The 61,853-nt window shown below is 47.1% G+C and overlaps 2 protein-coding genes and 1 pseudogene across 2 annotated transcripts in view; 2 read left to right on the top strand and 1 right to left on the bottom strand.

The window, feature by feature from the left end:
* Nucleotides 1–10,867: 10,867 nt before the first annotated feature.
* On the top strand, nucleotides 10,868–11,217 carry LOC129681088 (60S ribosomal protein L30-like; annotated as a pseudogene).
* Nucleotides 11,218–19,362: 8,145 nt separating this feature from the next.
* On the top strand, nucleotides 19,363–35,615 carry Nom1 (nucleolar protein with MIF4G domain 1). Its single transcript, XM_055612851.1, is given in 12 exon segments — nucleotides 19,363–19,440; nucleotides 19,442–20,356; nucleotides 20,737–20,864; nucleotides 22,393–22,588; nucleotides 24,539–24,862; nucleotides 25,986–26,096; nucleotides 26,862–27,029; nucleotides 27,729–27,850; nucleotides 29,159–29,291; nucleotides 29,677–29,808; nucleotides 32,096–32,205; nucleotides 33,227–35,615. Coding segments are annotated over 12 exon segments (2,592 nt in total). The 3' UTR covers nucleotides 33,402–35,615.
* Nucleotides 35,616–57,315: 21,700 nt separating this feature from the next.
* Nucleotides 57,316–61,853, bottom strand: part of Mnx1 (motor neuron and pancreas homeobox 1) — a 5,593-nt gene continuing 1,055 nt past the window's right edge. The window contains exons 2-4 of the mRNA XM_055612886.1: nucleotides 61,553–61,852; nucleotides 58,759–58,919; nucleotides 57,316–58,196 (exon numbers count right to left, since the gene is read on the bottom strand). Of these exons, the coding sequence (XP_055468861.1) occupies nucleotides 57,831–58,196; nucleotides 58,759–58,919; nucleotides 61,553–61,852 (827 nt within the window). The 3' untranslated portion in view covers nucleotides 57,316–57,830. The remainder of the gene's footprint in view (nucleotides 58,197–58,758; nucleotides 58,920–61,552; nucleotide 61,853) is intronic.

Below are 61,853 nucleotides of genomic sequence, written 5' to 3'. Positions count from 1 at the left end.
TGTGTGTGTGTGTGTGTGTGTGTGTGTGTGTGTGTGTGTGTGTGTGTTGGCTCTACCAGGCTCTGAACAGGCAGCCCTCGGGTGGGAGCATTGAACTCCAGGAGATCTCAACCACAGAGGTAGACTGGGAGGAAGCCGGAATAAAGGGAGACTCCTCACTTGCCCCCACAGGTAATTCCAGGTACAGGACACCACTTCTGGTTAGCTCAGGGCCTTGCCCTTCAAGGACCACACCCAGCCCCACCCCCACCTGCTCCTCTAGCTTGAAAACTTGTTGTCACATAATAGATGGCTCTGTTTGTATTTGCACATGAAATTAATACCACAGGGGATCTCTAAACAGAAGTGGTTTGGGAAAAATCTAGAACATTCCAAACCACTTAGGCTGTCCTGGAAGGGTGGAAAAGGCAGTGTTGCTGCCAATATCGGAGTTAGATCGTATTTCAGAATGTCATCTGCGTGTGATTGTGAGATGCATGTTAACTGGAGAATTATTATAATTTACCATAATTTACTACTTTACCAAAATAAACTAGTAAGATAAATAAATACTGCTGCCTATGCCCAGTTGACTAATATGACCTGAACAGAAATAAAATATTGGAAGAGGAGATGTCAAGATTAAGCTAGATTAGTGACAGAATCTCAGGGTCCTGTTTCAATATAATTAAATATATGATTTAATGTGTTTTTAGCTCAGAATCATCATAAAAGGTTTTGTAAAATAATAACATAGAAATGAAGACACCCTCACCCAGGCTGCAGAGGAATAAAAGGTTGTCATATTTCTGCTCTCTCCTGGCAGGACAATCCATTCCCATCAATCTCACATGCTGCCGAGGGACACAGGGATGTTTTCCTTCCAGTCACTCATAGTCATTATTTAATGGTGGGTGGAAGCCACCGTCTTCATTAATATATTAACCTATGGCTCAAAGAGGCCCTTGCAGTAAACTAACTGACAGCTCCTCCTGACGGGTTTACGTCACAGGGCTCAGAGACGTTAACCATCTGAAACGATGGCCTCCAGGGAGAAGTCCAGTGCTCGGACTCCAAGGAAGAGGGCTAGCCAGCAGAGAGAGATATCCCTGCATCCCAGCTCACAATAACAAGTTCAAGTCTATTCCAGAAGAATGAGTTAAAAAGGTTAGGTTCCTGATGTGGGGCTGGAGGGACAGGTCATCAGCTTAGAGTACTGCTACTCCTACTGAAGACCCTGGTTTGATTCCCGGCACCCACACAATGACTGACAATGTCTCTCACTCCAGTTCTAGGGGTTTCAACTCCTTCTTCTGGCCTCTAGGAGCCTAAGCATGCATATGGTGGTACATGCCTACAATCCCAGCACTTGGGAAGTGGTGACAAAAGGATCAGGAGTTCAAGACCAGTTTGGGTTACATATCAAGTTCAAGACCATCCTAGGCTATGTGAAGCCTTGTCTCAGAAAAACATAGAACCATGTAGTAGGATCTTTGCATCTTTAGACATTATAGGTCTGTAAAGCCAAAGACCAGGGGCTAGTAGGTATTGTTACATGGAAAAGGAAAATGTATATAATAAGCTCATTTGTCAAGCACTCAGTAATGAAGGTCTCCCCAGGCTGACTCCTGGCCTGATCATCCCAAAGTAGCACACACCAAAGCTTCCTCAGAACTTCTTTAAAAGAAAATCCTAAAACATGGTGTGTGCACACACACTTTGACGTGTGTGTCTGCCACAGTTCATGTGTGCTGGTCAGAGGACAATATATGTGAGCTGCTTCTCTGCTTCCTCCACTGGGGACCTGGGGCTTACACTCGGGTTGTCAGGTTGCTGTAGATTCCGCTAACCACTGAGCCATCTCACCAGTCCTAAGGTAGCTTCTCAATGTCCCCAGCTGTATCATATTAAAGTCATACAAACAGAAGGGCTTCCAGTGTGCAGAGCATGTCTGTGGACTCTGCTTCCTTTCCCTTTTTTCTTTTTATTCTGGGGAGACAGTGCTGGGATTACGGGTATTCACCACCATGGCCAGTGTATGCTAGAGGTGAATGCTGGGCTCCAGGCAAGCTGGGAAAGCACCCTAGCAACACAGCTATGTCACCCCGCCCAGATTCTGCTTCTCTCTTTCCAAATAACTCACAGTACCAGGCCCTTCACATCACTAGCCTTAGAAGGAAAGCAACCATGGAAGGCCACTGGGTTCGATCCTCTACAACAAAGCAGATGCTGCAACCCTGTACACAGAGCAGTGCCCAGAAAGGGCCCCAAGTCGGCACTGTAGTGGCCAAGAAGCCTGGCTACCCAGCTGATGTACATAAGACCCTATACTCTTTTTTTTTTTTTCTAGACAGTATTTTCGTGTAGCCCTGGCTGTTCTGGAACTCTTTCTGTAGACCAGGCTGACCTCAAACTCAGGGATTCACCTGCCTCTGCCTCCTGAGTGCTGAAATTAAAGGCATGCGCCACCACCAGCTGGTAACCCTACACTCTTGAAAGAACGCTCTTCCTCAGATGTTTCAGTAGGCTTCACTCGTGGCAGTGCTCGCAGATTCAGCCCAGGTCAGTCACTCAGGTTGACCTTGGCAATGTGTGCGGACAGAAATGCCTGAGCTTTGGCTTCACACAGTGTTGTGCTGAAGCCACATGCATCACAGTCAGGCTTTGCTCTTGTTTTTGAGGATGGCTGTGAGGCAGGAAAACATGAAGAATAGCTTAGCGAGTGGGATTCCGCTTGGATTGAGCTGTGCACATCCTTCTTCTGATAATACATCTGGAAGCCTAGCTTTTTTACCTAAATGTGCTGTGTACTTATACCTCTCTCTCACCGATGTACCTGTTAAGCTCTTCAGACTCCCACCTGCATTAGCTATGTATACATCCCTCTCTGAACAATGAGATAAGTTTCTCCTACCCTGACAACCATCAATCCTGGACACTTTCTATTTAAATGTACACTGTCTTAGTTAGGGTTTAGTTAGGGTTTTATTGCTGTGAAGAGACACCATGACCATGACAATTCTATGAAGAAAAACAGTTAATTGAGGCTAGCTTACCCTTTCAGAGGTTTGTTCCTCTATTATCATGGCAGGGCACATGGCAGCATGCAGGCAGACATGGTGCTGGAGGAGCCCAGAATTCTACATGTTGATCTGCAGACAAGGAGAAGGAGACTGTGTACCACACTGGGCATAGCTTGAGCATAGGAGACCTCAAAACTGGCCCCCACAGTGACACACTTCCCCTAACAAGGTCACACCTACTCCAACAATTCTATACCTTCTAAAAGGGCCACTCCCAAAGGAGCCAAGCATTCAAACACATGAATTTATGGGGGCCGTACCTATCCAAACCACCACACGTACTCAATATATACAGGCCAATCTAGTCTGAACTGCTTTTAGGTACATGTGTACTCAAGTTAAGTTTTAAGGAGCATTCCCTATTTATGATCTTATTCTTACGAGTATGATTAAAATCAGATACATTATGGGAAGGGCTACAAGCAGTAGAAATAAGATTAAGTGATCTAGTCTATCAATTAAAACAGAACCATTCTCATTACACCCTTAGTAGCCAAAAGCTTGAACCCCATAAAAGAAAGCCTCAAACAGTAAACAAGATCCTTGAGTAACTTCATTATCGTGGCCCATTACTCTCTTGCAATATAATCTTTTTACCACTTTGCTTTGGAAAGGTTTCTTTGCTACTTTTGCAAACCTGTGTAAGCCTTTATTTCAATTTGTCTCCCATTGGATGAGAGAAAAAGGGCCTGAAAACACCTGACCCAGACCCCAGTCATCAATAACAGCCTAACTGGGTACTCCAACCCGGTAATCACCAGAATAATTGAGCACCCAATCTGGGCACAGGAATGAGAGGACTGGAGCCTGGCCTGGCCCTGATCCTGTGCTGATAGCTCCACTCCTGTGTGGGGACAGTGCAGGGTAGCGCATCTGTCTAGAAGCACACCAATGCCTCCTCACATGGGTGTTGTCAAGAGCACACGAGAACTCTCCGTTGCTGGCTACATGGAAAAGTTTCAATAAATAGCTGTCACATTTGTCCTCGTATGTGTCACTGTCTCAGAGGGAAATGAGGATGGCTGCCCAGGACAGGCTCCCCATCCTTCATCTGCGGCTCCCAGAACCTCGGGGCACTGGCAGTCTGGCCATTTGCCTGTGCATGCTATGCTCTCTCTGGGGAGTCCCTCTTGCTCAGAGTTCAACCTGCTGAAGATTTTGCTTCCAGCCAGACTACTTCCTAAGACACAGGTCTCACCTCCACCCATGTGCCATCTCCAGCCAGTTAATTCATACTGCACCATGGAAGATACATTTGGCTGAACCCCGGGAGTGCATTCTGTTCCGAAACCCTAAGCAAGCTGCAAGGGGCTGTAAGAGGTCTGCCCTCCAATACTCCTAGCTCTCCCTGCTAAGAGCCCTAATTTCTTTGCCTTCAGACAGGAGCTAGATCCCTAGAGCTCCTGGCTCAACTTGTGGAAGTCACTTCCTTCCCAGCAATCTGTGTGACTCTTAGAGGAGGCTTTGAGTTCTCGGATTCTTTTTTTTTTTTTTTTTTTGAGATTTATATTTAGTTTGCATATGAGTGCTCTGTTTTCATGCACACCAGAAGAGGAAATCATATTCCATGTTTATGAGCCACCATGTGGTTGCTGGGAATTGAACTTAGGACCTCTGGAAGAGCAGCCAGTGCTCTTAACCGCTGAGCCATCTCTCCAGCCCTGAGCTTCCTGATTCTGAAGAAGGAATGTTTCCATACAGAACACAACTGCCTGCATAAACAGGATTGTTGTGTTTTCTATTTTTACATTGTCCTAGTTTGTTTTCTGTTGCTGTGGTAAACATTACAACCAAAAGCAACTTGGGAAGGAAAAGGTTTATTTCATTTTACATCTTACAGTCCTTCATGAAGGAAAATCAGGACAGGATCAAGGCAAGAACTGGGAGGTGAGAACTGAAATAAAAATCATAGAGGGGTGCTTATTCCTTATGGCTTGCTCTGCCCACTTTATTATGCAACCTAGGACCCACAGTGTGCTGGGCCCTTTCACACCAATCATTAATCAAGAAGGTGCCCCATAGACTTGCCCACAGGCTAATCTGATAGAGGTATTCCTAAGGACTTCTCTTAGTTAGAATTACGTTTGCAGTGACAAGCTCCATGACCAAAAACGACTTGGGGAGGAAAGGGTTTATTAGGCTTATGTTTTCACATGACTGCTCACCATCAAAGAAATTTGGGACAGGACCTCAAACAGGGCAGGAAACTGGAGGGGGAGCTGATGCAGAGGCCATAGAGACGTGCTGCTTACTGGCTTGCTCATCATGGCCTGCTCAGCCTTCTTATAGAACCCGAACCAGGGATGGAGCCACCCACAATGGGCTGGGCCCTCCCACATCAATCACTAAATAAGAAATGCCCAGGGCTGAGGAAAAAATAAGAGGTTAAGAGCACCAGCTGCTCTTCCAAAGGTCCTGAGTTCAATTCCCAGAAACCACATGATGGCTCATAACTAACTATAATGAGTTCTCTTCTGGCATGCAGGCAGAATACTGTATACATAATAAATAAATAAATCTTTTTGAAAAAAGAGAAAAGAAAATACCCTACAGGCCTGCCAACAGCCTGGTTGGATGGAGGCATTTTCTCAACTGAGCTTCTCTTCTTTCAGATGACCATGGCTTGTGTCGACATAAAATGAACCAGCACACTACCACACTTTGGGAGGAGGTTTAAAACTTTTTGAGTTTTCTTAGTCTAATGAGTCAACTCCTCTCTCCAGGAGGAAATGCTTCACTGTGTAATAGCTATACAACAGGGTACATAATTAGGATTGCTGGGTTTTCTGTTTCATAATATTACCATATAATGTTCCTCTCTGTCTCTGATAATTTTCTTCTCTCTTAAGTCTACTTTATTGAATATTAACCATAAATGCTTTCTTTTAACGTTACATCAGACATCTTTGCAAACTTTTTCTTTCACACTAGCCATTTTTGATAGCTGAAGTGAGTTCCTTCAACTGCATGTGGCTGGCTCCTATTATTTGACTCTCCTCTGTTATTCTCTGTCCTTGACAGTGTATTTCAGCTGTTCACATTTTGTGGAACTATCAGTACAATGTTTTCACACCTGCCATTTAATTTTTTTATTTTGTTTGTGCTCTCTGTATCTGGGCTTTTTCATTGCCTTCCTGGGATGGCCCCAGTCAACCAACCAACCAATCAATCAATCAGTCAATGCAGTAAGTTAAAAATAGAAAATCCCCTCATGAGCTTTCCATGGTATTTTGTGTCAATTTCTTCATGTAGCTTTGTTCATCGTTGCTGTAGCCTCTTCTCTTCTCTTTGGGGGCACTCCGGATGCAATAGTCAGGTCTCATGAATCCCCAGCACTGCAAAAATAAATACACAAACCCACATTTATCCTTAAAATTTCTTTCATTCTGAAGAATTTATACCTAGGCATGTTTTTGTTTTTGTTTTGTTTTGTTTTGTTTTGTTTTGTTTTGTTTTTAGACAGGATCTTACTATGTAGCCCTGATTGGCTTGGAACTCTCTAGATTGACCAAACTAGCCTCAGACTCAAGAGAGCTGCCTCCAGAGTGCTGAGATTAAAGGCATATGCCAGTATAGGCAAAAAATTTTAATTATTGATCATATCTGCTTTTTTTTAAAGTTTTTATCATTTTGGCAACTCTATCTGTACCTTTGAAAAAATTAAGTGTCATTTAATCAAAATGACATTTTTAAAAGATTTATGTATTTTTATTTTGTGTATGAGTGACTGTGGAAGTTAGAAGAGGACACCAGATCCACTGGAACTGGATTTTCAAGCCACCATATGGGTACTGGGACTCCAACCAGGATCCTCTGCAAAAGTGGCAAGCGCTCTTCACCACTGAGCCATCTCTCCAGCCTCAACATTTTTAAAAAACAGTTGTATGAAATATTAAGGTTTTTGAGATAAAGTCTCACTATGTAACCCAGGCCAGACTTGAACTCATGGTAATGCTCCTGCATCTGTCTCCCAAGTTCTAGGATTGCAGATACTTGTCATCAGGATAACAGCTCGTTAGTTTAACACGTGTGTATGTGTGAGACCACCAAAGCTCTCCTGACAGTACAATCCAACACTGATCTCCACTGCGCACTAAGGGATGCTCAGCAGCCTAGCAGCACTCTAAAGCACATGAGAGATAATGTGCAGGTAGATGCGCATTCTACATCACAGTAGCCAAGGGACTTGGGCATTGTACATGCTGGAATTCCTGGGGGTCCTCACAGCTACTCACTCACTACAGAGACAGGGGGATAGCTGTGTCTCGGCCCAGATGCCACAGTCAGCCTGACAAGAGCAACTTTCTTCTGTTAGCCAAGCTGACACTTTGCTGAGGCTTCTGATGCTAGTTGGCCAAAGGCTTCAAGGCTTCCTAGGTTTCTGGGATAGTTCTGTCCCCAGCTGAGGGAGCCTCCTGTTTGTTTCATTTTGAAGGTCATACAACCAGATTGGCTAAAAACTATTGTGAAACTTTCAGGTGCCTGGGATGTGGAAAAGGAGTCTTGTGGAAGCATTTAAGCATATAATTTGATGTCAGAAGGCTATTCCCACGCACTCTGCCTTTCTTGCTGACATTATGATAAAAGCAAAAAAAAAAAAAAATGTGTTAAGCTTTGAATCTGTATAGGAATAGTAAATCTCCACCCATAGATAGTTTCTGTGTGAGGCTTCACATGGCAGACATAGGCCAATAAATGGGCCGCAAAGTTCTGGGGTGGAATACCAACTGCTCTATGACGTTCCGGTGAGCCCTTGTCAATCACAGGTGTATTTTTATCTGTACTTCTGCTGTGAAAGGCATGGTCTGCTGGAAGGACCATTGGGGGAGACCATTCATTGAGAAGTGGCATAGTGACTCACCTTGTTTTCCAGGATGGAATTCTGAAGGTCACCAGTGGGCAGTCCTCCGGGACTGAAGACGCTGAAGACTTCTGCCCCAGGCCTGTAAGGGTTAATATCTGACCCCAGAGTTTGTGCCCTGGTCAGCTTTTTTATTGCTGTGATAAACACTAGCCAAAAGTAATTTGGGAGTGAAAGCGTTTACTTCACTTTATAGTTCACGGTCCACCATGAAGGGACTTCAGGACAAGAAGTCCAGCAGAAGCCATGGAGGAACCCTGCTTACTGGTTTGCTCCTCACGGCTTGCTCAGCTTGTTTCATACAGAACTCACAACTGTCTGGCCTAGACATGGCACTGCTCACAGTGGGCTGGACTTCTCACACCAATCAAAAAAGTGTCCCCACAGACCTGTGTGATGGAGGCAAATCCTCAGTTGAGAGTTTTTCTTCTCAGATGACTTGGCTTGAGTCAAATTTTCACATACATACACACACACACACACACACACACACACACATTGGGATTACGGTTGGCTCATGGTAAACACACAATAAGCATTTACTATTCTTGTGTGTCTGTGTTAACATGTGTGTAAAGTGTGTGTGTGTGTGTGTGTGTGTGTGTGCGTGCGTGCGTGCGCGCGCGCCTGTGTAGGAGCATTTCTCAATTGCTCTCTATTTTTTTTAATATATTTTCCTTTATTTGTATTTGATGTGTGTGTTTTGGCTCCATTATGTTTGTGCAGTGCCTGTGGAGGCCAAAAAGGGCACTGAACCCCTGGGACTGGAGTTACAGTCAGTTGTGAGCCACATGTGGTACTGGAATTGAACAGGGTCCTCTGGAAGAGTAGCCTGTGCTCTTAACTGCTGAGGCCGGCTCTCTAGCCCCCACCTAATTATTTGTTACAACTTTCTTCTCATTTGTTTACTGGGGGAGGTGAGGCATGCATGTGCCCAGGTGTTCATGTGGAGGTCAGAGGACAACTTGAAGAACTGTCTAGCTGTGAGTCTTGGACACAGAAAACTCAGGTGGTCAGACATAGCAACAAGGGCTTTACCTGCTGAACAGTTTCTTATTTTTGTTGTTGTTTTAATGCTTTGTTTTTTTAAATATTTGTATTTATTCTTTGAGAATTTAACGCATTCATACAATGTATTTTGCTTTATCCAGCCCTACTCCTCTCCTCTAGTTCCTCCCAGATCCCCGTCACTACGTCCCCCTCACAAGCTCATTATTGCCTCTTCTTCTTCTTCTTCTTCTTCTTCTTCTTCTTCTTCTTCTTCTTCTCCCCATTGAGTTTTGTCTGACTTAAATTTTGAACAAATTATTACTGAACCTGAAACTCATCTTGAGCCCAGGGGATCCTCCTGCCTCCACCTCCCCAGTGCTGTGATTACAGCGTACACTGCTGTAGCCAACTTTTCTGTGTGGGCGCTGAGGATCACATTCACGTACCCATGCCAGTGTGGCAAGCACTTTACCGAGTAAACCATCTCCCCAGCCCCAGTATTGGATATTTTTAGGACTGACACAGAGAAGTTGAACTCTATCCAAGTTCTTTATATGCTAAATATTGGTAATATATGCTAAATGTTGGTACAAGATGGTATACAAGCACAAGACATGAAAGTAGAAGAGGAGCCATAGGAAAGAAGAGGCCAGTGGGAACTGAGAGGTACAAGGGAGGGTAATTGAGGGTAAATGTGATCAAAATACTTTGTATACATTCTGATTTTTACCTATACAAAATGGTAAAAGTATGTCAAGTTATATTTCAGAAATTGTTGGAAATTCTGTCCTAATCCCAAGCTAAAATTTATTGCATGATCTTTTAAATTTAGATTTGTTTTGTATGAGCAACTTATATGCATGTCTGTATGTATGTGTACCATGTACATGCCTGATGCCCTCAAAGGTTAGAAGAGGGCTTTAGATCCCCTGGGACTAGAGTTACAGACATTTGTGAGCCACTATGTGGGTGCTGGGAACCTAGGTCTCTTAACAACTGCTTTTAACCACTGAGTCATCTTTCAGCCTTGTCATTTGATCTTATAAAACTCAAATTATCAAGTCTGATGGTCTATATTGTCAACATAACAGAATCTAGAATCACCTTGGGCACAAATCTCTGAGCAGGTCTGTAAGAGACTAAGTAGACTTAAATGAAGTGGGAAGACCCACCTTAAACGTGGGTAGCAGCATTCTCCAGGGCTATGGTCCTGGATTGAAAAAAAAAAAAAAAGAGGACACAGTAAACTGAGCACCAACGTTTCTCTCTGCTTTCTATGGATGCAATGTGACCCGCCTCCAACTCCTGCAGCCATGCCTTCCAAGCCACAACAGACGTCTCCTTGACCTGTTAAATCAAAACAAACCCTTTCAAGACCAATAGAGCCATAGAAACTGAGCCCTGGGGGCCCTGAAGAGAATGATACCCCAACCAAGGACAATGTATGGAGAGGACCTAAAACCCCCTGCTCAGATGTAGCCCATGGCACCTCAGTTTCCTAGTAAGGGGAGCAAGGACTATCTCTGACATGAACTCAGTGGCTGGCTCTCTGATCCCCCTGAGGGATGCCGCCTTACCAGTTCACAGAGGAAGACAATGCAACCAGTCCTGATGAGACCTGATAGGCTAGGATCAAATAGAAGGGGAGAAGGACCTCCCCTATCAGTGGACTAGGGGAGGGCTATAGGGGGAGAAGAGGGAGGGAGGGTGGGATTGGGAGGAGATGAGGGAGGGGTCCACAGTGGGATACAAATTGAATAAATTGTAATAAATGATAATAATTAAAAAAGAAAAAGAAAACAAAGAAACCCTTTCTTTCCAGTTGCTTTTGTCAGGGTATTTTACCTCAGCAATAAGACAGGTAATTACTGCAGCAACTCAAAAGGCAATTAAAACTTTTTTCTGGGCGAGTGATCTTGGTTGTGGATTGTCCTGCACCTAAGGCAGGAAGATGATGGCCATAAATAAACAAACAAAAAAAAAACCTCTGGAGTCGATCAACTCTAGGCTTCAACTTGTATGAAAAGTGGAAAGTATGTTCTGGGATACAAACAGACTCTTAAGATGATCAGACAAGGCAAAGCGAAATTGGTTATTCTGGCCAACAGCTGCCCAGCTCTGAGGAAATCTGAAATAGAATACAATGCCATGTTGGCTAAAACTGGTGTCCATCGCTACAGTGGCAATAATATTGACTTGGGCACAGCGTGTGGAAAATACTGCAGAGTGTGCACACTGGCTGTCATTGGCCCAGGTGATTCTGATATTATTAGAAGCGTGCCGGAACAGACTGGTGAAAAGTAAACCAGGAAAGTTTAATAAAACTTTACCAGAGCACCTTTAAAACAAAACAAAACAACAAAAACACCTTTTTCTGACTTTACAGCTGCATAGAGTAATGTCTTTCTTTTTATATTTTAATTTTATCTTTATCTACATGTATGTGTGTGTGCTGTGTGTGCTGTGCGTGCTGTGCATGCTGGCGTCAACAGAGGGAAGAAGCTGTTATCAGCTCCCCTGGAGCTGGAGTTACAGATGCTTGTGAGCCACACAGCATGGGTGCTGGAAGATGAACTCCAATCTTTGAAAACTTGAGTTCTCTACAAAAGCAGAAAGTGCTCTTAAAAACTGAGCCATTTTCTTCAGCCTCATCAGACAGCAATTCTTAAAACTAAGCATTTTAACATAACATAATTCAAAGATATACACATTTGCTTCTTGGATGTTGAAGAATAGTGTGTCCTGTAATTAAACTGTTGATTCTGTAAGAGCAGAAAACTTTGCATGTACTGTACAGTAAAATCCCTGTAATTCATAACATGTGTTTCAGTGTCTGTTGGTATTGTGTGGCATGATGGCATGTGTAATACAAAGTGTCTCTGTTATGAGTTCAGAATCAGAGCTACAAGCAGTGTGGTAGCTTATCCCTATAATCAATCCTGACACGCAAGAGGAAGAGGCAGGAAGATACCTGTGAGTTAAAGTCTACCTTGGTCTATGTAGCACCTTCCAGACCAGCCGGAATTACAGAGTGAGACCCTGTCTCACAAAACAAAGCAGAACTGGGCAGCAGCCCAGGACTGTGGTGAAATCACATGACACTGCACAGGTAAGCATGGCCAGAAATACCTGCCCTTGTGGAGTATTTCACTTTAAATTAGCTTTTGATTGCTGCACATTCAGAAACCTTTTACAATTGCCAAATATTTCATACCACCCACATTCAGTTATATAATCCAGTTTAGACTTGTGCCCCACAGTTTAGGACCCTGCGTGCTTGATAATAGAAAAACACAGAGAGAATAGGGGGAAAGTAAAGGAAAAATTCAAGCACTAACGGAAAGGGATGATGCATCTGAAATCCTGTCAGAATCAGATACAGCCTTCTGTTTCGCAGATAGGCAAGGACTAGTCCACGGGGACCAGTGCGAACAAAGGCTTCTCAAGGACCTTGGTAATTGGGTGAGATTGATAACTACAGTGAAAGCCATGACATTAATAATAGAGGGACCAATGACACAGACAAATATATTTACAAGTCACTGACTCAAGTTGAGGTCTGCGACCTCAACTTTACTGCTTTCAAATTTATTTATGGATCCATGTCCTAATGTGATAAACAGTTGGCTTGTAAACTAAAGATACTGAAAACTAATACATATAACTTCAGCTGTTTTTCCTGTTACACTATGTGAAGATGTCAGCAAGGCCACTGGTCCAGGATAACTCCTTACTCATCTGATGAATGGATGAGTGTGTCAAAGGATGAGTAGCCTACAGCTAACTCTTAATAAACAACAGGTCATTCCCCTGTAGACCAACTTGGTGAGAACACCAAAGTGCTACCACAGGGCCAGCGGTGTCCCTCTTTAAGGCCAGTGTGACCACACTTTATCTGCAAGTGCTGCCCAAGGCTCACGGAGGGAAACTGGATCCCTAGACTTTCAGTTGAGCCATTACAGAATTAATTCCAAGAGGAGAAAATGAGTCAGGAGCCTCTGAGACCTCATCTCCACCCCCACTGCCTTAAAGCACCAAAGAGTATAGAAAGATCTTTCTTTCATCTTTCCTTCCTCCTTCCTTCCTTCCCTCCCTCCCTTCCTATCTTAGTTGTGGTTACTATTGCTATGATGAAACACCATGACCACGGTAACTCTTATTAAAAAAAAAAAAACATTTAATTGGGGCTGGCTTACAGCTCAGAGATTTATCCTTTATCATCATGGCGAGAAGCATTATGACAAGCAGGCAGACACGGTGCTGGGGAAGCATCTGAGAGTTCTACATCCTGATCATCAGCAGCGGAAGAAAGAAAGACACTGTGCCTGATTTGTGCTTCTGAAACCTTAAAGCCCACTCCCCCCCATCCCCCACACTTCTTCCAATAGGGCCACACCTACTCCAATCAGACCACACCTTCAATAATGCCACTTCCTATGAGTTTATGGCGGACATTTTCATTCAAAGCACAACCAGGGGGAAAGAGTTCATTTCTCTCACAGTTTCATATTATCAAAAGCTGTGAGAGAAGGAACGCACACAGGGCAGAACTTGATGGAAGTTGCTGATGCAGAGGCCATGAGATATGCTGCTAACTGGCTTGCTCCTCAATGCCTCATCAGCCTGCGTTCTTGTAGAACACAGGACCACCAGCTCAGGAGTCCTGAGCTAGGCCTTTCTGCATCAATCACTAAGAAACTGACTTTCAAAAAAAAAAGAAAGAAACTGACTTTCAGCCACATCTCATGGAGGCATTTTCTCAATTAAAGTTCTCTCCTCTCTGATGATTCTAGCTTGTGTCAGGTTGACATAAAACTAGTCAGTACACTTCCTTTTCCTTCCTTCCTTCTTTCTTTCTCCTTCCATTATTCATTTGCTCAGTAAACATTGGAACGGCCCTTATGTTCCAGGAGTCGGAGGGCTGCACTGCAGAAGTAGAGCAAGACCGAATCTGAGCTTTCCTCTTTGAAGACTGGCATGGAGACAGCCAACACAAAGAATAGCAGCAGGACTGCTGGTAGAGCCTCTTTCACACATGTGGAGGCATGGAGTGAGACACCCTCCTGGAGCGCCTGGAAGACTAAGGATGGGCAAAGCAGAGGTTGGTCATACCTGCCCAACACAGGCTGGGGCTCCAAGACTCAGAGGGATTCGTCTTTCGTGCCAATCCTACTTTATACATGATACTGTAGATTAGAGACTGAGTGCTGAAGCAGAGGGGTGGCCAAGGGAGACAGGTGCTCTGGCCCCAGTCGTGTATTCCTCCTGCCCAGTGCCTGCCTCTCTCCACTGCAGCCAAGTGATTCTCACTGTTCCCTGACACAAAGCTAACCCAACACATTGTCCATGAAAACCCTCTCAACACCTTACAGTGTCGGGAAAACCTCTTTCAAAACTGGCCTATATCTGTCCTTTGCAAAAGAATGTTCCAGCCTTCTCCGTTATTCTCTACACCCTTCTCCAGAACCTTCCATCCTCCTCCTCCAAGAAGCCAGGTGGCACCACAGAGCTAGCTCGACCCCATAAGAAAGAGCAATGTTTAAAGTGATACCTCATGATGCAAAGACACTGGAACCAGAATGCCCATCGCTGTGTGGGGATCAGGAACTGGGGAGAGGGGGTGAGTGGCAACAGATCCATGCAGAATCCCAGGAATCAGACTCCAGAGAACGGACTCAAGGTGCAGATCTAACTTTATTGTCCAATGTAAAAGCCTTTAAATGACTGAAAGATCAATCAAACCATCCATGCTAGCTTGAAGCACCAATAATAATCAATCAGGTTGGTACAACTATAGGGAAATGTGGGGGATGGGAGCAAGGTCATCTTAGAAGACACCTGTAAAGAGGGGGAAGCAGTCACAATGCTAGCCTTAGATTTTGAGACTTCACTAGTGTGCTAGGACTCAACACTGTGTGCAATGTGTCAGGATCTTTCGAGGAGCCTTTGGAGTCACTGACACTTCACTCTCCATTCTCTATGGGCCTCCAAAAGACGCATCTCGACACTCCCCACAACTGTGGTCCTCATCACAGGAAAGTCCTCCTCTAACTTCTCCAAGCAGAGCCACTATCCTTTATACAGAACTTCCATCTAACTCCTCTGAACATGCCCTCATGTAATTTCTTCAGATGGGGGCCCCATGCCCCTTGTCTTAGTTAGGGTTACTATTGCTATGATAAAATACCATGACCAAAAGCAAGTTGGGAAGAAAAAGTATTATTTGGAATCTGTTGGGCTCGTACACCATGCCTACAGAAGAATTGGCATGGGACTAGCAAGATTGGAGCATGTTCAAACACCGGAGGTCTCACATTTGAGACTTAAAATCTCATCCTGAGAACAAATGGTGTGGGACAAAGCTCTCTCACTGTTTTCTGTGCCTGCCTCAGGATCATATGATATGGCCCCCAAGGTTACAGGTGGCCACTCAGCGTTACAGGTCTTCTCACATGAGCTTGTCTCGTGTTATCTTTCCCCACACAAATAGAGCATTGCAGCATCCTAGTCCCAGTCACATGCACTCATCCTCAAAACCCCTCCCACTGCCCAAGGCTTATAAGCCCCTGTTTCATACGACATAAACCGGCTAGTGCCATCTACTTGTCATTTATTCTGGGGAAAAGAAGGGCTCCCCTCCTCAACAAAGAATGTCTTGGTCACTGCTAGAGCTGTGAGCAGGCCACTATTTTTCTCGAGATGCTCTACCTACTACAGTGCCCATGTGCTGGAGCAAGTGGCCAGCTGTTCCCAAAGCAGCCACAGACTCACCAGAGTCAGGCTGGGCCCTCATTGCTGCCTGCTTGGACTTCTGAGTCCTGAACTCCCCTCTGCCACCTGGCCTGGTGCCGGCAGCCCAGTAAAAAGAGCAGTAACACTTACTGCAGAAAAATCTTTTCTCATGCATTTCAGGCTGAACCAGAGATCTTCTGGCATGGATCTCAGGTCTGTGTCCCATCCTTCTCAGCCCAGAGTCTAGGATTCCTGGGAGAGGTGGAACCTTTGACCCTGCACTTTACCCTTTTCCCGATTGGAAGTCAATGGCCCTCGAACTTCCCTGAGGGAGAAGTAAGCACTTCCAACCTGGCAGCATGCAGGCCTCCTGGGAGACTCAGAACCACAGGAGTCCACTTTCCACATCCTAATAGTCCACCACTGAAGAAAGTCAGGACAGAATTCAAGCAGGGCTGGAACTTGGAGGCAGGAGCTGATGCAGAGGCCATAGGGAAAGGCTGCTTCCTGGCGCACTCTTCTTGGCTTGCTTAACCTGCTTTCTTACAGAACCACCCCAGGAATACCACCACCCACAATGGACTGGACCCATTAACCACTAATTAAGAAAATACCCAGCTGGACACATCGGCACATACTTGTAAACCCAGAATCCGTGAGGTATAGGCAGATGGATGACTGTGAGTTCGAGACCAGCCTGGTCTACAAAGTGAGTTCAGGACAGCCAAGGCTACACAGAGAAATCCTGTGTCCAAGGAAGGAAGGAAGGAAGGAAGGAAGGAAGGAAGGAAGGAAGGAAGGAAGGAAGGAAGGAAGAAGCAAAGACCCCACAGCTGGGTCTTATGGAGGCAGTTTTTTAGTTGAGGTTCCCTCCTTTCAGATGACTTGGCTTGCATCAAGTTGACAGAAAACTAGCCAGGACATCTCTTTTAGACAGACCCTCCATCTGTCTCTCAACAGGCTTTATTCATGGCTGTTGTGTCTCTATGGCAGAATGCCTGACAGAAGGAAGTTATAGAGAACACACTTATTTTGGATCATCCAGAGGGTCTCTGTCCGTCATGGCAGGAAAGCCCTGAAAGATTGGTTCAGATGATGTCAACATGAACATGCGTTGTAGAGTGTTTACATGGCAACTGCCCAGGTAGCAGAGAGGACAACTCCAGGGTTCCCTGGTTTTCTCCTTTTCCTTTTCATTACATCTGGACCCTGCCCATGAGATAATGTAAACCACATCTGGGATGGGTATTTTCTTCTCTGTTAAACCTCTGGATATTCCCCAAATGACAAACAGAAAAGGAGCCTCAGTGTCTCAGGTGATTGTAACCCTAGTGAGGTTGACACTGAAGAGTAACCATCATAGTTTGCTTTCTGTAACTGTGATGAACACCATGACCAAAAAGCAGTTGGGGAGGAAAGGGCTTATTTGGCTTACACTTCCACATCAAGTCCATCTTTGAAGAAAATCAGGGCAAGAACTCAAATCAGGAACCTGAAGGTAGGAACTGAAGCAGAAACAGTAGAGGAACAATGTTTGCTAGATCTCCCCCAGGCTTTGTTCAATTACCATTTCTATATGATGGCTAAAGAAACTCCATTTTATTCCAGGCATCCATCTTGTCACACACTAGCCATTTGTCTCTAACTCCAGTCCCTGGAAGATAAGTTCCCAGTAACTGACTCAGTAACCCCCTCACATACACCCACCCAAAAAATGTATAGCTATGACCATCTATTTGTTATGATATGACTGGTTTTGTTGTTTTGTTTGTTTGTTTTTGCTTTTTGGTTTTTTTTCTTCTGTAACTTGCTTACACAGATACATAAAGACAATTTTGAGTTGCCTTAACCACTTAACTTGACAGAACAGAACAGGGTTTGTTTTTTTTTTTTTTTTTTTTTTTTTTTTGCTTACTTATATAGACACTGAGGGTCTTCTTGTGGCTTTCAACTTTAAAAATCTCTCCCCACACTCCTTCTTCACAGCAACCTCAAATTTGGCTCAGAGATTGGTCATCCTGCTAGCAGCTAATCAAGAAATCTTTTAATTATATATATTTGATTGAATCCAGGAGTCACAAACTCCACAACACCTGTACTTTCTATACCTGCCCCTGGTTACTTGGGCTGGAGTGGCACCACTCACAGTGGGCTGAACCCTCCTACACCAATAATTAACCAAGAAAATGCCTCAAAGCTTTGTCTACAGGCTAGTCTAATGAAGACGTTCTCAACTGAAGTTCCCTCTACCCAGATGACCCTGGCTTGTGTCAAGTTTACAAAAAGTCAACCAGTGTAGCAACCGTCACACAGGCACTGCGTCCTTTTCCAGAGGGGTGCTATCCTCCTGCTCTAGTCAGCACCCTTTCCCCATCTCCCTTCAAGGCATTCTCTTGGGATCCCATGGAATTCTACAGGACTTACTTTCCTTCCTTGACAACACTGGTGAAGACACTGAGGCTGCATTGTCTCTATATTCACAAATTGTGCAGCTCAAACCGGAGCTGCACCACTGCTAACAGTAATGACCTAGTCTGCTCACGACTCTATAGACATGTATGCAGCATGGGTCAGCATTGTTCTAAGCTCTCTGCACCTATTATCTCATCTAATCTTCATTCACCCTTTTAAGGTTAGCAGTGCCATCACAATCATTTTACAAAAGTGTTGTAGTGTAAAAATAGCCACACAAACCACTCAGACTCCAGTCTCAGTTAGAGATGGATGGTTTATTGGAATGTTTTTTCCAAGTTGATCAATCATGGCCACAGCAAGGAATTGGGAGCATAACTGTGGCATCTACAAGTTCTCATAGCAGAGTTTTTATAGAAAGAACCAAATGCAAAGGACATGGGGAGGGCAGTAACACATTTTGGCTAACTGTACTAAGCAATATTAAGTTTTTTGGCTAAGTAGACAAAGTATTATAAGCTAACCTTTAAGCTGATTGGTCCTAAGTGAGGTAAGGGAGGCAGGGCTTAGGGTCTTCTAGAGTACATCCAAAATATAGCCACGTGTGTAGATAAGAAGGGTGAAACCAGAGTATAGCCAAGTGAATAGATAACAAAGTATGAGTTATGACACTATTGGATTCTAAGTCCAGCTCTGAACAACTGCTTCCAGGAAGCAACGTTGAAAAGTTTAAAATTTTGAACTTAATTTCACTTTAGAAATAAAATGGAAGCTGAATACAAAGATGGCTGCAACTTTGTCTCAAACAGCAGGCTACAACAAAAAGACATATTTACCTGAGAAATCACTCTTCTTAGAATATGGCCCTCAGGTTCTGCTCCTCAAAATATAAAATACTATATATTCAAAGATATTTATTACAGTATCACTTCTAATAGAAAAATGTTGGAAATAACTAGTCAGGTGCAATGCTGTGGGCCTGGAGTCCTAGCTACTCGAGAGACTCAGCTTGGGAGTACAGCCTGAGAAACTGTCTCAAAGGGGGAAAGAAAAAAGATACACTGAGAAATAGCATTTACTCCCCTCCTTTGGTACACATGAATGCACGGAAATGCAAGGATGTGTGCAAAGGGCCGTTATGTTACCTAGGTGACTTCCGCAGCGCACCCCAACACAAAGTACAGGGCTTCAGCTTTCAAAGGACTCAGCTTTCAAAGCGTCTGTGACTTCGGCCCTCCGACCAGCAGAGGGCATCTCCCTCCTATCCCAAACACTCGTCCGGAAGTCCCGCCCCTGACGGAAGTGATGCAGCAGAACATCCCGGAAGTTAGCGGCATCTGTACGCATGGGAGCTGCCGGCCGTGGTGGATCGCTCCGGCGCATGGCTCACACGAAGCGTGCCAGCAGCCACCGCGGTCCGGGCGGCGGGCAGGGGCCGCTGAAACGGTTGCGGCTTGCGGTGGAGGACTTCGTGCGGACTACCTCCGAGAGCGATGCCTGTGAAGGCCGCGGCGCTGTGGCGCGCTCCCGGCCGGGTGGGCGAAAGAGCCGCAAAGAGCTTCGTAAGGAGAAGCGACACTTGAGGAAAGCGCGGCGCCTCCAGAGGACCGTGGGCTCTGAGTCAGGGGGCCAAGAGGGAAGTGCCGTTAACGGTAGCCGTCCGCTGCCCACTGAGAAGCGACCGGCCTCCGCCAAGGCCACCGCGACCCCCGCCAAAGCCAAGGCTTCCTCCTCTAACATCAAAGCCTCGGCGACCCAGGCTGAGGCCAAGTCTTCCTCTTCCAAGGCCACGGAGACTTCAACTCAAGCCAAAGCAAAAGGTGCTCCCGGAAAGCCCGGTCCTGCCACCGCCGCCTCCCGGAAGCGGGCCCTCCTAGCGGCCAACGAGGAGGAGGACCGAGAGATCCGAAAGCTGGAGCGATGTCTCGGCCTGAACAAGCGCAAGAAGAAGGGCGATGGTAGCTCTGTGCCGCTCAGCTTCGCTCGCGACGGGCTGGACTACATCCTGGGGGCTCTGGAATGTGGGAAAAGCGGCGGCCTGTACGAAAGCAGCGAGGAAGAGGAGGAAGAAAAGGTAGAAACTGGACAGACACTCTTGGAGAGTGACCTAGAGAGCAGTTCCGAGGAAAATGAAGAGGACTCGGACTCGCAAGAGCAGCGGGAGGATCAGGAGGATGTAAACTCGGAAAGGGAAGAAGCAGAAGGTGGGACAAGAAAGAGTAAAGGGAAGAAGAGAGTACGCTTTGCAGAAGTCGTGGAGAAGAGCGAAAGTTCTTCGGAAGATGACGCAGAACATCAGGTATGAAATCATTTGTAGGGTCCCTGGGTTGTCATTCCGAATGGGTTGAGGGGGCAGGGCACAGAACAGTATTAGCACTGACACACTGGCAGCCACAGCCTGCTGAGGGACAGGCCAGCCGAGGCCATTCTAGGCATTCATAGAGCTTCACGTCGTTAAATAGCAATATCCTGTAATGATAGCCACCCCAAGCCGGGCACAGTGGCGCACAACTGTAATCCCAGCACTCTGTGAGGGCTGCCCCGGGAAAAAAAAAAAAAAAAAAAAAAGATAGCTGTCCCAAGTGCGCATGAGGTTTGTATTTGGAGTAAATAACGAAGAAAAATACTGTTTTTTTGCCACTGTAGTTTTTGTTTTGCAATTTTTTTCCTGTCTTCAAGGAGAGTCACTGCGTTGAAAGTGGTGAAAAGTACATCCCACCTCGGTTGAGGGGCGAGGAGACAGTGGATGTCCACAAGAAGGAAGAGCTAGAACGACTGAAGAAACATGTTAAAGGCCTAATTAACAGGTAACCTTGCAGAATTATGACACACTATCACTTAACTATAGAAACTATCTGAAGAGCAAATGATGAGTGCTAGGACTAGACCAGGTTTTTGATCCTTGTTCTTAATGTGAGATAACTGGACCTAACCTTGAAGAGGTAGGATGTTCAGCTGTTTGATACTGCCTTTACCATGTTTGAAAACACTGCTCTTAACTGCTGACCTATCTCCAGCCCAGGCACTTTAGTCTTAACAAATAAATTGGAATCCCTTATCTAAAGCCCTTCTCCCACTTCTTTCATGTCCCTCATTCAGATCCCTCTTCCAAGCCCTATTAAGATGCCACTGTCCTGCACCTCATCTGATTTTGTCATATTTCAAATATGTGTTGTTCTTTTGTTGCTTAACTTGTTATTATAGATCATTTATTGTTACAAAGACAGTGTGGGGAGGTCCTTAAAGGGATCATTCCCAGGCTAGACTACAAAACAAAACAGAGAGAGAGCTGCAGATGTGGCTAAGTTGGTAGAGTACTAATCTAACATACACAAAGCCTGAAGTCCTTCCTAGCTTACCAAACTACATAAACCAGGAATGGTGATACTTGCCTATAATCCCTGTAATCAAAGTTCCCAGAAGGTAGATGTAGGAGGATCAGAAGTTCAAGATCATCCTTTCCTACATAGAGAGTTTGAGACCAGTTTTGGATACATTATACTGTTTCTCAAAGGTAACTGACACATAGTGCCCACAATTTTTTCAGGTCTCATCAGTTTTACAAGAGAGATTGAGACTGATTCTATGCAGTTTTGTTGCATGAAGATTTGGGTGACTGCTACCACTATCAAAGGAGCATGGCTGTTCTGTCATACAAGCTCTCAGGCCAGCCCTGTCACACCCCCTCTTTCCTCCTCTGATTTTTAATTCTTTTTTATTAAAGCCCATAATATCCTGTAATATGACTTTTACCTGTTGTTTTACAGCAGATTCAGTATTAAGCACAGGTACATAGGAACTGAATGTGTTTGTGTCATCTAAGAGATGAATAATTTCATGTTTTTTTCTTTTGTTTGCATATTTGTTTTGTTGGGTTTGTTTGTTTGTTTGTTTGTTTGAAGATGAGTTTTTTTTGTGTAGCCTTGGCTGTCCTGGATACGATTTGTAGACCAGGCTGACCTTGATCACACAGAGATCTGCCTGCCTCTGCCTCCCCAAAGTACTGGGCCTACAGGCGTGGGCCACCGGGCCTAGCTTCATTTTTTTTTTTTTTTTTTTTTTTTTTTTCCCTTTAACTTACCCACCTGGGAATGATCGCTGTCTGGGGGCGGGGGGGGGTATTCGATCAGGCTACCTATGGGCAAATGCACGCACTTAGAGAGGATCCCAGGGTATGTTTCAGTGGCTGGGCTCTGCTAAAAGACAGTTATATTACTTCAGGATTCTAGAGTGTGTTATGAGCAGGTTTTTGTGGCAAAGTCAAGATGGTTTCTGGGTCAGAAATCTACATGAAATAGAATTTATCAGTAACACTCTGCTCATCCTCTATTGCAGGTTGAGTGAGCCAAACATGGCTTCTATAAGTGGACAGCTAGAGGAGCTATACATGGCCCACAGCAGGAAGCACATGAATGACACCCTGACAGCTACCCTCATGGATGCCTGTGTCACTTCCTCAGCCATGCCCAGCAGACTGATGATGGAGCATGTTCTCTTAGTCAGCATCCTTCACCACACAGTTGGAATAGAGGTACATCTGTGCCTTTTTCCATACCCGAACTTTGGAATGATACTCCATCATGGAGTCAGTGAGGTTAAAAAGTGAAAGGCCTTGGGAGCTAAGGACAGAGGAGAGAGTGACCTAACTACCTCAGAAGCCCTGCTGTGCAAGATCTGCCCTTGCTTTCTTAGGACTTGTGTTTCTGTGGTGTTCCCCATCCACACAAGAACCATGCTTATTTTCACATGTGAATGTCTTGAGTCCATTTTCTTGCCATTACAAAGCGTAATGGGTGCCCTGGACAGCTTTCCTGGTGCCCCATAATCACAGTAATTGACACTGTTCTGTGGCTGCTGTGGCACCTCCCCCATCCTAGAGCACACTGAGACAGTTCAGCAGACTTAATCAAAGTGATTTTAGTGCAAACAGCATTTCAGTGAGTTATTTTAAAAGTCATAGATGTGACCACCACAGCATATCAGGAATTTACTTGATTTAAAAATCTGAAATTATTGGTCCTACTTCCCATTTAAACCTTTGCTAATAGCATAAAGGACAGTGAAATGACTTGTTCAAGGGGAAGTCATTATAGTACTTTAGCTAATGGCATCCACTAAAGCTTGTGCCAGAAACACTACACTCTCAGGATGCTGGTTTCCATTAAACTCTGCTGAGAAACCCTCCCAGGAACTCACGGAAGGAAAAAAATGTTAAAGGTGTTCTAAGCTACTGTGTGCCTTTGCAAATTTGTACTGAAATCCACATATCAGAATCAGTGTTAACAACATGATTTTTATTTAAGTTATGCTAGTATGTTTAATTTTAAAGATGTAATAGAATTTAAATTTTGGCCTGTTTCATCTTTGGACCTGTGTGCTGAAAACATACCTGAGTTGGCATCTCAGTGTTTCTTGCTCTGAAGCATCCTGACTGTGTTAACATTGTACATGAGCATAAGATGATGTCCTCCGAGGAGAGGGTGATATTAGGTATCTCTAAAGTGAGAAAACTGAAACTGGGAATCAAGCCTCAGGCCTTTAGTTTTGGCTTCCAGAAATTAGTATTGCCAGTCTGTTGTGTCTTTCTGGATTCTTCAGCTTCATTTTGCAATGTAGCAATCATGTGTACTTGCTCATTATACTCTGAGCTGTCTTTGGATTTCATCAGTCATCCTGTGTCTGTATGTCAAACCTAATATGAATTTTAGCTTAAATCCACTGACATTGAACCAGATTTTGACTGGCTGCCGCACCTACTTACCCTTGCCTAGTTCCTGGAGACCTAGACCATATACTGGGAGTCACACCTAGTGACCCCTGCCCTCTCATTCCATCTATCACAGTTACCTTACTCATCTCCCAGCTGGATGTCCTGCAAGAGAAATAGTCACAGGATAGTGGTACCAGCAGGAGGCTCAGTCACTATTATTTCTGCCATCAGGTTTCATTGCCGTTGTTCAGAACCACCATAGGTTCAGGTCCTGCCCTTCCTCCTCCCCAACACACACTTAGGGATTGTAAATAGAATGTTTCAAAACAGCAAGAGGACATTGTCATAGTCATCTTGCCCAGCTTCATCAGGCTTCTGCTCGTTCTTGGCCTGGTACTATCATCTTTATGTGGATTCTGGCATCAAACTCAGATCACCAGGTGGGAAGCAGGTACTGGCACATTTTTTAAAAGAAAATTTTCCGGGGAGCCCTGACATCTGGCTGAAAAACACTTTGTTGTTGATTCCAAAGTAATGAGAGTAGCTTTAGAGAGAAGATTTGTATGCCAAGGCCAGCACTCAGTACTGTTTGTTATTTAGACTTCTCATCCGTATGGAAGCCCGCTCTTCTGAAGCCTACATTCTTAGTCCCCACCTCCCCTGTTGGAGTTCTTACCCCACCTGTGTTCATGTTGTGCTTTGCAGGTATTCATGCGGGTTGACAGGCAGGATCCCAGAGTGACATGATGACATTTTTTCCATCTCCTTCAGGTTGGTGCTTGCTTCCTTGAGGCTGTGGTAAAGAAGTTTGATGATGTCTATAAAGATGGAGGTGAGGGGAAAGAACTGGACAACCTCTTTACCATGATTGCCCATTTGTACAACTTCCACGTGGTACAGTCTCTCCTCATCTTTGACATTTTGAAGAAGCTTGTTGGAACTTTTACGGAAAAAGACATTGAGCTGATCCTGTTGATGCTGAAAAATGTGGGCTTTTCATTGAGAAAAGATGACGCTTTGTCGCTTAAGGAGCTGATCACAGAAGCCCAGGCCAAGGCCAGTGGGGCAGGCAGCAAGTTTCAGGACCAGAACAGGGTAGGAGTGCCACTTGACCTGCTGAAGCACAGAGTGACAGAACACAAATGAGTATCTGGCTGAACAGTGTAGTCTCCAAGCCCCAGTGCTCTTTGTACTCTTCTGCCTTATATGTACAGCGGCTTTGTCTTTAGTCTGCAAACTGACATTGGTTTTGAGGGGTTTGTTTTTGTTTCCTTGGATTTTTGAGATGGAATCCCACTATATAGCCCAGACTGACCTGATCCTCTTCGAGTGCTGGAGTTATGGATATTTACCACCATCTCCTGCTTGAATTTGTTTCATATTTTATGATTGTAATGAATTTGTTTGCCCTTTCAGAACCTGTTTCCCAAGAGGCTGTCTACAGGCTTGGGTGTCAGCCTGGGTCAGATGTGTGGCACTGCTTCTGAGCAGCAGAGGCTTGGTCTAACCAGCTGATTTCCCATCTGTAAAATGGACTCGCAGGTCCCACCTCACCTGAGGTTAGGAGAGCTCACTTAGGGAGAAAGCAAAGTGTGAGCTATTGAAGAGCTGTAGTGTGGGAGCCTGGGGCCTTGGCCAGAAAGAAGCTAGGACAGGTCTGAAGCCTCACATGGTTTTGGTTTTGGTTTTTTGGGGGGTGGGGATAGAGGAAGATCATAGTAGATAGTTCATTGGCAGATGTTCTTCTTATTTGGCCACTTGACCCCAGTGTAGAATGATGGAAGGTGGCCAGAGCAGGGGAAAAGCTTCAGGAATCTTGAAAAAAAAAAAGTAGCGTTTGTGAATGTGGTGGCAGTGGTGTAGCCTTGGCAGTCAGAAGTGAGCAACTTTTGGATGGGAGTTTAGGATCACCCTGCGAGACATGCAGGAGATCTGAGGCTGGAGGGGGGGGTGCCTGCTTCTGAAGAGTCAATTTGGCATCGAGATAACTACCCTCATACCAGGGCTGGGGTTGTGGGGTGGAGGAGGGAAGGCCTCTGGATGGTTTTTATAATACTGCATCACAAAATGAAGTATTGAAGGTGGGGCAGACTGCCTCCAGGCTGTCAGTGTTTTCTTCAGTAGTGGCCCTCTGCTTCAGCTGTGAGGTATTTCTTGCCAAGTTGAATCATCAGTGACTACTGATGATGAGTTTGGGTGGTTTTTCTTTTCCCTTAAGGTACGGTTTATGTTGGAGACGATGCTGGCTCTAAAGAACAATGACATGCGTAAAATCCCTGGCTACGATCCTGAGCCTGTGGAGAAACTAAGGAAGTTACAGAGAGCTCTGGTGAGTGATACCGTATTCTAGTTTGTCCTGAACCTCCCTGCCATTAGGGACTCATTGTGACAATGAGGCTACATTCAGCATAAATCTTAGAAACTGTACATTTGGCCAAGCAGTGGTGGTGAAGCATACCTCTAAGCCAGCACTCAGAAGGCAGAGGCAGGCAGATCTCTGAGTTCGAGGCCAGCCTGGTCTACAGAGTGAGTTCCAGGACAGCCAGTGCTACACAGAGAAACCTGTCTTGAAGAGAGAGAAATTGAGAGGGAAAAAAAAAACCCTGTATATTTGTAGTGAGATTGTGGAACCTTCATGCACAGGAATCATCAAGTTGGTTGACTGTTCAGTATGAGTCTCCCAAGGTACTAAACTCAGGCTATGTGATAGCTTTCTCTGTGGGTACTCAGAAAACCAGGAGGTCCCACCTGGAAACAGGTGGCTCTCCTCAAATGTTCAACCTGTTGTCTTGCCAGTCAGCATGAGATGTTCACCATAATCATTCTGAATCTGTAGTCACATAGTCATTGATGCAGAGCCCAAGTCACACACATTTGGATGGTGGGCCCACAGACTTAACACACAGAACACTGAGAGTTGGTGGCTCTTTCTGGCACTTTTCCAAACAAGCTCACTGTCCCAGTTGTCCATGATTCATTGCTATAGTCATATAACCAAACCTGCCATTGTCCAACAAAGCATGACAGAAGTGCGAAGTGTGAACCAGCTAAAGCACTTCACAACGCCTTTTTTTTTTTTTTTTTTTTAAATCAGGTACGTAGTGCTGGCTCCGGTTCTGAGACTCAGCTTCGAATCTCCTGGGATGGCATCTTGAATGCAGAACAGACTGGTCGCTGGTGGATTGTGGGGTCTGCATGGAGTGGAACCCCAATGATTGACAACAGTCATCACACACACCTGCAGAAGCCACTTGCAGGAACGGTATGAAGATCCCTGTTGGCTGCCTGGCCATGGGCTCCTACTGTGTCAGAAGTCTGTTCTGCCTGAAGTTGCTCCCTGTTAATTCTGAGCATTCTTGAAATGTACCACACAGGCTTAGTATGAGGCTTCATAAAAGTAGCTCATGTCAGCCTGTGATTAATTCTGTTACTCTACTTCTTAAGAATTTTTATAAGTTCCAAACCTAGTTTAGACAAGACCTAAAATTGAATGGAATGACAGAGGTGTGAAAATGAAACTTGTTTGAGAAGAGCTGTTGTTGGAACTCGTGCACATGCTGTTCCCAGGAGGTAGAGGTTCTAGTCCCTACTGTGGATTCAAATTGTGATTCCAATTTCCTTCTTGTCCAGGGACTCATTTCACTTTGTAGTTGTGGCTCCCAGGCTCTGGCATCAGCTTGTATGAACTTGGTCTTCGTCTGATGCATAGATCTAATCCATCTCCCGAGAAGGCTCCCCCTGAGCTTTTCTCCCTTTGCAGGAATTGCCTAAGAATACAGACATGCCATTTACATGCATGCATGTATATATGACTTAGAATCATATTGTGCTCAAATGTGTGTAGTACTCTTTGGAAACTCAAGTTTAGAAACAAGCTATGCTAAAGAACAAGGTTCTGTTTCTGAGGAGACTGCTTCCATCAAGACATGGAGGATCTGGGCACTGATCTCTCTCTTTTCAGGTTAGCTCCAAGATGCTGGAGCTTGCTAGAAAGCAGAGAATGAACACTGATGTCAGGAGAAACATATTCTGCACTATAATGACGAGTGAAGACTTCTTGGATGCTTTTGAAAAGCTGTTGAAGTAAGCATTGGTGTGAAAACTTTGATCTTTTATGTAATAGACATAACAGGAGTAAGCTGATTTAGGTTTTAGCTTTTGGATAATTTGAGTAACTGAGTCCTGTTATTGTCCTCTGACCTGGGCTTCTGAGTCCCATGTGACCCTCGTACAACATTGATCCATACTAGTGTGTCATTGGTAAATAGCACTGTGTAGTGCCAAGATTTGAGACCTTGGCTGGCAGTGTTAGGCAGCCAGCCACCTGATAGTCTGTCAGGGCTGTTGGTCATCAGGAATTGTTATCTGTTTTTCTGACTCTTAATATAAATCTTACAATATAGTTTCTGTAATTAGCTATAAATTTTACAAAGTGTTTCTAAACAATTGAATGTTAACTCCTTCCTTTATCTGGTTCAAACTTAGAAACAACACGAGTCTGATGATTGGGTTTTTCTGAACTGGGCCTTGTTGATATGGAAGCCTTGAATTTTCATATGTTTCTGAGGCTTTACCATTTGCTGAATGTAGATAGCGCTGAGTCCCCTAGTCAGTGCTGCTTAGGGACTCAGTCCTTTCCACTAGACTCCTCAGCAGGGAAGAATTGATTTTGCCATAAAAATTGAAGCAGACCTCCTTCATGCCACACTCCTGTGGCAGGTGGGAGAGCTGCTCCTGCCCTTCACAGTAGAGCTGACCCTGGTGGCTAAGGTACAAGTGAGCCCACCCTGAGGACGTGAGGGCAGGAGAATTGGCCCTGTTGAACCTTGCCAGCTGCTGCATTGGATGAGCTAGCCAGGACAGTACTGGAAAGCTCACCTAGGTGGTATGGACACGGGAGACCTGGCAGGCTGACTCAGCTACCTCCCAGGCCCAGACCCAGGCTTTTGAGTTGGCCCACCCCATCTATGATCTGCTGAAGCGTGTGAAAGGGCCGGTCTTAAAGATCCAAAGCTGTAGGATCTCCATGACACAGCAGGATAGCTAAGAGGAGTCCTCATGAGGATTCAGTATTGACAGTGTAGCAAAAGCCAGAGGCCTTGAACCAGACCAGTGACTCATTGCAATGAACATTTGTAGGTAAAGATATGTAGACAAAAGGGTATACTCTAAGACACACTGTGACACACTACAGCTTCTACCACATTTTTTTTTTTTAATTCTCTTATTTTTTTTTCTTTTGCGGGAGAGGTTGCAAGGGTGGAGGGCAGGTACAAAGGGATGGGGAGATGAGTGGGATTGGGGTTCATGATGTGAAATTCACAAAGAATAAACAAAAAGTTAAAAAAAGCAATTGGAAGAATATGTTCTTATTCTGGCTGCTGTCTGCAGGCTTGGGCTGAAGGACCAGCAGGAGAGAGAGATCGTCCATATCCTCATGGACTGCTGCCTGCAAGAGAAAACCTACAACCCTTTCTACGCTTTCCTGGCCAGCAAGTTCTGCAGCCATGAAAGACGATTCCAGGTCATTTAAAAGACCGCCAGTATGTCTGCCTACATTGGAGAAAAGATGCACTAGTGGGGCAAGGTGACAAGGCTCCAGCCCGAGGCATCCTGTCTGTCACAGCTGGAAAGACTGGCCAAGCTGGCTGGGTGCCTCTGCGGTGTTTCAGGGCACTGGTCTTTTCTGTAGGTTGCTAACAGCCGTTCTTCAAAGCCATTTGTTAATGTGGGACAAAACTACAACCAAAAGGGACTTCTGTGGTGGTGTCAGGAAGGGACAGTGAAGTTGTTGGTTTGCTTTATCGACAACGGGTGACTAAGAAGTAAAGAACCTTTAAAATACCATCCAGATGAGCTCTCCAGTGGTTTCTTGAATTTTAACTTTTTTCTTCTTTAATGTTAACTAGATGACTTTCCAGTTCAGCATCTGGGACAAATTTCGGGACTTAGAAAATTTGCCAGGCACTAAGTTCTCAAACCTGGTTCATCTGCTGGCACACTTGTTGAAGACAAAATCACTTCCACTTTCTGTCCTAAAGGTTTGTATAACGCAAGAAATTAGTAAAAAACTATAATTCTTTTTATTTTTTTATTTTTATTTGCATTGGTGTTTTGCCTACATTTGTCTTGTGTAAGGGTGTCAGGTCCCCTGGAACTAGAGCTACAGAGAGTTGTGAGCTGCTGTGTCAGTGCTGGAAATTGAACTTTGATCCTGTGGAAGAGCATCCAGTACTCTTAACCACTGAGCCAGCTCCCTATGAAAAGTATAATTCTTTTCATTTGGTGTATTTTTTTTAAGTGTATTTTCTGAAGTGTTTGTTTTTGGTTTTCAAGACTGGGTTTCTCTGTGTAGCCCTGGCTGTCCTAGAACTCTCTCTGTAGACCAGAGTGACCTTGAGCACAGAGCTCCACCATCCTCTGCCTTCTGAGTGCTGGGATTAAAGATGTGCACACACACACACACCGCAAGCTATGAAGTGTTTTCATTATCATAGCCATCACAGAAAATATCAGTCAACACATGATGTAAATTTACTTGGAGAGTTAGTGTCCAGTTACAGAGTTTGGATTGTTTTTGTTGTTTTTTTTTTTTTTTTTCTGCTTTAAATTTATTTTTTTGTGTGTGTATGTATATGTTTGTGTTTATGTGTGTAGACTTGCATGTGCCAACATCAAGACAGCTAGCAGGGATTGGTTATCTGTTTCCACCACATGGGTTCTGAGGAGCAACTCAGGCCATCAGGTTTGGTGGCAAGTGCCTTTACCTACTAAGCCATCTCATCAGCCCCAGTTACAGGTTCTTTGATAATTAAGTGAGGTTAATATCCTGGTCCTGGTTATACAGTGCTGAACTGCTCATAGCTCACTGGGAACATAGAGCAAAGTCAGACTCTGTCTTCAGGGTTACTCTTGCTGTAGTAAAAACAGAATGACAAAAAGCAACTTGGGGATGAAGGGGTTTGTTTAACAGTCTATCTACCAAGGGAAGTCAGGGTAGGAAGCTGGAGTGGGAGATGGTACAGAGGCCTTAGAGGAACACAGCCTGTGTTCTTATAGAACCCAAGACAACCAGCCCAGAGATGGCCCCACCCACCATGGGCTGAGCAATCACTGCAGCCCATTTTATGGAGACATTTTCTTCATTGAGGTTCCCTTCTCTCTGATGACTCTAGGTTTTGTCATGTTGACATAAAACTAGCTAGGACAAACTTTCCTTCTTGTAAAGATTCAATTGTAGATCTTCATTGCAAAATACCATAGGATTGTAGTTCCCCACCATTGTACTTGGAGCCTTCAAAGCCTTTAGAAGACAGTGAAGTCTAGGCACAGTAGGTAGGATTCAAGGTGGGTGTGCCAGTATCCTAAGAGATCCTGAGGTTTTGGCTAGACTAAAAGAGGTAAACAGCAGAGAGTCAGGATGCTAAGTTCAGAGTTCTTCTGTGACATTGCTGGTCTTCAGTGCAGCCTCATATGTCCTGTGTGTATTTGTCCTTCATGCTTTTCATCAAAGTATCTGCTCACAACTTCCTTATGAGTATAAGAAGTGGGGCAGGAGCCAGTTGTGGGCGATAGGGCTGGCCTTCAGCTTGCAGAGATTCACCTACTTCTGCCTTCCTGTGTGCTGGGTTTACAGGCATGTGACACCAAACCAGGGAGAAGGAGCCATTCTTTTTCGTTTAAGATTTTATTTATTTTATATATGAGTGCTCTGTCTGCATGTACGCCTGCATGCCAGAAGAGGGCATCAGATTCTAGATGGTTGTGAGCCAGCATGTGGTTGCTGGGAATTGAACTCAGAACCGTTGCTGGAGGAACATGTGGTGTTTATCCTCGTTCCCAGGCTTTTTTGATATCCTTTGCCTGTATGTGCAAGCAGACTATGGGCATAGCTCAAGTTTATCTGGACAGTACTTTGTTTTTTTTGTTTTTTTTGTTTTTTTTTTTTCAGATCGAGAGCAATTTTATTAGCATTTTGTAAAAACTCAGCAGCTGCCTATAGGAGAGAAGGAAAAGTGATCATGCCATTTAAGAAGTCATGGAGGTCAGACATAGGTCAAAACAGATGGAGGTTTTAGAGAAAGATGCCCAAAATTTTGGAAGAAAAGCCCAAAGTGTTTGTCCTCTACAAACTAGAAGTGTGTATCCCCCGTAGCTATGGTCCCCATTACCATGTAGTTCACAGTCTGGGAGCCAGCCCAGCCTGCCATCAGCACTCTGTGTTGCCAGCAGTAGGCTCCTGACAGCCAATGTTGCAGAGAGCAGGAAGGGTCATAAATCATGGTAAAATACCATCATGATGATGTTTTCCTATCTCCTGACCCTTAGGTAGTTGAATTCAGTGAGCTGGATAAACCCAGAGTCCTCTTTCTACGGAGAGTGTTGACTGCACTGCTGATGGAAACAGAAGAAGAAGATCTGGGTTTAATTTTTTCAAGGTATGTGCCGGTGTTCCCTGAGTAGACATCGGAAAAGGCAGAGATGGCCGTGTGAGCCAGCCTGGGGTTACTCCCATCTCACTGCTGTTAGTTCAGAAAGCCAGGTTTATACCTAGTATATAGTTTTAGTCCTAATTCTAAGTTATAGTATCCGTTCACTAGATTGAAGAACTGTTAAGACTTACCTAATACAGAACAATGATTTACAATAAGTCGACATGTTGAGTCGTTTCTTGGGCCATTTCATTTTCTTCGAATGAAGTGCTGGGACTTGAGCCCAAGCTAAGTGTGTGCTTCTTCTACCAATAAGCCTCCTCCCTGGTCTTCAGGAAGTTCTTAGGTGGAAGCTGGGCATTGTAGTTCACAATTCTAAACTGTGGTGGCACACACCTTTAATCCCAGCCCTTGAGACGCATAGGCAAGTGATTTTCTTGAGTTTGAGGCCAACCTGGTCTACAGAGCAAGTTCCAAAACAGCCAGGACTCAGAAACCCTATCTCAGGGTTGGAAAAACAAAACAAACCAATCCCACAAATAAATAAATAGATAGGTAGATAAATAAGTAAATGGGTAGAGAGATAGATAAATTAGATAAATAAGCTGGGTGTGACCATTTATGGCAACGTGTGCCAGTAATCCTAGCACCTCAGAAACCAGGGCAATAGGGTTGCAAATTTGAGGCCACTCTGGGCTACCCTTAAAAAAAGAAGCCAGGTATAACACATTCCTGAGATGACAGCTTTTCTCAAGGTTGAGCCAAGGAAGATTCTTTGAGTCTAGGAGTTTGGTGCTTAGACAGAATAGCAAGTCTCTGCCTAAAAATACAGAGACTTTCTTAAATAAAGTGCACTGTTGGGGTATCTCAGTAGCAGAGCACTCATCCTATCTTATGCAAGACCTTGAGCTTTTTCCCATCATCTAAAAACCAAATGCCTAAAAGTAGATTTTTGCTTCTTGAGGTACCAGGCACTGAGATCTGGAAGACAAGCCCCTCCCTGACTGTGTCTCCAATTCTCTTTCAGAGTGTCTGACAACCCAAAGCTTGGAATGTTGCGAGAAGGCCTGAAGCTCTTCATTAGCCACTTTTTACTGAAGCACACCCAGGCTCACCAGAGTGCTGAGGAAGCCAGTCTGCTGAGAGAAAGGGCAGGCCTTGCATCCAAGTCTTTACAGGGCAAAGCCATCCTGAGAATGTAGCCAAAGGATAGGGAACATTTGACCAAGAGATGTAATTTATGAATTCAAAGGCCTGTCCTGCCTCTAAGAGCAGGAGGAATTGTGCCATGCTCTGTTGTGATTTAAATACTATAATTTTCCAGTGTTTTTGGAGCAAGGTTATATTGTGTATATTGTGTATTTCAAATGTATACGTATGTATACAGCAGATCAAAGGAGAGGGGGAGAGAAAATGGGGTATTAAGGCATGAGGGGAAGATCAAGATCATAAATTAATGGGTTTTTTATGTTCTAAAATTTTGGTTAAATTTTAAGCTTTTAATCAAAAGCTGGGTGAGGAATGGTTCTACATGCCTTTAATCTCAGCACTTGGAAGACAGAGGCAGGCAGTCTCTGAGTTTGAGCCTGGTCTCCATAGTGAGTTCTAGGATAGACCGCAAATAGAGACCCTGTCTTAAAAAAAAAAAAAAAAGAAGAAGAGTTCAAAAGCTATAAGTAACTATAACTAACTGGTACTTAGACTCTGATATCTTCTGCTCAACAGTCCCACTAATTTCCGATAGGTATTGAGTACTTGTTAGGAAGAAGGGAGAGATAAGAACAAAGATAAAATGATTGTGTTTAGTAAGGATTAGTGCCCGTGGAAGTCTGGAAGAAAAATAGCCTCGGAGGCATGCTTCCTTGGAAGCATGAGTCTTCCTTATTTTACAGCCTTAAATGTTTGCGTTCTTTCTCTCACAAATGCTAGACTTGATTAACCCTGACATTCTGTTATTGAAAAAGCAACTAAATAGAAGTAGAAAGGTTTTAAATCAGAGCTTTTATGCCCAACAGTGTCCTGTGCAGAGTGCTCATTTCAGGCAGATAGGCACATATGAGGGATATTCTGCGTGAGTCGTTCCTTCTGTTTTAGCTTTGAATAGCATGTCACTGTATGGTGTGTTCAGATGAACAGATCAGTCAGGTCTCCATGCAGGTCCCTGAGGACTGAGCCTGAGGTGGGCCAGCAGTGCCTGCTACTGTTTTTGTGCTATGACAGATAGCTGACAAGAGGAGCATAAGGAAGGGTTGCCTGGGGCTCATACTGTGTTGGCGCATCAGAGTGGGCTATCATACAGCAAGAGCTCGAGGCATCTGCAGTCAGGAGACAGAGAGATGGAGCAGGTGCTCAGCCCACTTCCTCCTTTTTAAGTCCAAGAGCAGCCCATGGGATGGTGCCTCCCAGAGGTTTGCCTTCTAGATGATTCTGGATCCTATCAAGTTGATAGGATCAAGTTGTAGTAGAACACTGCTTGAACCCTGAGCTCCTCAGTTTCACACACACACACAAAAAGTTTATTTTTTGACTTATATTTTCTAAATTTTATGTGTGAGTATATGGACATGTGTGAATGCCTTTGGAGGCCAGAAGAGGTCTGCCCTGGAGCTGGAGTTCCAGGTGGTTGTGAACTGCCGAATTTGGGTGCTGGGAACCAAACTGAGGTCCTCTTAGAAGAACAGCGAGCACTCTCAACCTCTAAGCTAGATCTCCAGCCCCTGGTATGTCTTTTTGTACTCCCCTCACCTCACTCCTACCTCCCCCCCCCCCCCCCCCCCCCGACAAAGTATCTCTATGTGACCCTAGCTGTCCTGGGATTCAATGTGTAGATTAGGCTAACCTCTAACTCAAGAGTTCCACCTGTGCACCCTCCCCCAGTGGAATTAAAGGTGTCTATCACCATGCCAGGCCCCACAAAATAAGTGCTTTAAAAAATGTATTATACCTCCATGAAAAGTACTGCAAGGGGCTCAGACAAGCAATTCTAAGTGTGTGTCTCTGTCTGTGTCTGAATGTGTGTATGGTATGTATGTATGTCATAATGTTATATATGTATGTATATAACACATAGAGCCGGGCAGAGGTTGCTCACACCTTTGATTCCAGTACTCGAGGCAGAGGCAGATCACTAGTTTGAGGACAGCCTGTCTACAGAGCAAGTACTAGGACAGCTATGGCTGCACAGACAAACCCTGTTTAAAAAAAAAAAGTATAAATTAGGCATGGTGGCACACACCTTTTATTCCAGCATTCTGGATGTAGAGGCTGAGTTCTCAGCCAGCCTGGTCCTCATAATGAGTTGCACAACAGCCAGGACTATATAAAGAAACCCTGTCTCAAACAACAACAATCATGGTGAATTTCATCTGTAAAATAAAGATGTAAATTTTATTTAAAAATAAACATCTTTTAAGCTATTTTCTGTAGTATGTCACCACCACTGAGTTCTGAGGCTGGCCTGAGTCTCTCAATGGGGAGTTGGCTTGGGTCTATCATTGAAGCTGCTGGCACAGGGCTGTGTGAGATTGTTCATAATTGGTTGGTTCATCACCAGACTCTTCCCTTTATCGTGTGACCTTTCCTGAAATAACAAAGCATGTTGAATACAAGAAAGCCAAATGTTATGTCCAAATGAAGGAAATAGCTACATAGGTTAGCCTTCTGTGATGACTAGATTGGACAGAGGAGAATTTTCTATTTTGTGTTTAGTCTTATCTACATTAAGAGGCAGCACCCTTTTCTCCACTTGAGATCACTATGGACTCCTAGATCCCCATTCTACCATAGTGTAGGCCAAGGAACTATGGCCTGTTTTACTTATGCATATAGTGTTTTGCTTGCATCTGTGTTGTGAGCTGCTGCCATAAACCTGGGTCATCTGGAAGAGCAGCTGTGTTCTTGAACTGCTTAGCCATCTCTCCATCTTATTTTAACACTGATTGACCTTGAGGCAGCTATACAGTTTCAGTATGTAGAGTTTGACGAGTTTGGGGGAAAGTATGCAACCACCATCAAGATCATGTACATATCTTCTATATTCCAAAGTCCATTCCCACCTCTTAGTACTCTGCCTTGGGTGTGGGTGAAGTCACTTAAAATGTCAGGTGTGTTTAAGTACATGGCACGGCTGTTAGCTGTGAACCTCAACGGCCCCAGCCCTTGACAAGCACCAGCCTACTCTGCTGTTGAATTTGGTTTTGAGCTCATGGAAAGGTGAGGTCTACTGTGTCTGTATCTGGCTTACTTCTCTCAGTATGGTGCCATCTCATCCGTGTGGTCACAAATGGCAAGACTGAGCATGCGTTTGGATCATGTTCTGTATCCATTTTGCCCATCTGTGGGCACTCAGGCCTTTGTGGGTGCTGCTGCAGTGAACATGACAGTGCCACATCTCTGGCACTCCAGCCTCAGTTCCAGCAGTGGGCTTATTGTCCTCGATGGCGTGCCTATTGTTAGCTTTTTGAGGAACTTCCCCACTGTTTTGCATGATGGCTGTATCAATTTTCATCCCACCCACACAGTACAAGGGCTCCCTTTTGTTCACACCCTCTATCACTGTGATGCTCTGCTGTTTTAGCAGTAGCTGTGCAGACACGTGTGAGGTGATACCTCATTATGATTTGGATTTGCATGCCCCTCATGAGTAGCGATGTGGAAGATTTGCATACTTGTGCTTATTTAGATCCTTTGCTCACTTTTTACAAAGTTTGGGGGTTTGATGTTTGTTTTTTGTTTAGTTGTATGAGTTCGGTATTTTGGATAATAACCCCCTACACGGTACAGGATTTGCAAATGCCTTAACCCATCCTGAAAGCTCCCTTATTACAATTTATTATTTGGGGTATACATGTGCCATAGCGGTGGTGGTCAGAGGACAACTCAAAGGAGTCAGTTCCCCCTTCTGCCATGTAGGTAGGTACTGGGGATTGAACTCAGGTGACCTTGGCAGCAAGCATTAAGCTATCTTGCCAGCCCCTGAAGGCTGTTTTACTATATTATTGTTTCCTTGTGGAATCTTATTAGCTCCATGTTATCCCACTTACTTTTTCATTTGTTATCTGTGCTTTGGGGTTCATTCCAAAGCTATTGCCAAGACCGGAGTCAAACAGCCTTTCCTTGTGTTTTCCAGACTCACAGTGTCAGGATTACTTTAAGTCTTTGATCCACTGGGAGTTGGTTTTTATGTGTGGCTTAGAGTCTAATTTTAGTGTCTTAGCATGTAGATAGCCAGTTTTCCCGGTACTGCTTGTTGAAGACTCAATACTTTCCCCTTAGTCTGTTCTTTACACCCTGTGTAAGTATGAATTGGTCCTGCTTTGATCCTCTTGTGTGTTTGTTGTGTTAGGACCATTCTGCTCTGATGATTGTCATTGTGACAAGTCTGAAATCAGGAAGGTAAAACCCTCGCTTTGTTTTTTTCAAGATCACTTGGCTCTTTCTGGTCTTTTGTGCTATAAATGAATTTTTGGGGTTTTTGTTTTTATTTCTGTGGGAAGAAATGGCATTGGATTTTGATAGAGGCTGCACCGAGGGTGGTGGGGATGTGGTGCTTGAGATAGTTTAGGACAAAGCCTTTACCTTTTTTAAGATTTATTTATTTATTTTATGTATATGAGTGCTCTGTCTCCATGTATCCCTGCATGCCAGAAGGTACCACATCTCATTATAGATGCTTGGGAGCCACCATGTGGTTGCTGGAAATTGAACTCAGGACTTCTGGAAGAGCAGACAGTGCTCTTAGCCACTGAGCCATCTCTCCAGCCTGAGCCTTTTATCTTGATGTGTGTTCACCTAATTTTTATTACCATTTATGTGGACTGACTTTCCCATTCTTTCTCTTTCCACTTTCTGTCCTTAACTTTAAAGTGAGTCCTGGGTACAGTGATTGTCAGATCATGGGGAAGCTGGGGAGAAGGATTGTTCTTATCCACCCACATGGGGTTTTTTTGGTAGAGAAGTTAAGCTTTTCATATTATTGGGGCTAGGAATACAGGATGTGCAGGGTTTTCTAGATAACAAACAAATCACTTGCATTCAGCTCAGGTTTCAGTCACCAGCACTGCAAAAATAATGAAAAATAAGTTAATTTTTCCTATGTAAGACTCCTGCTGTCTTGTTGGTTGTCTTCTGCTTTAGGGACCCTGGTCCTTTCTTCCTCTGTTGTTGTTTTGGGTTTTTGTTTTTTGTTGGTTTTTATTTCATTTTGTTTTTAACTTACTGATTCTTTGTGAATTTCACATCATACACTCCAATCACAGTCATTTCCGCACCCCTCCTTAGCCACCCTCCACCCTTAGAACCTCCCCCACAAAGCAAAAATCTTGACCTAGAACCTTCAGGGTGTTACACAGGATACCTTTTTGCCCAAACAGCTTTTCTTGCAAATGTTTATTGCCGTGAGTCATTGGTCTGGTTCGAGGCCTCTGGCTTCTCCTGTACTGTCAATACTGAACCCTCACCGGGACTTCTCTCAGATATCCTGTTGTTGCCCTTTGTCATGGAGATCCTGCAGCTTTGGATCTGTAAGACCAACCCCTTCTTGAGTGCCAGCAGTTCATAGCTGAGGGAGGTGTTGGGATGGGCTGGTCAGTTGTCTGCTGTGTTCTCTTGCAGCTCACTGAGCTCCTTTAAGATTCTTTTAATGCCTTGTCTGGCTATCTGCAGCTCTCCATTTCTTGGGTTATGCCTCTGGAGCTCAACCTTGTACCTTTGTCAAGTGTTCTCTCAAGCCTTGAATCACTGTCTTGTATCCTAAGAAGCGGTTGCCTTCTGACTTTACTAACCTGACTTGGAAAGGCTTTAGCCATCACAGCCAGGCCCCAGAGAGACTCCCAGACCTCTGGGCACACCTGTTTCTTTTTGGAGGAGCTCTTGGAACTGTAAGCCTAGTTTCCATCCTGCGAAGCAGGTTTGCTTTAATGAGCTTCCTATTTTTTTTTCCCCTGGGGTGGTGCCCTGCACTCTTCTACCTTCTGCTAGCCCAGCAGAGTGGAACTTCGGCTATGATACATACCTGCTATTGAGATGGTCACCATCACAGGGGTCATACAGCACACTGGGATGTACTTCCCCTGAGGGGGTTCTGATCTGCAAGTGAGCTGTCCTGGAGGCGCTTTTTGTAGTCCATGCTGGTCATTGCGGCACGCAGCTACTGAGATCTGGCACTCATGCTGTACATTCCTCTCCTCCAACTAGTCTCTCAGAGTTCTAGGGTGAGGCAGAATGCGCCCCTTGCAAAGCCCTGCAATATTGGGGAACCTACCTCCCTTTGAGTGAAACCACAACCCAGAGGGCTCTTTGAGGAGGCATGACACTTGTAAAATGTTGTCCTTACCCTCTTGTATGTATGTTTCTGTATGTGGGAGGCATGAAACTGTAAAATGTTGTCCTTACCCTCTTGTATGTGTGTTTCTGGATATTTTCTTCTGCTCAGTCCTGGGACTTCCCACAAAGTGCTCTTGTCAGTGAGTAGCTATAAAAATCAGTATCCTGTTGGGGGTTAGGGCTGGAACCCCCTATTCTGCCATCTTAGCCCTTCCAATGAATACTTCTGTGCCTATGTTGTCTGGCTTTGGTGGGAGGGAAACCCTTCAGTCAGCTTTTTCCATGTATGTGCAATGCTGTTTAGCATTTGCCTATTTTCTGACAGGAAATTTTGTAGATTCCCACACTTTGTCTGCCATTTTTTTCTGTGAGCCTTGTCATCTCTGAGGCTTGTCCACTTGGGGTGGAAATGATGTTTATAAACCAAGAAATAAGTTCTGCAGAAATGAGCAGTTAAGAGTACTTGCTACCCCTCAATTCCCAGCATCCACATTGTACAGCTAACCTGTAACTGCTTCCAGGAAATTCAGTGCCCTCTTCTGGCTTCCACAGGCACTTGTGCATACATGGTATATATGCATACACTCAAGAACACACATATACACATAAAATAAAGTAACTAAGCCTTTAGAATTGGTGTAAGAGAAGGTAATGACATCAAGAGTAAAAAAACAGGTCATGGTGGCACATGCCTTCAATCCCAACACTCACAAGGCAGAGGCAGGTGGATCTCTGTGTTGCAGCAGGCCAGCACAATCAACACAGTGAATCCCAGACCAGCCATGGCTGTGCAGTGAGACTCTGTCTCAAAGCAGAAGAGTAGCTTGGCTTAGTTATTTCTCTATTGCTGGGAAGAGACGTGACCAAGGCAATTTAAAGAAAGAAAACATTCGATTGTAGGTTTCCTTGCAGCTTTAGAAGGCAAAGAGGCAGGCCGGCTACAGCACCATCTCTTAGAGGCAGAGTCTCAACTGAGATTCCCTTCTCTCAGATGACAAACCAGCCAGCAGAGTGTGCCACTCACTTCTGAGATAGCAGGTTCCTTCCTGTCCCTTTTACTGAACAAGGGAGGGAATCCTGTGATTCAAATGTAAACTGTTACGTTACACACATAACATTTCTGTATGCTTCACAAAGATGACTCAAGTGCCCACCCAGCCCTTCAGCAGTCACCCTTCACACTCCATATCTACAGTGTTCAGTGACAAACATGTACTTACTTGCTCAGTCTCATAGTGCACAAAGTGGCCTTAGGTTGGCCAACTAAAAGACTGAAGAGAGCTTTTGATTAGTTCAAGATGTGGTTCTGAGTCCTCTGAGCTTAGCACTGAGGGAGCAGAGCCAAAGCACCTGAGGTTGGGAGGATTGGTTCTCATTTCCATGGTCTGAAATGTAGATAACACCACTGTTTCTGTTTGTATTTCACTTGGGCCTGCTCTCCATCCTTTTGATTTATGGATTGTAAACTGCTTTTAACAAACCATTATATTCATGAAGTTTTACTGTGTGCTGTGTCCTTCTGACATATTCCAGAACAAGAAACCTTTGAAATTCCAGATATTGCTGTTTATCAGTAAACCAGATGTGGGGCTCTGGCGTGCCACAGCTGTGAAAGTATGGCTTATTGCCAGTGGCAGCAGCCGTGTGGCTTTTTGTGGTTCTGATTACATGGAGATAACATGTGCCAGTAGTTATGGGTTCAAGCCAGCTGGCTGTGGCCCTCAGAGGAGCCCTCACCTCACCTTGCATGCAGGCCTGCCTCTTTGCTATCTCAGTAGCAAAGATGGTGTGAGGTGTGTATGCTCTGGAGTCTCCCTGTTTTTCCTCATTGTTCTCTTGGTTTATCGTGAGAAACCACATTAAGACTTTGCCTGGCTTGGCTGAGATGCAGGACCCCAGTCCTCCAGTTTCCCCTCCTTCTGATACCACCATTCTACACTCTGTGCAAGCATCTCCTGACACTCCTGATGCTCCCACAAGCTTGACTATCTACAGTCACCATATGGCAGCTTGCTTCCATTCTCCGGCCTGCCACAGCTAACTGGGCTGGGTCAGAATGGATCCCAAGGCACCCAACTTCAGGCTTCCAGAATTCCACCAGCCAGGGCATCTAATGAGGCCATGTCTCATAGAGTCAGTCAAGTGTTCTAGAGGATGGGTTGAAAGGAAGGCTGCATGGCAGGAACTATGCAAAGAGACATTGAACAAGGTAGTGACTGGAACAGGATGCCAAGGCAATGCAGAACTCATCTGCTGGTGGCAGCTGGTCAGTCAGTCTGCGAGTTGTGGGTGCCTGGGTATGCCAGCTCCATCTCACCCTCCAGGTTCTCCTGTCTCTAACGGCTCCAGGTGCAATGAGAGCTGCAAGCTTGGACCCCTGCATGAGCACAGCTAGGAGGTGGAGTAGACATGCTCGATCATCACTGCCCCACCTGGCATCAAGAGCAGACGCACCCAGAGCTCTTCTGGGATAGCTCCCATGCCTGGCTCAAACCTGTGGAGGCAGATACGGGCGTGTGGGCTGCCTGCTGCTCTCTCACCCGCTGCATCTCTTCTGAGGTTGGTAGTTCCTTTTCAACACAACAGCCTGGCCACTGGAACCATCCAAAGTCATTCTGCAGGTCAGCCCTGAAGCTGCTTATGACGACGCTGATGAAGATGCCTCCGGCCTCCTCTGCTGCAGCGTGCTCTCCCGCTGGATGGCTAGGCTGAAGTCACAGAGCTCCCAAAGAGACAGATGGCAAGATTGGGCCTCAGGGTGAGTGGCCTCTGCTTAGCATTTGGACTCCCAAATGCTAAGGATCTCTGCTCTGTTTTTACTCTGCTCTGCCTCCATGGCTGCATCGCAACAGGGCAGAGGATTAGAAAAGGGGACGAGAACATAGTCTCCTAGCACCCCATTCACAAAGAGCCCACTGCAGGAGACCAGTGCCATTTCCTTCCCAGGGCAGTGCCTGTGACTTGATCACTTCCCATGAGCCTCTCTTTTAAATGCGCCACTGCCACCACGGGGCCCAGCTCCCAGCACACAACAAACCACACTACTGCAGTAATGGATACTGCTCAGAACTTGGAGGCTGAGAAGGGGAGGGGTGTGGAGAAAGGCTATTTAGGTATGAGTCGCACTGTGTTTTCTAATACCTGAGGAATCTGTGGCAGTCAGGGCCAACCACTCCTCACCTTCCCACCTCTGGGAGGAACTGTGGCCCTCCAGCATCTAGGATCCCTGGAGGAGAGTAAAGTCAGGAGGGAAGAGTGAATGGACCTCTGGACATACACCCCAAAGTTGTCCGGTCCAGTCAGACACAAGGTGCAAGTGCAGGTTCTAGAATGAGGACTCTGCTAGGTACTCTCCAGAGCCTCCTCCACACCCTGCCCAGGAAAAACCCATGTCTGTTGGAATGCTTGGGCGTGGTTCATGTGACCAAGGAAGGCAGCCTTGACAGGACAGGGCCACTTTGCCTCTCCTCACCTTTATGTCTTGTGTCGTGGGCTGTCCTGATAAGAGGTACAGTGGTAGGAGGGCTGTTTAGAGGCAGAACTCATGGGAAGGGGGCAGTTATCTGGAGTAGAGCAGGATAACAGTGAAAACTGGTTTGCATGAGACGATGAGAGGGGACATTGGATCCAGGTACATCTGCGAGTTACATACACAGTTACATATGCAGGCTTTTATTTATTGTGATGCTATTTCCTGAATGAGCAGATGTCACCGATCTTCACTCCCGAACTTCTGCCTGCCCCTTCCATGGATGAAGATTTCTATACCTCAGCACTGCCACAGCCCCTGAGGCGCTGCACTGGGGCACCACATGTCAAATGACTGCCAGGCATGCTGTTCCTGGCTGGCCTGTTTCTAGAGCTGCTTTCCCTAAAAAAGAGCAAATGGATTGTGAATGTCATGTTTACTTGTTATTTCTCTTTGATATAGAACACCCCTCCCCACATTTTAAATTCTCCTATGATCCTGGGAATCTTTTTAAAGAAGATTTTATTTATATGTGTATATATATATATATATATATATATATGTATCAGTGTTTTGCCTATGTGTACATATGTATGAGACCATGTAGAGGTCAGAAGAAGGCGTGGGATCCCCTGGAAATGGAGCTGCTGGCTCCAACCAGTGGGTGCTGAAATCAAATCCAGGCACTATGCAAGAGGAACAAGTGCTCAGGCACTGAGCCATCATCTCTCCAGCCCCCACACTGGGAATCTTTTTTTCCATTATTGGTTTTTTTTTTTTTTAATTTCATATTAATGAGATAGATACATGTGCCCTTTTTTCATTTCATTATTTATTTGCTTTACATCTTAATTGCAACTTCCCCTCCTTTCTTCTTAGTCCCTCCCTCTTCCCTCCCCCTCCCTCTCCCCATTCACCCCTCCCTTTCTCCTCAGAGAAGGGGAGGCCTCTCATGGATATCAATCCACTTTGGTATAACAAGTTGCAGTAGTCCTAAGCACATCTTCTATTGAGGCTGGACAAGGCAGCCTAGTTAGGCAGGCAGCAGAGTCAGAGACAGCCCCTGCTTCAGTTGTTAGGAGAAACATGAAGAACAAGCTGCACATCTTCGACATGTGTAGGGGGCCTAAGTCCATCCCACGCATGCTCTATCATTAATAGTGTCAGAGGCTGGCTCTCTCTCATGAGATGGGTCTCAAGCTGGTCCTGTCATTGCTTGGTCGCTCCTTCAATTTCTACTCCATCTTTATTCCTGCGCCTCTTATAGGAAGGACAAATTTTGGATTGAAGGATTTGTGGGTGGGTTGTTTTCACCCTCCCTCCATTGGAAGTCTTGTTTGGTTACTGGACATGGCCATTTCGGGTTTCATATCCTCCTATTGCTAGGAGTCTTTGCCAGGGTCACCCTCATAGATTCCTGGGAGTTTCCCTGACCACCTGTGATTCAAATGTCCCTCCTCCTGGGTGTCTGGCTGGTTTTGAACTAAACATATTGAGAAAGGCTGCTACCTAGAAATTCTAAGTGCTTCACATTCTGGGCTCCTGCAGCCCCTCAAAGTAAACCTAAGCCGACAGGGCAGTTAAGGTCAATTCTCACCTGGAGTGGGGCTGAAGGGAATTCATTTGCAAGAGGCAAGGAAAACCCTGTGGGAGAACATGTAACCATCCAGTTGCCTTCCAGCTTGCCCGGTTCTGTAGATACCGCAGCAGTGTCTCCTGTTGCCAGGGTCTTAGAACAGCTGTCTTTTATCTGTCATTCCTCCTTCCCTATTAGCTTGAACTGTAAGTCCTGGGTCGGGGAGATGGTGCAGCGAAATGTTAGGACCTGAGCTGGAATCCCCAGAACCCAGTAAAGCTGGGTGTGGTGGCTCACATCTGAAGTTCTAGTTCTCTGTAGCAGGATGGGAGGCAGGAAAAGACAGGAGAATCCCCGGAAGGTCACAGACCGGCTACCCTGGAATAAGCTAACCAAGAAAAGAGCCTGTTTCAAATGTGGTAGAGGATACAGACTAACTCCCAAGGTTGTCCTCAGACCTCTGCACATATGTCCACACTCATTCATACAAATACATGTGTGCACACACAAACATAGCAAGTCTCCCTATACGCCCGCTGTCTCCCAGCAAGGACCAAGCCCAACTGATGCAATCACACAAGGGATGAGGACATAACCAGAAGAGACCTGGCTAGGCGCTGACTTCCTGGCTTCCCTTCCAGTGTGGCTTGGTCTCTTGCATGCAGAGTTTGGGGCCATGTGGGGGAAAGGCTACGTAGAGTTTGCCTTCCTCTCACAACCACCATCACCACCTTGAAGCCCTACCATTACCTTCTGCAGCTCAAGGCCCATGTTTGGAGCGTGCTCTTGCACACTATTAGTAAAATGGCATTCCGTTACCCAGGAGCTATTTAAAAAGTAACTAGAAAGGGAAGCCTCGTACTTGTGTGGTGCCCCTGCAGTCAGGTGGTGACAGTCTGTGGACCACAGGAGATTGGTAAGGCTGGGAGGGACCAAAGACATCAGATCCAGGCTGTACTGATCAAAGGCCCAGTTCAAGGCCACAGAGTCCCTGAACTGACTGGCCTGTTCGGCCCTTCATCCCTCATGCTCCCTACCATTCAGCAGGCTGAGTTCCCGGGATATTGCCCTCCACTGTAAGATCAGCCAAGGTGCTGTTCTTGGTTCTTTCTGCTAGTCTTCACCATCACAGTTCCTGTCACAGCGGTGCTGGGAAGGTGACCACCAGTCCTGGTTTGTCCGTGGCTAGGGGAGGTTGTCTCCCGATATGAGAAAGTTCCACCAACCAGCTGGTCATCTTGGCACAGAGGGAGAGCTAGTGACATCTGGGTGGAGAAGGTGCGAGATGGGAACCACAGCAGAACAGAAGCAAACCGTGCCCACTGTGTGCACCGCCGCTGTGGCCGTGTGGCCTCTGTCCTCAGTGGTTCCTCTTTGTGTCACTTGCCCTACTTAGTTTTTGAGACAGGATCACTCACTGAATCAGTTAAGCTAGCTGGCCAGCAAGCCCCAGATCCTTCTGTTTCTGCCTCCTTAGTCCTAGGATTGATTGTATATGACTATACAGTCACTCCTGGCTTTTTATGTGGCTGATGGGGGGATTGAACAAGCCCTCATGTTTGCTATGTTATCTGCTAAGCCACCCCGGCTCCTCTACCTGATTTGTCATAATTGTGATTTTAAGAGTCTGTTAGTATCTGTTTGTATTTCTTTCTTTTCTTTTTTTTCTTTCTTCCTCTTCCTCCTCTTCTTATTTTCGATGGGTAAATGAGGATAATCTTGAACTTCTGACCCTCCTGCCTCCATGTCCCAAGTGCTGGGTTCTGGGCATATACCACCATGCCAGCTTTATGCATGCTGAGAATTAAACCCAATTAAACTCAGCATCAAATGTGAGTACTGTAAACAAGCTACTGTCATAAACCTAGCATCTATTTTATAATCCTTAAAAGCTGAAGGGCAGCACAGGACACTTGTTCCTCACCCCAGGAAAATAATTCCCAATAAGGGTAAGGCAAACTGGGCAGTAGTGGTGCATGCCTTTAATTCCAGTACTCTGGACGCAGAGGCAGACACATCTCTGAGTTCTAGGACAGCCTGGTCTGCAGAATTTCTTCAGAGAAACCCTGTCTCGGGGGAAGAGCAAGGCAAAGCTGGATATGCTCTCAGACATTTGTGGTAAGACCCAAGGAACCCATGTGAGCCTGGCATCCAGCATCTCAGTGAGCAGGCTCTGAGATGGCACATTACAAAACTGGTACCAAAACCATTAATACTATTACTGTTTAATTTTGCATAGTGTTGGCCAAAACACCCATTTCCTAGAAACAACCAACCCAAGCAGCTGTGCCCAACGGCATAACTATCAAACAGGATATAGAAGTCAGCAAAGGCAAGTCAGACTTTCTGCAAGTACTTATCCAGAGCCTGAAGCTATAGAAAAGCAAATGGCTTATGCTTGGGTCTTAAAACACTCAATTAACTCATCAAAAACACAGTGTGATTATTTGTAGTTTATTTTGTCCTTGCCCACCACCTTCTGATCAGTTGATCTGTCGCTAGTGAATATGGTCAGTGGTCACCCTCTGTCTTTTGGTGATGCCTAGCAAGGGACAGGCCTGCATTTCCACTTAAGCAGCAGCAGAACTTGCTGGTAAACTAATCTATGGATAGGTACTGGCACCACAGTAGAGCAGGAAGCCGGACCTAGGGAAAAGTGCAGAGATCTGCCTAACCTGGGGAATGTGGCACCATGGTTCACATGCCACAAACTGGGACATGCTACACCACAGGTGTCACTTCATTTGAGGTCCCTTCTGCTCCCTCAAAAAGGTGCCAGGGTGGCAGAAGTGTTCACCCAGAAGGTTCTAGAAGGCTGCCTTAGGACCCGGACACATCCTTAGAGAGTCCTGGAGTTATGGTGCCAGATGGCACCATTTGGAACATCTCAACAGAGCCACATACCACCCCCAGGACTGCTAGGAGCTGTTTTACCCAGAAACAAAGGGTCCAGTGGCCTCCCAGGACCCTGCCCTCCAGAAGTTCACACCCTTCATGGCCTATCTCCCCTGAGGCGGGTAAGGAACAGAACCTAACAAGTGTAGGCTCATGAACAGCTTCCTGCTCCCAAGCAGAAATGCAGCTCAGGCAAAGGGCATCTGGGACGTAGCTGGAGTTGGTCCCAGCACCAGTGTTCAGCTTGGAGGCAGACTTCCCCATTAACTCCTGTTCCTTTCAAGTCCAAGTCCATGTCACCCAGTTCTGAAGGCTTTATGTCTCTCCTGACCTGGATATTTTGTAAGGAGCTCGGCTGACCCTCTCCTGGCAAACTGTGAGAGAGTCCCAGCATAGCAAGTCCAAATGTCACTGTAGTCATAGTGGGAACCACTGGCTGAGCACTACCCCCTCCCTCTTAATGGCATAATAAAATGCTTTGTTACCTGCGAGGGAGAGGCCTGATAAAAGCAAAACACTATCACACCCTCTGTGATTAGGAGGCAGCCAAGCCCTGAGACAGAGTAACTTATATGAGCAGTATAATTTATTTTTGTTCTCTGATTATGAAGGTCATGGTGGTTTAACCTGCAGGGAAGGCTACAGACATTATCTGCTCCAATAGAACTGAGAAAGAAAACACCAGCAGTCATTAAAAGCAAATTACTTTGTTTTATGAAGATAGAGAGGAGAAGGCATCTGAAACTCTAGATGTGGACTGTGGGGAAACCATAGAAGGGAAGAGAGGCAACTGGGGCCCTGGGTGCTGAGCTAGGACTTGGCAATGACACAGCCACCTGCAGATCAAGCCACCGGAGATCAAGAGTTTCCCCTGGGGTTTCTGAGACCCCCAGTATCTCAAGCTTTTTCAGAAAGTTCAAAAACATCAAAAGTATGCTGCTTGAGGACCCTGTATCAAAACAAAACAAAAAGCGGAAAGAAAAAACTGACTCCACAAATTTGTTCTCCAACCTCCACACGTGTGCTATGGCATGAATACTTACACACACATACATGCACACGCACATACAAACATACACTCAAACTGAAATATTAAAAAACAAAAAACAAAAGCCAGGTAGTAATGATGCATGCCTTTAATCCCAGCACTGAGAAGGCAGAAGCAGGTGGATCTCTGTAATTTGAGGTCAGCCTGCTCTGCAGAGTGAATTCCAAGGCAGCCAGGACTACACAGAAAGACCCTGTCTTGAAAAGCCAAGAAAATAAGCAAACAAAAACCCAGGCTCCACCAGGGGTGGAAGTACATGCCTTTAATTACAGCACTTGGGAGAAAGAGTCAGGCAGTTCTGAGCTCCAAGGCCAGAGCAAGTTTCAGAACAGCCAGAGCCACACAGGAAAACCTGTGTCTCAAAAAGCCAGAAAATCTTACAAATTAAAAAAAAAAAATTTTTTTTTTTTTTTTTTTTTTTTTTTAAAGAACTAAGCTCCTGGCTGTAGTGCAGGAGTAGGGCAGAGGCCACCTGGCTGCTCAGAGCATGAGTTGCAGATCCCAGGGATGTTTGGAAAGTTGAAGTACAGAGAGTAGGGATGCCATATAGTACTATGTACAGTAAAAGGCAAATATATGTAAATTTTACAACAATAACAAAATATTTGGATCAATTATCTGTGACAGAATTTATTGTTTCTCAATGTCTTCTTATCCTACCATACAAGCTGCACAGTTCAGCCAGGTCCATGGTGAACCAACAGTGGAAACTCCTTTCTTGTCTCCCCCCACCCACCAAGGTTCTGTGTGGGCGTGTGTTGAATTTCAGCCAGTAGGATGGGGAGAAGATCCATCACTGAAGTCCTGAGGAGCCACTCATCAATTCTTATCTTCTGTGGTGGTTAATTGTCGCCGTCAACTAGACTACATTTAAAATCATCTGGGATATACCCCTCGGATATGTCTGTGCAGTCATTTCCAAACAGGTGTAGCTAAGAAGAAAGACACACCCTGACGGTGAGAGACAACATCCCACAGGGCCCAGACTGAACGAAAAGGCTCCCCTTTTGATGTTCAGATAGCTGAACATCAGCATTCGTCTCTCTGCTTTCTAACTACAAGCCACCAAGCCCCACCATGCCTTCCTACCAGGATGGATAAACACATACACACACACACACACACACACACACCCCACACACACACAACCTTTTCTTTTTTGAGACAAGGTTGCTGTCCTGGAACTCACTCTGTAGACCAGAACTTAGAACCCAGAGATCCGCCTGCCTCTGCCTGGGATTAAAGGTGTGAGCCACTAGGCCCACCTGGATAACACCCTCTCAAACCGTAAACCCAAATAAGTCCTTCCTCCTGTAAGTTACTTTTTGTCAAGTATTTGGTCCCAGCCATTTGAAAAGTAACTAAACATATCCACACTGCCTTACTAGCTGGGCTATGGGGCCAGGGAGGGAATGTCACCAGGTGAAAGAGTCTGGTCACCAGTATGAAGCCATACTCCCTGTGTACATCAGTGAGTGCGGTCCTGGACAGCCTGTTCACATGGGCTAGAGAGAAGCTTCTGTCTGTTACCAGTTACCTGGCATCCCTGTCATCTGGGCCAACCTAATACTGACATGTCTCAGACCGGGTCTTTTAACTCAAGCAGCCAAGTAACAGTGCCAGACAGTGCCTTTACAACAAGGAGGACTGCTTTGCAGACCTCTTCCTTAGGGGCTGAAGCTCACCCTGCTTCTTAGGAGATTCCAGCCTGCTGGACTCAGAGTGTATGTGTTCTGTCTGGATAAATACTGTTACTGGATAAATACTGCTTAATAATAAGTCTAGGGAACTGTAGACAGGCCGGAACTCAGTGACACATCATGAAGGCTTGGCTAACAAATACAAGCAGTGCCAAAAAGGTCCTCACTGTATCAAGGAGCTTCTGGGTACTGCAGCCCAAGGAGGGGCTTAAACTCTTTCCATAATTGTTTATTTAGATAAGTAAGGATGATGACTGCTATCATTTGCTGACATCTTGGGAGGGTTGTCTCTAGCCAGCCTCTCCCAATGCTGACTGGCTACCACGAGCAGTAAGCAGAGCGACAGTCATGTTTTAAGGCTCTGGTTGGATTGTATATGCAGGTAACCGGTTGGTCAATCACAGCCTCATCTAAAGTGCAGAGGAAAGTGCATTCAGGCCAAATCAGAGGCTGACTGCGCATCGATTGAGTCAGGTAGTGCTCTTCCAGCAGAAGGCTGGAAGAGGGTCAGGAGAAGGCTCACCTGTCCCGTGCACTGGCTGCTCTTGCCGAGGACCTGAGGTCTGGGTCCCAACACCCACCTGGCAGCTCACAGCCTCCTGTGACTCCAGTTCCAGGGGATCCAAGGCCCTCTTCTGAGCTCTAAGGACACCTTGCGTACAAGTGGTACACAAGACACATGCAGGCAAATACACATAAAATAAATTAAAATTTCAAAAGAAAGAAAGAAATGAAATGGAAAGGGCCACAGGGGGATTAGTTACTCTGGGGGGCACAGATCCCTAATCAGAGGCTGATCATGAACCTGAAGACCTAGGTTAAAGGAACTGCGAAAGTGGGTTGCCTGGGAGGTATGCACTGTGAGGAAGACACGATTTACATCCCCTCTGCAAATCGTTGTTTTAATACACTGCATGTTCCCTGTCTCCTTTGGCCCCTGCCTTGAAGCAGTAGAGCCAGCCAGACCGGAGAGCTGTGCCTGTTTGCAGGAAAGTGCCTCTGACACAAGCAGAGGCAAAATTTGCAAGAGGCAGCTAAGCCAGGGCTTAACCCAGACAGCCTGTGAGCACCTGTGAGCACCAAGCTGAGAGAGCTCAGCAGACCCAGGCTCCCAACTGCCTGGGACGCTCCCTGCCCCCCTTTGGGAGGGGGGTTGTTTGTTTTCTTCTGTTTCTTTATTTTATTGAATTCCAGCATAAAAATAAACATTATGGTTGAAAGAACTATTCTAATTAGGAAAATTAAGACATAACACACATAAAACCTGCAAGCATCTTGGTGAAACTTGGTAGTCTGTCAACACTAACCCGGAGCCCAGGCCTCTCCCACTAGTCTGCTTCCACAGTCTGCCTCCTCGTTTTGTCTTGAAGGCACCCAGAACTCTTTCTTGGGGGGGGGGGCACGCTGGGGGTGAACTCAGGACCAGAGCTCTGCAGCCAGAGCTCCCGGGATCTATTCTAGCACCCTGCTGAACAAGGTCCTGGGGCCTAAGCAGCCCAGGAGTCCCCGGGGTCGCCACTTAGTGGAGCCCATGGGCAGGTAGTTCCCTCTCGGGGTCCCAGCCTGGGACCCGCCCCGCGCCCCGGGCCTGACCCCGCGCGGCGCTGCCCAGAATCGGTTGCGCGGGTGGCGGAGATAAGGCGCGCGCCTTTGTTCCTCCCCAGCTGGGTAAACCGCGCTCTCTCCCCGGCCGCGCCCGCGGGGGAGGGGAGTGTCACCTTGCGTCCCGCCCCTGCGCCGCCCGGGACAATGGGTCGGAGCTGCGCATTGTCGGGCGCGCTGTGTACCCGGGGCGGGGCGGCAGGTGCGCGGCCGGCGGAATGCGGGGTCGGCGCGGGGCCGAGCGGCCGGGAAGCCCGCGGGCCGGTGACCCCGCGCCGCGCCGCCGCCTCCTGGATGCGGACTTCAGGCGCTGGGAGCTGCGCTCTGGAGGTGGTGCGAGGCGCTGCGGGGCGCCGACCCGAGCTCTGCCACCCGCCCCGCAGGCCCGCGCCGCACACCTGGCGCGCCCGAAGTGATTTACGAAGTGAAAGTGTTAAACGAGGCCACCAGCTGGAGCCCGGGCCGGCTTTATGCGTTTTATTAGGTGTCCTATTATGGAAAATAAACTTTAATCCGACCATAAAACCCAAATCTGAAAAACATATTCGCCCTCGCGGTCCGAACACTGCGGCATTCTCAGCGCAGGTCACACCTCCAGAGGGTTAATTTTATTGAGGAAGACTCAGAGTTCCGCAGGACTTTGATACTGGGGACCGGAAGCATGGCACCCACACCTTGCGATGCTTCTGAGGCGGCTCCCAGTCTCTTCCGAGAGGGTCCCCAACATCCCCAGTCCGCCTTCCAGGGCCACTCTCCTTCCAGGGGTTCCCACTGAGCTAGCCCTGGGACTGGCTCTAAGGACCGGTCGCTCTCAAACTGGCCCAGCACCCCTGAGGATAGGGAGGACCCCTGGCTCCTTCAATTGGAACCACCTTGAAGCACAAGGCAGGGCTCCAGACCACGCGGACGGAGAGCAAAGGGTTTGGCGGCGGCTGCTTCTACAGAATTCCTGCCTTCATTTGTAAGAGAAAAGAGAAAGGCAACCAGAGAAGCGTGCGTGTGTGTGTGTGTGTGTGGGGGGGGGGGGGGGGGATTAAGAATACAGAGGCTGGGAGTGAGAACGTGAAACACATCTTCACCTCTTTTTTTTAGATGGGGTCTTGCCCACTTTGGCCCCTGGCTGTCTTCCTGCCTGAGCCTTGAGAACGGTGGGATCACAGGCTCCTGACACCACCGTCATCACCAGACTAGCTCAGGTCGGCCATCCTCTGTAGTGCTGGGGTGACAGGCACGCTCCCCCATCTTCCTCACCACCATTTCTAAGTGGGCAGTACGAAAATGTTAACTAAATGCGTCTTACAGGTAACAGATCTCTAGAACGTTCTTATCCCCCCCCCCCCCGAACTGAAGCTCTGTTACTGCGAACAACTCCCTGGATCCGTGGCTCTCAACCTTCCTAATGCTGCGGCCCTTTAATAAACACAGTTCTGCATGTTGTGGTGACCCTCAGCCATACAATTATCATTGCTACTTCATAACTGTAACCTCCCTAACCTACCGTTACGAAGCTGTAAACATCTGGGTTGCAGGATATGTGCCCCCGTGAAAGGGCCGTTGAGACCCACGGGTTGGAAACCTCGGCCCTACACTCTCCTTCCACCCTTGCCAACCACCAAAAGACTCTCTGACAGGTCTAAAATGATGCCGTTGGTGTGGTGGGTAAGAGAGGTTTCTGCCCTTACGGAGGACCTGAGTTTGGTGCCCACACCCCCTTAAGGCCTGTGACTCTAGCTCCTAGGATCTGGAGCTGGTGCCTCTGCCTTCCAAGGGCACCTGCGCTTACATGAACACAGAGACATATGTAGGCACTTTGTTTTGTTTTTCAAGACAGGGTTTCTCTGTGTAGCCTTGGCTGTCCTGGAACTCACAGAGATCCACCTGCCTCTGCGTCTCAAGTGCTGGAACCAAAGGCGTGTGCCACCGCCTGGCTTTCGTATACATTTTTTAAAAATTAAGTGTTGCCTATACAGGTGAAGTCATATAGCATTTGTTTCCCCGAGGTGCTTTGTTTTCCTAGGGCAGCGCATACCTGGACCGAGGGAGGCCTGTGACAGAGCCTTCCTTTTGTCCTCCACAGCGTGAAGATTTTGTTAGAATTCACCTGTAGTTGAGCATCTAAGTTGCTCCCAGTTGTTGCCTTTTTGAATAATAATGCTGTAAACAAATGAGTGTGCTTGTTTCACCTTCAGAGCCTGCTGTGTCAGTTTGTGTTAGTTTGGTTTGATCTTGTTTGGCAGCACTGAGAATTGAACTTAGGGCCTTACACATACCAGGCATGCACTCTGCTGCTGAGCTGCATTCCCAGCGCAGTTTTTATTTTTGTTTTCTTGGAGACCCTTCCATATTGTTTTCCACAATGACTGCAGCACTCGGCGCTCCCACCTAGGGCACAAGAGGCCGAATCCCTCCGCGTCCTCCCAACACTTGCAGTCCTCTCCTCCTGCTGCTGCTTCTCTTCCTGGCCGCCCCGCGCCTGCCATAGACCTCTGAGAGGCTTAAGTTGCGTTTGTTTGTTTTTTGTTTGTTTGTTTGTTTTGCTGTTGCTAAACTGTAGTTCTCTATTCTCTATGCTAACCCATTGGCTGGAAGTCTTTCCTGTCTTTTCAAAATGGGCCTTTCTGTTTACTGTGTCCTTCATGGCTCTGAATTTTTCCAGTGATGGACTCCCATCTGCCGATTTGTTGTGATTGTTGTTTTTATTGTTTGTTCTCGTCTGTGCTTTGGGGCCATGAAGTTATAAGCTTGCCTCTGCAAGCTGGTTCCCACCTGGACTGACACTGCGGGGATGGGCTGATGTGAAAAGAGCAGGTGCCTCTCCCCACTCTCTACTTGCTCCAGGCCTCCAGACCTATTATTGACCTGTCTCCGTGGTCTCTCACTGGCCTCAAGGGTGGCAAAGGCCCCCGTGGACGGTTCTATGGAGCTGCTAAAGAACTCAGTATTCAGAGTCAGACTCTCAGGTTGAGAATAGAGCTGGGGTCCAGGTCACCTTTCAGTGGGGCATCTCTAAGGACTGGACCCAGACCTTACAGTGAGGGGTGCAGCCTCGTTCTACAGAGCGCATTTAGGTTGAAGGATCAGCCGTGGCTGCGGGCTGAGTCCCCGAGGATGTCTGAGTATGGTGCTTGGAACTTGAACTCTCGACATCAGGATGCCCACTATGGAGACCAGGCTTGATTCTGGGAAGCAAAATCTTGAGACTGCAAAGCCTCAACCACCATCACCCCACCCCCAACTGGCTGGGCCGCAGAGGCTAGAGTGTGGAGTAAGGAGAGGCCCAAGGCAGCCCCTGCGGGTGGCACAGCCAAGTCGGTGACCCCGAGTGCAGAGCCTGGAGTGGGGGCGCCGCCCTCCACACGCGCCAGGAGGCCTCCGGCAGTTCGTTAGGCGGAATGAATGTGCGCCTTGCCCGGAGTAAGCTAGGATGAGCCAGTGATTATATTTAAATTTGCTATAATTGATTTGGGGAAGAGCTACTGTGACAAGAACGAATTGATCATTAAATTTATTAGCGAGATAAATTCCGCTGCGATTAAGCTGCTGGCTTGAGACACTGAGGCCGGCAGCGGATCCGCGCGCCAGAGATTTGCTGCCCTGCTGTACCCGAGTGGGGGAGAAATGGAAGGGGGCTGTCCTTGTCGTTGTTTCTTGAGCCTTCCGCTTGCCTTTGTTCCAAGGGAGCGTCTCTCCCTTGAGGGTGGGGGTACCCTGGATTCCCAGGTCAGTTATTAGCCTTCCAGCCGGGGCCGGGCCTCCCCTTTCTGTTTGCCCAAGGTTTAGGGCTCTGAGGCTCTGAGACTGGGAAGGCCATCCTCAGAGGGAAAATAACCCCCAGATGTTCGCAAGCCTGCGAAGAGATTGCTGCAGGCTGAACCTGGCCAATGTGTTAGAGATTAAAAAGAGACACATACATATTTTAAAAAGAAGAAAAGGGGCGTTTGGTTCTCTCTGTGTGCTTCTGTCTGTCTCTCTTCTCCCCAAGTCTCTGTCTCTCTCCCTCCCTCCCCCTTCTCTCTCTCTCTCTTCCTTCCTCCCTCTCTCCCTCCCTTTCTCCCTCCCTCCCTCCATTCCTCTCAGATTTCCCCATTTTCTTTCATCCAGCCCTTTACTTTCTCAGACAGTTGTAAACCTAGTCCGGATTCGCCCCAAAGCGCCTTTGGATGGGAAAGCTGCTAAGATTCGCGGGCGCGCACCGATCTCGGCAGCTGCTTCGCCTGGTTTCCAGCCCCACGCCCCGCCTAGACCCGCTTGGATTTTACGGAAGGAGCCCGGGGTGATAATGAGCTGCCAGGAGGATATTAATCTGGCTCGGCTCTGAGATGGAGGCGTGGCCCGCTGGCCCCGCTGTAATCACCCAAATGAAACTCCGGGCCCTTCTGAACTCTCAGCGATTGAGAGGGAGGGAGGAAGGGAGGGCAGAAGCAATGGGAGGGGGCTGCTCGCTCTCACCCAGGGGTGGGAGAGAAGGTGACAGAAGGCCGGCACAAGGGGGGTGGGGTGGCTGTGAGGGGTCTCTCCTCAGCTGGCCTCGGTTGGAGGCCGGCCTCTAAGACAGCCAAGGGGGAATGGGGAGCTGGGGACGAACCGGAGCCGGTGGGCCCACGGCCTCTGGCCGGGAGTCCGGACGCAGAGGCCCAGCGCGCCTAGGGCTGGGTCCCGCATGTGTGCCGCACATGGTCCAGGGGCTGGAAGATTGATGGCGTTCGCTGCAGAGGTTTATTAACCCAGAGCGGTTGCAGCCCTGGCGTGGAGCATTCTTGCCTCCCGCCGCCATTCTCTCAGAAGACATACAGATCCAACAAAACTGTTCCTGGCTAGCACAAGGGACATAGTGCTGGCGGAGGGGGCCGGGTCAAAAGTAGAACGCGTTTCATGGGGCCATTAAGCACTTTTCTCGGAAAAGTGCTTGCTTAGCGCCGGCGACCGCTAGGACCCCAAATGCCACTAACACCTAGATGTTGGCAGCTTATTTTCCGAAACATTCAAATACTATGTTACACACAGCCAACGAAGCTAAAGGATCCAGCAAGTAAACGGGAAACAAACTGCTCAGAACCATTCAGCTAAGAGTCCCGCGCTGCGCAGGGCTGACACCGGGCGCGGCTAGCTAGCTCTGACACCTGGCCTTGGGTATTTTTAGCAACATTTCACACCTGCGCCCCCACCAGCGCCTGCACTTTCAGCCTCCGGAATCCAGTCAGGTTCGGTCTTCAGGGCCAGGCACAGAGGTGGTCCTGACACCCACTTGCCATTCCGATTTTTACCCTTTGCTGATAATAGACACCCTGCCCCGAACCGGCAGACCGCGCAAGATTTGTGTCTTCTGGGCTGGCTGGTGGTGTGCAGAGCACTTGCTTAGCTTGCACAAGGCCTTGGGTTCAAAATTAAAGTTTTTTTTCCCCACTCTTATCCAGTACAAAACCAATTTATTTTACATTCCGTCTCCACCCTGGAGGATGGAGAAGCTAAATAATAATTTAGCATGCATAAGTAGACGTTTCTTTCTTTATATATAAATACAATATACAAAAATACACTACCATTCTGAGATTTTTTTTTCAGCAGTCTGAATGATCGTGACATAACACCCCACCCCACCCCCATACATAGGCATAAAACCTTTTCTTTTCTGTTTTCAAATCTCAGCAGAATGGTTGTCTCCAAAGGAGGTTTCAAGTTTTAGGTCGCTTAACACTGTCGTTTTTTCCCTTCTCCGATGAAGGAAGAGTCAGGCAGGAGCCGCTCCTAGAAAAGGGTCCGTTCTCCTCACAAAACACCTCTGGCCAACACAACCCGAAATTAAATGTAAAAGAACGAAAGTTCGCACTGGACTCTCTCTCTCTCTCTCTCTCTCTCTCTCTCTCTCTCTCTCTCTCTCCAGAAAGGATCCCTTTCCCAGCCCGCACCTGGATGCACGGTCAGAGGAGAGGCTGCCAGCCTGGCCGCAGGCCACGGGCCGGGTTAGAACCCCGAAGAGCCGGGTGGCCGTCGTGAGCGTCCCTGCTGTAGTGTAGCCACCTACTGGGGTGGAGGTTGGTGCCCCGGGCCGCCTGGCCTCGGGGGAGGCGAGTCGTCCTCGGACGAGCAGTCGGACGACGCGGCGTGGGCACCCGCGCCGTTGCTGTAGGGAAAGCGGTCGTCCTCCTCGTCCTCGTCCTCGTCCTCATCCGGGTCACTGTCCCGCAAGTCCCGCAGGCGCCGGCCGCCGGCCTTGTCCCCCGCCCCTGGCGGCCCCAGCAGCTCCTCCTCGGCCTTCTCCTCAGCGCCGCCCTTGCCGGCGCCCCCTCCGCCGCCCTTCTGCTTCTCTGCCTCCTGCGCGGCCTGCTCTTTGGCTTTCTTGCTGCGTTTCCATTTCATTCGGCGGTTCTGGAACCAAATCTTCACCTGCAGGTCAAGGTGACATGAGAAACCGGCCACCTGCACCCCCACGAATCCAGAGGGTGAGAACACACGGGGACTCCTGCCCCCTCGGCCCCCCTTACCCTAGAGGGGGCTTCCCTAGAGGACTAAGCAGCTGGCTGGGCCGCTGTTTCTCCACCTCCTTGCCTCTACATCTACCTCATTTACCAGGGACCCCGCGGGCGTGGTGCTCCTGACTCCCCTGCTGGGAACGCTTTATGCCCTCCATCTCCAAGGCCCCAGGGCGGTTGGCACGTCACTAAACTCTCAAGTCCGTTCCTTTCTAGAAAAAAGAACCTCCTCGAATGTGGCCTGAGCGAACACCTTCCCCAGACCAGCTCGCTAAGGACAGGTTCTCAGCCTGCACCTCAGCTCGCTGAATCCAGCCTCCCGGCAGAAAGACGCTCTGGGTCATCCTAGACTTTCCCCTGCTGAGAGTTAACACCCAACCTAAAGGTCAAGCAGCTGGGACTCAGTTCCCCAAAGCAGCACCTGCCTGGGCGGTTTGGGGGGACAGGCTGCCCTGGGGGCGGGGTGTCAGGCGCACCTGGGTCTCGGTGAGCATGAGGGAGGTGGCCACCTCAAAACGCTTGGGCCGCGACAGGTACTTGTTGAGCTTGAACTGGTGCTCCAGCTCCAGCAGCTGCTGGCTGGTGAAGGCGGTGCGAGGCCGTCTGCACTTCCCCAGGAGGTTCGACTGCGCCTGGGCTGTGGACCGAAAGGGACAGGAGGCCTGTGTGAGCCTGTCTTCTGCCGGGTTCCACCCTTCGCTGCCCTTGCCCTCCCGGGGTCCAGCTCCAGAGCCCACCCTGCAGAAGCGGGCTTCCTCAACATCAGTGTCTACTCCCCACCGAGCACGGGACCCATGTCTCAGACACCGAGTGGAAGTGGAGGGCCTGTCTCTAATAGATTGTCTCCAACAGGGAATCTTTCCTTTGAGGGTCGCGATCAAAGAGAGCCTGAACGAACACTGGTAGGAAGAGGGTTGGTCTAAGGGCTTGGGTAGCCGGGCTGGACTGGCAAGAGAACAAATAGCCCATCTCAAGCTGGAGAAGCACCCATCCTCCTGGTCCCACCACCGGCTTAAAGCAGAAGAGAAAAGACGTGTGGGGCGTGTAGACCGCGGGGGGAGGGGGAGAAGGACAGAAACTGAGCCTAAATAAGCATTCATCCGGGTGTCAGTACGTCTGCCTTGACAAACTCCCTCCTCCTCCTCCTAGTGCAGAGGGCAAAGGCTGAGGACTGGAAGCCTGTTCGGATGATTCTCATTACTCAAATTAAAGGTTGAGCTGTGAGTGGGTCTGGCTTTCTGTGTGTTCCAGGAGGTCTGTCCAGTTTTATTTACATAATTTCGCATGGTTACATCACAGAGAATTTTATGACCACAAAACGAAACTTCCCTTGATTTCCCAGGAGCCCAAAGAGTGTTAGACAATAAAAGAAAGAAAGCAAAGGAAAGAAAGGCCAGCCCCTGGCTGGGATGAGCTCAGGCTCCCCTGGGACGGGCAATTTGCTTTATAGGAAGGTCCACGCCCCCTGCTTTAGTTAAACAAGGCGACGAATTCCCAACTTGACAATACATTAGAACTCTAATTAAAACACTGTCTCAGAAAGGATCATCTGGGAAATGCCATCTATTAGAAACAACCAATTAAAGGAGACCAAGCTAGTTTTCCCAGGTGAGAGCGAAGTCCCAGAAATAGAGCACATTCGGCCACTCTTTGCTGCATTCCTTGGTGTCCACTGGGGCTTGCTTTCCTTTTCCTGAGGTAGAACTGGCCATATTTTAATGCAGCCACCATGAGACACCATAGGCCGGGTGTGCTGGCAAAAGCTTCTCACTTGCATGGATTTTTAGTGATTATGGCCTCCAGGAAAACATCCTTTCCCCACCAGAGAGCATGTGAATGGCGGGAAACCCGAGCCATGGAGGCCTGTTGGTCACCACTAGCCAGCCCCTTTCTGGATCACTATGCTTCTCAGGTGTGGGAAATGCAGCTACAGTGGACACTCGTGGATAGGTTTCCACCTGAGGGGGCTTGCTGAGTTCCACAGCCAGGCTCAGACGCTGCCCGGGACTTAGTGGATAGGAATAATTTCATTAATGTCTGAGCTGCAGCCCAACTGCGGTTAATAGGAGCCTTCCCTCTTTGTTGAAATCAACTAACAGCCAAGGCTGGCTTTCTGGGAGCCAAGCTGGGAAAGCCTGGGTGGCTGTGAGCAAACAAGAGAGCGGGCTGGGATTCTCTCACCACCTTGCTACTTCTGCGGTTCTGGGGCCTCTCTTTCTCTGTTTAGTCACAACCACTGCTTCTAGCAGAGGAATCTCAATTCTGGCAAATGTTTATTTCTGTTTTCGGTTTTTTTCGCTTTTTTCCCTCCAGTGCCTGTATCTCCCCAGTCTAAACAAACCCACTCAGACGGAAACAATGGGGTCTCTTTGTTTGGGTTGGGCGGCTGACAGAGGAAAGACACATACATCTTTGGATCATCCTGAATGGAAAGGCAGCTTGCCCCTGCCCACGTGAGGCACAGGGCAGGAGTCAGAGCCAGGGTGCCCCGCACATAGGCTGCATGTGCCAGGGAGTTCGGGAATGGCCCCTGAAAGGTTGTCCCTCCTGGGTGGCAGAGAAGATGTAGAAGACTGGACCTTCTTTGCTCCTACCTTGTACAGGAGCCCCTGAAGATGCTGGACACCTGGACCTCCCAGGCAGACACTTGCTCTTTAGCGTCCCTGCTACCTTCTGTTCAAAACAGACCTCTTGGACATTGCATGCACGGACAACTCCCCCCTCCAACACATACATCCCTCGCCCTTCTGAGGAAGGCAGGGTCCTGACAAGGACCAGGGAAATGCTGGGGCCCTGGCCTTGTAAAGCCATGACTCTAGGAGTCCATTTTTTCCTTAGCTACCTATGAACTCAGTGATGTGTCTCTTTGTAGCCTATTATGGAACCCCTGTCCAAGTTCATGTTCCCCGTGCTAAGTCCCCGCTTTCAGTGACCCTAAAACCTGCCCCAAATGAGGCTTTTTTTTTTTTTTTTAACTAGCCTTCCCGCGTACTTCCTTCTCCAGCCTGCAGGTTAATCATTAGATTTCAGCCTCACACCTCCAACCTCCCCTGTCCGTTAAGAGAAAGAGAAGGCAAGGCCTGCTCGTGGCCATCTTAATAATTCGCTGCTCCTTTCACGCCACGCGGCCCACGCGAGGCCTCACAGGCCCAGAGATGAGCTGTGAGGGCTTCGCTGCGCTCCCACAGCTCGCCGGGAGCCTGGGGCAGAAAGGAAGGGGGTGCGGGAAAGGAGGATGCGCAGGAGAACTGGCCGGGTGCAGGTACTCACAGCTGAAGTCCGGCATCTTGGGCAGGATCATGCCCGCGGTAGATGCGCGCAGCCACTGGTCCAGCTGGAAGGTGCCGGCACCCAATTTGATGGGGTCGGCAGGGTGAGCAGGGTGCGCCCCCTGCACCTGAGGGTACGAGTAGGAAAGCGCCGGGTGCTGGCCAGCTAGCGCGGCCGCCGCCGCCGCCGCCGAGTAACTGTACACCGGGTGTCCGTAGAGAGCCGCCTGCGCGGGGAGGCCCGCGCCGCCCTGCGCGCCCCCCGGGTGGAGCCCCAGCGCCAGGCCGCCCGCAGCAGCGGC

The sequence above is a fragment of the Psammomys obesus genome, unplaced genomic scaffold (genome assembly GCF_907164565.1).
Source record: "Psammomys obesus unplaced genomic scaffold, mPsaObe1.curated_primary_1811, whole genome shotgun sequence".
Taxonomy (NCBI): domain Eukaryota; kingdom Metazoa; phylum Chordata; class Mammalia; order Rodentia; family Muridae; genus Psammomys; species Psammomys obesus.
Note: the sequence above shows the minus strand (reverse complement) of the source record. Positions and strands in the feature narration are given on the sequence as shown.